This window comes from Engraulis encrasicolus, chromosome 1 (genome assembly GCF_034702125.1).
Source record: "Engraulis encrasicolus isolate BLACKSEA-1 chromosome 1, IST_EnEncr_1.0, whole genome shotgun sequence".
Lineage (NCBI taxonomy): Eukaryota > Metazoa > Chordata > Actinopteri > Clupeiformes > Engraulidae > Engraulis > Engraulis encrasicolus.
Genome location: NC_085857.1, coordinates 44,505,699 through 44,576,906, shown reverse-complemented (window position 1 = coordinate 44,576,906; position 71,208 = coordinate 44,505,699). Strand labels below are relative to the sequence as shown.

Genomic DNA, 71,208 nt, shown 5'->3' with positions numbered 1-71,208 from the left:
GCGTCATTGTCAATAAAAGTTTTGTTCAAGTTTTTTATTCTTGCGCAATTGGTTTAGTTCAATTCAAAAGCCATTTTTTCCTAATTTGTAATTGTGATGTTGAATGGGGAATAGTCCCCCCAAAAAGCCCTACGTAGGCTTACAGCAGAAGTTTTCTCTCATGAAGGTGGTGTGTCAGCGAAGAGGACAGGAAGGCAGGTACCATATTGAGTTGGACACACTATTTTGACTGCTGTGTGGAAGGTGTCTAGCAGCATACACATAATACATGTCACATAGATTATTCATTATCACACATCCATAGACATGTTGGCACATGCTTGACAATGCACATTCTACTTTACATTACACATTAGCCTAGGAATAATCCAATCCAATGCAATGTAATGTAATGGTGGCTGCATTCTGGGCCCCTGCCCCAATCCCTGAGCCTTGGAAAGCTGGCCCCTTTGCCCCCACCCCCACTCATTAATACGCCCAAGAATAATAACAACAGCAATATCCTTTTGTAGGGCAGTCATGGTTAAGCGGTTAGGGCGTCCGACTTGTATCCCAAAGGTTGCCGGTTCGTCTCCCGACCTGCCAGGTTGGTGGGGGGAGTATTTAATCAGTGCTCTCCCCGATCCTTCTCCATGACTGAGGTACCCTGAGCATGGTGCCATCCCACCGCACTGCTCCCTTGGCCCGCCATTGGGGGCTGCCCCCTTGTGCAGTGAACACTTGTTTGCTGTGGAGTGCTGTGTCACAATGACAATGACAGTTGGAGTTTCCCAGTTGGGCTTTCACTTTTTTTTCACGCTTTCGCTTTCATTATTTTGCAAGTTTGGCGACAAGGACAAGGGTGGCAGCGACGAGGGTGACGATGCGTCTAGTGACGAGGACGACATGGAGGCGGCTCTGAAGAAGGAAGTGTCACAGATGAAGGAGTCCACGGAGAAGGGCAAGAGGCGTTTCCAAGCCATGGAGAGCGGAGCTAACAACGTGGTCTTCATCCGCACAGAGAAACTGGGTAAGGAGATTCTCTACTACTACTACTACTACTACTTTACACACACACACACACACACACACACACGGCATATAGTCTACAGAAAAACTGGGTAAAGGGACCCACTACTACAACTTTGCATACACCACACACACACACACACACATTCACACACACACACACACATACACGGCATATAGCCCACAGAGAAGGGCACGATGTGCTTCTAAGCCATGGAGAGCGCAGCTAACAGTGTGCATTTCATCCGTATGGAGAAACTGGGTAAGAGCACACGCAAGTAATGATGCACCACGAGTTGATGTGCCACGTTCAATACATTCAGGACCTTCACGCCACCAAGTAGTCTCAAATGGTCCTGCTAAAACTGTGTTTGTCTCACATCTGTCTATTTCTTTATGTTTTCCTACTTTCTTAAGAGCCGGACGAGTTGGTGCACCACATCCTACAAGACCTGCACTCCACCAAGAAGAAGAAGTCTCGAACCATCCTGCGCATGCTGCCGGTGAGACGACAATAAACACACAAACACGCGAGTAAACACACAAACCTATATCTAAGTTTATTTCAGCAATAAGCCACAAGAGGACGTGGGTTTGTGCTCGATTTATAACGGTTATAAAGCCTGGTTCAGACTCCTCCTTCAGTTGCAGGACACATACTGTCAAGGGGGGGGTGGCGTACCCAAACAGCCACCACTCCCCTCTCTTTTAGCACTGAAACAACCCCTTGCAGCGATGAACATATATTTCTGCCTGTCTGAATTGTCCGTAATCTGCCGCTGCCTTCCGCAGCGGAATTTCCGCTGACAGTACGTGTCCTGCAACTGGAGGAGGAGTCTAAACAGACCTTAAAGTGATACTGTGCCATTTTTGTAAATACGCTTATTGTAGACCTCTTCTTGAGTTAAATGATTGATTTTTACCGTTCTCCGAATATGGCAGTGCACATTTTGCCTCCATGCTAGCAATTAACATTGAATCCTATGAGACCAGCTGGCGGCTAGCTGGTCTCATAGGATTCAATGTTAATTGCTAGCATGGAGGAAAAGTTTGCACTGCCAGACTCAGAGAGCGACTGCAAACACAGAAGGAAGGCACAACTCAATTATTTAACTCAAGGGGATGTGTAAAATGGACTTATTTACAAAAATGGCACAGTATCACTTTAAAGGGAGTGGGACATGACGCAAACAATCCTGCGGATGCTGCTGGTGAGACAAACCAATAAACACATGCGTAAACCAATGAACACATGCGTAAACCAATGAACACATTTGTAACCAATAAACACATGTGTAAACCAATAAACACATGCGTAAACGAACACATATCTAAACGGCCACTGTAGGCAAATAGACAGACGGCTAGATGGATCAGTTGTTAATTGCTACACAACACCGAGCAACAACAAGCAGCGCTGGTGTATTGTACGTTGCAGGGCCCAGGTGGTTCTTGATTGTGGAGGACCTAGGTAGTGCAGGTAAGGCGCAGATCCATAGGTGCTGTGTGCGTGCGTTTGTTTACAGTGTTTTCTTCCAATGTGTGTGTGCAGGTGAGCGGCACGTGTAAGGCGTTTCCCGAGGACATGGAGCGCTACCTGACCGGATACCTGGAGCCCTGGTTCAAGGAGCCGGCCCAGGCCACCTACCAGATCGCCTTCAAGGCCCGAAACAGCAGCCACAACAAGAGGGACGACGTCATCAAAGCACTGGCAGGTCAGACAGGGGCGGTGAAAATGTCTGCCCAACAATGCAGAAAAGGCAGTCACTGTGCATAGCTCCTAACTGAGTAAAGCGACTTTAAAATTATTACATAGTAAGAGTAAGCGGGTTCTTGTGACCTCCTTTAGTTTGCTTATGGTTGTTTGCTTACCGACAAAGTGGGAGGAGTTCCCGTATTTTCGGGAACTCGGAAAGTACTTGCATTGCTCTTGACCTGACTAGTTGGAACGCTAAAAGTCTTTCGAGCTGAAAGATTTGTAAGATCACATGCAAGAGCATCCACAACAAGAGAAAGTCTTCAATGTCCTAGCACAGTGGTTCTCAGTCTTTTTTTAACAAACGGCCCCTTGGCCACCTCGTAAGCCACCCAACATGCAGCAGGTTTGATATTACTATGATTTGATATTAATTTGACCACTTAACTAACTTAACCATGTCATATGGCCCTAAGGCTTGTGCCCCCCAATTGCAACTGAACAACAAGTCATCGTACCTTACCTTTTAAATAACCGTAGGTTGCTTTGGAAAGTGTCAGCTTTGTGTAATGTAACATATGATATTGTGTTTTGTTTTCTGTGTGTTGTCTTGCAGTTTTGGTGGGCAAGCTGAACCCCAAAAACAAAGTGGATCTCACCAACCCAGAGCTCACCATCATTGTAGAGGTTTGTAATTTGATTCATTAATGGTTACAGCGTGTATTATGTATCTGCATTTTTTAAACACTTTTATTTCTTTAATTCGTTTATTCCCTTGACTTCCTTGTCAGTGAGCGTGGAAGTCTTGTTACAGTGTCATGGCCGCAGGTGCCTGCCTGGTTTGCCTCCTTAGTTAATTCCCGAAAACCTTTGCACTACTGCAAGCCCATTTTGGACCTAAGAATATGTTTGTGTCCCCCCACCCCCATTCCAAATGCCTTTCTTCAGGAAGGGCTCATATATATTAATTAATCATACAAGTGACTTGAGTTACTAACCAGTTGATGGAATTTTGTAAGCTGATAACCTGTGGATTTCCCGTTTATCATACAAGCGGATTCCAAAAAAGTTGGGACACTTGGTATTTTGTGAATAAAATCAAAATGCTGGCATTTTCAAAACATTCAATCCATGCATAAGATGCACAATGGCACAAGGTCAACATAGGAACAGTTAAAATGAGGCAAAAGCATTGTTTTGAGGGAAATATGTGGTCATGTAAAATTCGACCCATGCAACAAATCTAAAAAAAGTTGGGACAAGGCCAAAAAATGTTGTAATAGTTGAATAATTTTTAAAAATGACACAAGGAGGAATATTTTGAAAGGAACTATATTGACTGTCAACATGAATGCACAGATAAAATACCATCACAGAGAGGCTGTGGCACTCAGAAGCGAAGATTTTGAGGGACTAATTACTGCTCTATTACACAGAAAGATTGATTTCTCAAAATTGCAGGCATATAAGGCCTATTTCTGTAATGTAGAGTTCTGTGAAATCATTGCACGAGTTATGAGATCATGACATACCCATCGTCAATAAGCAAACTATGACACTCCAACAATGACAGCTGTTGAAAAAATGACCATAAACACAACACTTGATTAAGGCACATGATGCAGACATTAAACAGTGCTGCAAGTGGCAAAGCTCATTCTAGATGGACCTAGGAGACATGTGAAACTGTCCTCTGATTACAGAATGGAAAATATTTCATTCTTTTTTAAAATCATGGAGTCATGCACCCTCCAGGTTATGAAAAAAATGAATACTTCAGCTTGATTTAGTGGTCAGTCTGAAAGACTGCATATATGATGGTAAAGGGGTGCAGAGATGCCTTGGTTATGGTCTTCTTACTCATGTAGAGCATTTCAATGAGGGCTGAATGATATATTCAGACTTTAAACAGCATGCATAGCTACCAAGGCATTATATTTTGGAGCACAGTCTTAAGATAATGGTGGCCAATTTCAATCTCTTCTATGTTCCAACGGTGTGGTTCCATCATAAGAGTAAACAGGTGACAAAATTGTTCTCTTACAATCAGGATATGCCACGTATTAAGCATAACAAGAAGGTAAACAGTTCGAAGAACACACCTATCAGTTGAACTGCTGAAATCATGTCTCGCATTCTATTTTTTAAAATAAATTCATGCCATGAGTCAAAGTATTTAAATGTTAAGTCTCCTCCCCTGTGTTTTGTTCAGTCTTATCCAACATAAAACGCATTTTATTGGCCCTGTCCCAACTTTTTTGGAATTTGTTGCAAGGGTGAAATTTTAAATGATCACATAATTACCCCAAAACAATCATTCTGCTTGACTTTAACAACTGATATGTTGTCTGTACACAATGCTCTACCTTATTAACATATTGAATGTTTTGAAAATGCCAGCATTTTTATTTTATTCACAAAATACCAAGTGTCCCAACTTTTTTGGAATCCGCTTTGTACAAAGTTCCTTCTCTGTGCAACCCCCCAGGGGTCCCAACCCCCAGTTTGGGAACTACTGGGTTAATTGTACTTTCCAAATTAAGTATCGCACCCTTGGACTTGGTGCCTGGTAGGGACGCAGGATCCAATAGGTAAACTAGGAGTAAGCGAAGTCATGTCGATGCAATAGTGTTCGTTTATTGCATTTTAGGAAAAAATTGCTACCAATGTGAAATGTGCAAATTCACATTACAATAAAAGTACACTATTGCGTTGGCATAAAGGTGTGCAAGCTGAGTTTCCTTTGCTTGCTCATTGGTTAAGTTTAAAAGTAATCAGGGATATCCCAATGACATAACAACAAATGGTGTTCAATAATGTTTTTTGTTGTTGTTGTTTTGTAGTCATTGAGCATTGTGTGCACAGTGTGTGGATGTTGTTAGGTGTGTGCGAGTGCGTACTGTACGTGTGTGCGTACTTGCTTGACCCTTTGTGTTTCCTGTGTGTGTTTGTGCCCCGTCAGGTGATCAAGAGCGTATGCTGTGTGAGCGTGGTGCGCGACTACGTCCTCTTCAGGAAGTTCAACCTGCAGGAGGTGGCCAAGACCGATGGGCCCCCCAAAAACGACCCCAGCGGCCCCAACCAGGGGGGTGTAAAGGGGGACCCCGAAACCAAGGCTTCAGGACAAACTGCAGAGACAAAGGCAGAGGCCGGCCAGCAGCAGACCACAGAGGCTGAAGAAAAATGGAAAGGTAATGACAAGACTGACCAGAAGGGGGCAGCAGACTCCACCTCTGAGGCCACTGGGAATGGAAGCACATAGAAACTGCAGGAGGAGGGATGCTGACAACAAAAGCACATCCTGCCAGGCGTGTGCGTGTGCGTGTGCGTGTGCGTGTGCGTGTGTGCGTGTGTGTGTGTGTGTGTGTGTGTGTGTGTGTGTGTGTGTGTGTGTGTGTGTGTGTGTGTGTGTGTGTGTGTGTGTGTGTGTGTGTGTGTCAGCTTGATGTTAATGGTTTTTCTCACCGGCCACTGTGGCTAGTGGTTTTCCTGAGTCACTAGCCATTATGCCTTTCTACTAGCCACAGTTTTGTTGTCAGTTTGTTTTCAATGGAATATTCTTGCATTGAAATACAAAAAATGAATGCAACTACTGTGATTCGTTACCACAAAGAATAAGTTACCTGTCAAAGTGGTTAGTGAGACTGATATTGTTAAGAGTCACAGCCAAGTTTTACCAGCATTTGGCCTGTGTGTGTGTGTGTGTGTGTGTGTGTGTGTGTGTGTGTGTGTGTGTGTGTGTGTGTGTGTGTGTGTGTGTGTGTGTGTGTGTGTGTGTGTGTGTGTGTGTGTGTGTGTGTGTGTGTGTGTGTGTGTGTCAGTAAGGTATATCAGCAGTTTATGCCCCAACATTGATCTGGTTGTTATTTTTGTGTTTTGTTTTATCTTCGAGGATTGCTTATTATTTGTGTGATCGTTTTATTGTATTACTTTTTCATATTTTAATTTTAATGTATACACACTAGTGTGCGTGTGTGGATGGATGCATAGCCCAATTGTTGAGTTGCCATTCCATAGTATTAGGTGTTGAATGGTCTGTCTAGTTTCTGTCCTTGTTTGTTTTTAGTAAGAATTTCCGTAAGACTATGAATTTCTGTTTTCAGCATGAGTTTTTAATTCATTTCCATCGACAACAGAAATGGCTGCTTGGCACACTTCAAACATTTTAAAGGATGTCATTTATTTTAGTAGTTCATTTCCAGAGTTTATGCTGCCCATTCCCAAATGATTTATATCGCCTCCATCAATTTGTAAGTCTTCATTATGACTTGTACAGTTTCATTTTTCATCTATGAAAAGGTGGATCCTCTTCGTGTCTGCCACTTTCAATTTCTAGAGATGGACATCTTTGGCTGCAGACCTTGCTTTTACTTTGGTCAGACTAGTATTAGTTTACTACTTACTGCATGTTCATGTAGAGATCAAATTTGTGCATAGGCAGCATACATTTTTGAAAATAACTAAAGTGACATACTCTATCTTTAAATAACTTTTGATTGACCATCTCTTTTGCGTCGAGGCGAAGATCAACTTAAAAAGAACTTAACCTAATTTTTTTAATGTTTGAGGAGACTTAATTGTATTGTATTTGGGTTGTTGTGTGGGGCCTTGGGATTTGGAATTGCCCTGCATACAACTTCAGTGAGCATATCGAAATGCTGCCAATGTAAATTGGGGAAATATTTTTGAACATTAAAAATATTCTCACACTGTCTGTCTTGAGTCTTTGAGTCTTATTTAAAGCCATGTAGGTTAAATAAGCCTGGTTTATCACTTAACCATGTTCTTAGTATACCCCCCTGTGCTTTTGGCCAATGCCTTGTGTAGAAAACAATAGCCTAGCCACAGCAACCAATGGGGGACATTCGCCGTTCCACATCCTGATTGCGAAGGAGTAAATTACCTTTATGTGACGGAGGTCATCTTACACCTGTTCGTCCCCCTCGGGGCGCGAACGTGCGACCTCGTCAACTACATCGGTTCGGCAATGGGAGGCACAGTGCGATACTGCTGGACTAAAGGAACGTTCCCCAAGCCCAACGGCATCGACACTGTATGATGCTTTGGGAGGTTTACTAATGTTGCACGCCAACTCTGCTAGTTAGCCTCCATTACATTTGCATTGCCGCTTTGCGAGATATTAAGTACATTGGACATGACATCAACGCAGATATGCGCATTTAGACAGCAATGCATCCTGGATGAAAATGCTGCATGACGGTTAGATTTCCTGTCAAACTTCGAAATTTCGTCGACGTTGCGTTGACGAGGTGACATGTCACATGGTGCCAAACTATCGCGGGATGAATGCGGCTGCAGTCAGATCTTGCAACCTCTGCAGTTGCTTATCCCCTTCAACGCTCGTCGGCGGACTGCCTCCGAGGTCACGCGCCCATGAACTGGTTGGTCAACAACTCACTCACGTGTGTATAGAGCTCTTCAGCGTTGACGTCAACTTGTATGCTGCGTTTGGACTACCGGTTCGATGGCGATTTTTTACATTGCAAAACGCCATAGAGATTCAGGTTTGGCAAAAATATAAGTTGCACGGCAACAACGAACATTAGCGTGTCCCCGCATCCCTTTCTCATTAGTGGAACGGATCGTATCATCATGTTGGTGTATTCACATGTTAAATCATGACGATTATAATTCAATATTGCTAACCCCTTTCTGATCATTAAAACTTCCGAACTACATACTTTCCTTTGGTTGCCATGGGTACAAGCCTCCGCACGTACATGCCGTTAGATACAGGCGCCGCTTCTGTAGTCGCCAAAAGCTTCCGGGTTTAGCATATGGACGCAACATCGTATTTATGTCGAAGTTTGACACAAAATGATCAACCATGTCATACCTACAGCCTATTTTTAACACCCTCGACAGTTTGCGGGGGTTCGCTAAGCGCGTGCTTGCACTCGGAGCTTATTTGAAATTTACCCCTATTCATTCCCAATGGAGGCCGGAAGCCGATACGAACCAGGAAGTCCTTAAATGCTAACATGAAAGACTACAATCTACTACATGCTTCCGCGTTACTGAAGAACTCTATATGTATATGGGTCTTGTCTCACACCTCTACACAAGTTTGCGCAGGTCCCCACTTCAGCTCCTCCTCACTGCCTGTCCCCCCACTCCTCACACGTGGTGTGTTAGTAGAGCAAACCGGTGCGAGCTCATGGTCTCGTTCATATTTGTGGCCGACTTTAAGTGCGCTGTATTTAATAACACCCACATCGTGACACCAAGTTCTCGCTCACATGCTTCTGTCAACGTTGGTCGACGGCAACAAAGTCGTATGGGTTTATTGAATTAAACTTATGTTGTCAATGCTGTCTTGCGGCATCATCAACATGAGGCCACATAAGCAGAAATGAGGATGTGGGACGGACGGAGGTCGGTACATAGAACACTAGCCCCGTACGACTTTGTTGCGAGTGTCGATGTTGCAAAAGGCACGTGAGCGAGAACTTGTTGTCACGATGTGGGTGTTATTAAATACAGCGCATCTTAAGTCGGCCACAAATATGAACGAGACGATGAGCTCGCACCAGTTTGCTCTACTAACACACCACGTGTGAGGAGTGGGGGGACAGGCAATGAGGAGGAGCTGAAGTGGGGACCTGCGCAGACTTGTGTATAGGTGTGAGACAAGACCAAAGAGGCTTGAGACAAGAGGGCTTACTCACGTCATAACAGCGTAGTACGAAATGATGGCGAGGGGAGTACGGAAATGTTATTCACTGTGGAACAGGCTATAGGACAGCGTGAATGTCTGTCAGCTGTCCTTAATTACCCCCAGCAATTACTGCTGACCAACAGCTGCCGTTAATTGGCCACAAATTATCCATCATGGTGTCGCCCCCACTGACCATGCGCAAGGGAGTACGGAAATTGTATCCATCGAACCCACTGACCAATGACCATGCGCGAGGGAGTTAATTATCCATCCACTCGTGTCCTCAGGCAACGCCCCCGTACTACACCGTGGCCAATGCATTTCCCCCCTTGAGATTGTTCTTCTGTTGAGTTTCTTTGGACAAGACCCATATACACACGTGAGTGAGTTGTTGACCAACCAGTTCATGGGCGCGTGACCTCGGAGGCAGTCCGCCGACGAGCGTTGAAGGGGATAAGCAACTGCAGAGGTTGCAAGATCTGACTGCAGCCGCATTCATCCCGCGATAGTTTTACACCATGTGACATGTCACCTCGTCAACGCAACGTCGACGAAATTTCGAAGTTTGACAGGAAATCTAACCGTCATGCAGCATTTTCATCCAGGATGCATTGCTGTCTGCATGTGCATGTCTGCGTTGATGTCATGTCGAATGTACTTAGTGAGTGCGTCTTAATATGCGACCTTGCCTCCTCCACTTGCTTCTCGTCATGATGACATCACTGACAACAGCATTATATTTCAATATCTTGCAAAAGCTCAATTGTAGAGTCTTTTTCTCATTTGCAATTGGGATGGTGAATGAAAAACAGTCCCTCAGAAGTTTTTGTGGCTAGGCTGACAGCTGGGAAACGTTATCGTTTTCTCCACGGAGGAGGGGCCAGGAGGCGAGACAAGGAGACAAGCGCAAGTGGAGGAGGCAAGGTTGCATATTAAAACGCACTCTGAGTGTGACCAGAGCCATACAGTGAACAGAGTTACGCGATTGGAGGACCAGGAATTAAATTGCAGCCCCGCCTTTCAGCGAGATAAGGGAGTGCCTAAAGCAGCTGTCTTCCCATAGACTCAACATAGAACCACCACATTAACAGCCAAAAATAAGGACTAACGAACTATACTGCGGGGTAATCACCACAAATATGTAAACTATCAACTGTCTCGGTGGTGATAATCACAACACTTTTAGCACCTGTGATGTTAATCCGAAGTTATTACTACGAACAGCAAGTCTTGTCATATTCCCTGCATTGCATCGCATTGCATTTGCTGTGTGCTACGCCCACTACTAGGAACTAACATTCGCAACGCTGAGCAGTACTGAGAAGCTAAAACAGCTAATTTTGCTAATGAGGAAGTCGGCCTTAGGACACAGCGGAGATCGCCTGACTCTGTTCACTGTATGGCTCTGAGTGTGACCTCCTGTCCCCAGCTGTGGCAGTACGTTACTGGAGAAGATCTGGGTTCGATTAATTTCCCTATCTATGCCTCTCTCAATACTTTGCTGTCTCCTCTCTGTCCTGTCCTGTCCAATGAAGGTAAGAAATGCCCCAAATAAAAACATGAATTATAAGACAGTGACTGCTATCCTGGCAGCCTACCCAATATCTAAATCCGGTAGCCAATAAAGGTATGAAAGGGGTGCATAGAGTGTGAAGCAATAAAATGCCCATATAGTTTTATATAACTCCTTTTATGCTGTGTGTCAAATCTAGTGCCCCATTTTCAAATCTCTCCAGACCCACTCTCCATATGCCAGTGGGATTTGCTGAATTCTTGTATTTTGTAAAATGATTCAAGAAGAAAAGCTGCCCTCTTCAAATGAAATAATATTTAAGCAAAATTGTATTGAAGTGACGTCAAATCAAATACTCACGATTAAAGCCTATATACCAGCCGTCTCCAAAAGAGTTGTCGCCTATCCATCTGTTTGGAATAACAGCTAATAACCTGACTTTAAATTAATCACTTGGCTGCAGAAGTCACTATATGAAAGCTACTACCCTCCCGAATGAAAATGTATGTACAAAAATAAATTTCATGCACCAAAGAAAGATTGACCCTTTAATGAACACAGACAGGGCAAATTTTCACAAGACAAAAGTTTTGTCGCCTATCGAACATAATGTGAAAATGAGCAGATAAGTCACTTCAAAACACTTCAAATATGCGGATCAGGTGTCATACTTAATCACTGATTCACTCTCACCTCTAGAATTTTTTCGAGGCGCTCGACGACGGGCGCAGAGCCTCTGAGAGGGGGGCGTGGACTCGCATAGACAGAAAACGGACGGACGCAGATTCTATGCGTCCGAAGCATAAATCTAGCTTTAGGCTATCCGAAGAAGGTTCTTCTCATCAACAAGGCGGACCACGCGCAGTCGAGTCATTTGTCTCACGAAGAACCCGGTAAGTTTTAATAACTAAATCAATGGATAGGCTACTCATGCTCTATCGTACAACTAACATAAATGCATGCGCGTGCTAGATCTCATCGCAAAATGCAGATCGTTAATCTAGAGTTAAAACTAGGCTATGCCTAAACAACTGGTCACTTCAAATACGCGGATCAGGTGTCATACTTAATCACTGATTCACTCTCACCTCTCCAGAAAATCAACTTTGGCCTTAGATGTATGTTTAGGGTCATTGTAATCATGGAAAGCAACAAAATGAAAATCAATGGAGTTCAATGAGAGATGGTGACATATTTGCTATTCGTAGCAATACATTTTTAACTTAATGATTTAATCAATGATAAAAGCCCTCACACACCAGCAGCGTGCATGCAGCTCCACATAAGAGCTGTATCCCTCCCATGTTTGACTTTAGGCACCATGTATTTTTTCCAAATTCTTCACTTTTAACACCAAAGAAGTCTCTCCCACTGTCCTGTCTCAAAAAAGCCAGCCAAGAGTATGTCAGGCCTATATCTGACAAAAATGAATGCTATATGGGACTCAATACTTTGAAGTCAAGATCCCAAGATCAACCATTTTAACTGATAGCATCAAAACTGTATGGTGTTGGAGATGAAGAGTATGAAAAAAGAAAAATGGTGCATAAAGTGAAACATGGGATACAGATCTTATGAGGAGCTGCATGCATGCTGCTGCAGGTGTGAGGGCTTTTATCATTGATTCATGACGTTAAACATATGCTCTACAAATAGCGAATATGTCGCCATATCTCATTGAACTGAAGCCAAGTGATTAATTGAAAGTCAGGTTATTAGCTGTTATTGCTCCAAACAGATGGATAGGCGACAACTCTTTTGGAGACGGCTGTATAGGCTGATAGCCTCTTTTGCATAACCCCCCCCCCCCCCCCAAGTGGAACGCCTCTCATCTCTGCCTGTGGTTGGCGCTGTGTGTAGGCTATCCGAAGAAGGTTCTTCTCATCAACAAGGCGGACCACGCGCAGTCGAGTCATTTGTCTCACGAAGAACCCGGTAAGTTTTAATAACTAAATCAATGGATAGGCTACTCATGCTCTATCGTACAACTAACATAAATGCATGCGCGTGCTAGATCTCATCGCAAAATGCAGATCGTTAATCTAGAGTTAAAATAGGCTAGGCCTAAACAACTGGTCACTCACTACGCTTTAAGTCACGGCCGTAAAGTATACCCCCGCTTGGGGGGTGTTGCTGGCTGGGGGGTAGGCTAGTTCCGAAGACATTTAAGGCGGGCCCCCCCTTACGCGAGACAGGGCTATCTGTGTCGTCAATGAGCTGATGGCTCTTCTCTGTGATTTAACTTTTAATTGTAAAATCCGTTAAATAAACGGTCCGCGCACACAATCCTCCACAAAAAAACGCTCGATTTCGCTAATTGTCCGCGAGCGTCGTAGGGTGGGATTGCACAAGTTCTACACAGTGTGCAGAATTATTAGGCAAACAAGTTTTGCGACCATGTCGTCCACTTTATGCATATTTTCCACCACCACCCTTTATGAACATGAACACCTATTTGGATTTAAGCATTCGAGGTCAAACATATTAGAGACGGTGTGATAGAAGGAGCCCAATACCCTATAGCCTATCAGGGAAAAAATAGTGTGCATAATTATTAGGCAACTTTGTTTTCCTCTGGGAAAATGAGCCACAAAAGAGATCTAACAAACTCGTAAAGACTATAGGCCTAAACAATTTTGAAGTCTTCTAGAGGGGTGTGGCTGTCTTGAAATATTGGTCACATCCATCTAATGCCGTCACCGTTACAAGCCATCAGTGTCACATGACATGTGCTCACAAAGTAACTGCCAGATTGAGAAGAATTGAAGATGAAACTACCACAAAACTATTACCCTGCAGTGCTGTTATATTCCAGAACTGAAACCTACATCGAGTGTCCACAAGAACATTCAGCACTCAGAGACATGGCCAAGGTAAAACAGACTGAAACCTGAAGACACTCAACAAGTAACTTAAGTCAAGACTGGGTCAAGAAGTTTTTTCAATGGTTTTATGAACTAGTGAAAGTGACTGTTAATGGACCAGGTTGATGAGCCTATGGCTAGATCAGTAATGTGCACACTCAGATCAGTTGCTGAGTTCCACTCAAATACCAGCAGATTACTGCATAAATACCATTGTCTTCGTAAAAGATGCAATTTTCTCCCTCTAAACGATCCAGCCATGGGTTCATCCACCCTGTCTGTCAAGAGTCACTTTCCCAGGTCCATAAAACCTTTGAAAATGTTGTCCCCAGGTATTTTTCCCCCCATTTTGACTTAATTAACTTGTTGAATGGTTGTCTGGTGTCATCCCTTCTTACCTTGGCCATGTCTCTGAGCGCTCAATACCCTGTTTTTCTGGACACTCTGTGTTGGTTTCTGTTCTGGAATATGATAGGACTGCAGGGTAATAATTTTTTTGTAGTTTAACGTTAAGTTCTTCTCAATGTTTGGCAGTGACATTTCTTAGGAGACTGATGACTTTGTAACGGTGCATCTGATAGTTCTGTGCGAACGTGACCAACATCTTGCAAATTTCAAGACAGCCACATCCCTCTAGAACACTTCAAAATTGTTTTTAGACATTTCAGAGTTTGTTAGATCTATTTTGTGGCCCATTTTCCCAGAAGAAAACAAAGTTGCCTAATAATTATGCACACCTGATATAAGGTGTTGGGCACCTTCGACCGCACCCCCATCTTATTATAGCCTACAAATATACATGACCTGGAATGCTTAAATCAAATAGGTTTTCATGTTCATATAGATTGCTGTTGGAAAATATGCATAAAAAAGACAAAATGGTCAAAAAACATGTTTGCCTAATAATTCTGCACACAGTGTAGGCTATTTAAGAAACAGAGAACACCGTGCGTCTTTTCCCTCAAACGCAGCTCTGTCATAACATTGTAGCCTAGCCCTAATGAGTCCACACGCTGGTTTTTATGGGGTGGAGAGACTCGGGAACAAGTCAGCTACACATTTTGCAGCAGGCTATTCAGAAAAAGAGAAACTACCAACCGGTGCGTTGCTGCCCAGCTGCGGCGACGTCTTCTGGGGGGGCACTAGTATCTTGCAGGGGGGGCCCAAGTGTTTGTGTTACGCCACTGGTCACTGCGCTATTACGGACAACAGGCATTGCTATTCATCTCGCTTGTTAATCATCATCGAGATAATAAGCAGCAGGGGAAATCATGGTTCTGTTTAAATATTCATAGTAGGCTACACACAGCGCATTTTATGGATGGATGAATCTCCAACGGAGGCGACCATTCGCTCTTCCCCCACTGTGGTCCAAAAGTTGACAAAATTCAGGGTTTTCAGGCGAATATTGTAAACCATTTCATTAGTAGCATAACGTATCGCATAGGCCTACTGATTTAATCGCTGGTAGGATATTGGGCATGACATCTTTGGTGAGACGCAGACATCAGGTTTTATAAAGAATGTTTCATAAAAGTGAACATCCGATTTTTAAAAACTCTTTCATTGCATTTCTCGAAAGGCTGCGAGGTTGGGGCATAGCCCAGGTGTGGTAGGCCTATTTTCAATCAGACAAGGAATCCCCCTTGGTAGTGCATTCGGAAAGTGAATTTGATATGTAGGCCTATACTTTCAACATAAGCACATAAAGACTTGTTACCATATTTGGGCTATTATTTAATAAGAATTAGTCCTACTCTGTGTACTTTGTAGTTTTTGCAGGCTGTGGGATTACCCTAGCGTTGCTGAAGGAACTCACTAGTTTGACGCCGTGTCGCCCGAGAGGGCTGTACTTGCGCCTTACGTCATTCAGAGTAACAGCTGCCCCACGGTGCAGAAAAGCAAATGGCGCACTTGTGCACTGCACTATGTTTCAGTGCGTAACTAATACGGGCAGACGCACTGAAACATGAACACTGAAGTGCACAAATGCATCATTTGAGATTCAGCCGTGTTTTCAGTTGATGTAGCCTAGTAGGCTACACATCAAATGAACTAGTGGACCTATAAGTTATTTTAACAACCAGGGCTTTGAACCGTTATTTTTTTCCAAACGTTCCGTTCCGAACAGAAACGGAATTATAACGTTTCCGGTTCTGAGTTCCACCAATAAATTGACGTTCCCGAACCGGTTAGAACCAAAAAATATTGTTCCCGGAACGGTTAATTTCGTTCCTGTCAGCTGATTACTCCCCATAGGCCTAACTGACGTTAACCAAGAAAGACGGAAGTGCAAATGAGTCAGCCTACATTCAAAACTGTTTATTCAAGCGGATGAAAAGAATATCCTCCAGAATTTTGTCATTCAGGGACGACCTAAGCAGAGAAGCAGAGAATAAACCTCAATGATGAAAATGTGCGCTCCACGCTGACTTGGGTCACGGGGAGCACTATGATGGACATTGTGAGTTTGTGTATATTTGAAGCGGCCATGGATGCCCAATAACGCCGAACATTGTCGGTGCGCTTTACACGCACTTCCCTGCAATGTCTTACAATAATGCAATGCAAACTCTGTCCTTTTGTATGACAGTGGTTTCTCTTAATTAAGATGTGGAGTGAAGACTATGTAATCTACAGCTCTCTCTCCATTCAGTCAGAGAATGGCTGATGTCACACAGGACGTGAACCTCAGCTGTCATGGTAACGTGCGCAGGAAAATAATGACTTTTTTTTTTAGTTTGAGGAACGGTATTAACCGGTATTAACCGGTTACCATTATTTTTAAACAAGTGTTCCCGTTCCAGAACATAAAAAATAATAACGTTTCCGGTTTCGTTTCTGTTCCCTGTAAAATACAAAAAGTTTCTGGTTTTCGTTTTCGTTCCTTGAACCGGTTCGAAGCCCTGTTAACAACACATTCAAGTAATTTTGCAAACGGCACCCTGATGCAACCGCATTTTTATTAGCAACTAGGCCTAATTAGCCTATTTGTTAAACGTACCCTTGAGATCCCGTTATTGCAAACGAGGCATAGGCCTAGGCCTATTAGAAGCATTAGAGTTCCAAGTTTGCTCGCAATTGCCTTGAATCATGAATTAATCTTAATAATTATTTTTGTAGGTGGCCAACATGTAACCTAATAATAATAAAAATGCATACCCTAGGCCGATGCAACTTTATCTTGACAAGATCTTTACAAGAAGCGCTCAGTTGCTTTGAGTCCAGAAGGTCCGTTATTGCTGGCATAGGCCTATTAGACGCATCAGCGCTCTAAGTTTGGAAATTAGCTGTGCACAAGCTCCCAAATCCTTGAGTACGCACAACCCAAATCCCGCCCATCTGCACAACCCAAATCCCGCCCATCCTGGGCGACACGGCGTCAAACTAGTGAGTCCCGTTGCTGAAGCCAGGCCTATCGTTACCCATTGATGGGTATCCTTTTTCTGCCCCTCTCTAATCCGAGGGGGAACACACTTGGGGTACATTCCAATAGGCGACCTTGCGTCCTCCACTTGGGCTTGTGGCCTCGTGTCTTGTTTTGCTGATGCCCCGCCTCCGTGGAGAAAACAATTAGTTTCCCTGCTGTCAGCAGCCTAGCCAAAACAATGTTGGGGGACTATTCTTCATTTACCATCCTGTTTGAAAGTGGATGACAATTGAGCTTTTGTGATATATGTTGTCATCACAACGTATTAGCCTACTTCCTGGTACGAGGCCACAAGCACAAGAAGAGGATGCAAGGTTGCATATTGGGACGGACACTTGGTAGTCGGTTGGCTATAATTGCCCTGAATTCCATCCTTGACTGCAAAATACCCTGGGCCACAAGATAGGAACTACTGTCCTATCCAACTATGCAAAGGTTTTTAGTAATTGCGTAAAAGCAGGGGTGGAAAAGTAATAATTAGGCTACATTTACTCAAGTATCTTGAGTACCTTCTATGAGTAGGCCTACTTTTTACTTTTTAAGTAGGTTTTAAAATAAATACTTTTACTTGTACTTGATTAGGCCTACATTTTGACCCAAGTACTTCATTCAATTACAGTGGAACCTGGCCTGAGAACTGAGTAAAAACAACAGACGTAGACAATGCAATTCAAAATAATGCCACAATCTGCCTGAAATTAAAGATATCACAGAATATGGCACACAGCATTTCCACTATTTTATTATCTTGGATCAATGTATTGGATGATGCCTGGTGCCAAGCAAGAGATAGAGGTTATGGAGGACGATATTCAAGAAAAAGAAACATTGAATTCTCGATAGGAAAGCTAATTAAAAGTAACTAAGAAATACTGCAGTTGGAGGTGACCTGACCCAGTGTTTCCCACAGAAATTTTGGAAACTATGGGGGCAGCAGGGATTTTTTTTCCGTGGCGGGGGGTGTCTTCTCACGCGGGCCTTTTTTTTGGGGGGGGTAGTATTCACACAGCGTAAATGCAAAACAATGAGTACAGTATGACATTGGCGCATGGAGAAACTATTGGCCTGGGCCTACATTTCAGCCATTTATATTTTGAGAAATAAGGCTACATAAGATTTTACCCATGACATGTATAATAGTAGTACATTGTCATTGTCAAAAAATGCAGTACAGTGAATCATTCGTACAGTTTCATTCGTCCCTCATGCAGGGGTCTATATAATGAAAACAATAATAAAACAAAATAGGAGCAGAGATAAGAATTTAAGAGCACTGTGAAATTGTTAACGCATAGAGAAAAAGGGTCTAAGAGGGTAGGCTATGCCTTTTCCCCCACACACATAGGCGTACACACATAAGGGGTGGTCACAGGGCCAGTTTTTCAAAATTCCTTCCATTAAAAGGGCTGAACCACATATTACACATTTATGTCTATAGTCACATTCATTACACATTCATTTCTATATGCAGCCCGATGTCTCCACTGCTGTGTCAATGAAGGCCTGTCACCTAACTCATTACAACTGTAAAACAAAGCCTGGGGAGTCTTAGTAAACTCATCCCAACTGTCCTTTCTCGGAAGGTTTTTTATATTGCTCCTAAACCCAAGTTAACTACAACAACTTGACTAGGCTTTTGATCCCTCTGTCTTGCAAGCACTTGTGGTTTTCTCTTTAGGATGTATTTACTAACCCCAACTCCGATGAAGTTGGGACGTTTGGTAAACAGTGAATAAAATCAAAATGCTATCATTTTCAAAACACTCAATCTATTCATTAGATGGAGAATAGTGAAAAGACAACATATTAAGTGTTAAAACCGAGAAAAAATATTGTTTTGGGGGACATATGTACTCATTTCTAATTTGAGAAATCCAACACGTCTCAAAAGAGTTGGGACGGGGACAATAAATGGCAGCAAATGTCGAGGAAGACTAAAAACAAAACAAGACAACACTTAACAGTTAAATACATTAACCGATGAGATGATTTTATATAAAAAACAGTGTTAATTCCTATCTTGGACATGATTTCACCAGCTTAAATGGTGGGTGTATTCCTTGTCATGTTTTGCAATGTTTTCCTTTCTGTAGTGCTTACAGTGTGACAGGTCTTGACCAAAAACCCACCATTTTATCACATGCTGGTCCTTATGATGGAGCCAAACTGTTAAAACATAGTAGAGAATGCAATTTGACCTTACTATGTGGCAGTAATCGAAGATCTCCCTCCAAAATATAATGCATGAGTGGCTTTTCATGCTGTTTAAAACCCATTTATACCATTCAGCACTGTATTTAACTCTACAGATGAGTGAGAACATCTTAACCAATGCACTACTGCATCCGCATGCCATCATGGAGGCTGACTTTTGAAGCTAGCACTAACACAAGTTGGATGGTCCATTTTCACTGTAGCACAGGATGTGCAATGCTCTATTATTGTCAAAAAGAATGGACTTCTACAACTTCTGCTGACTTCTGTAAGCAAAGGACAGTTTCCCATGTCTTCTGGGTCTATTTCAAGTGAGCTCAGGTGCTTAGGAGAATGTTAAACCCCTGTGTCATTTTCATGCATTAAGCATTCTTAATATGGTCAATTTTCAATAGCTCTAGCACTCCAGGAATTAGAGTGAGACTACAGCCAATATATATTTCATGATGTCATGAACCTATACAATGATTTTATTAACAAAAATATGTCTTATATACACTCAATCGTGGGAAATCAAAGGGAATTCAAAAATGTATGTAATAACTATGGTAATTATTCCCTTTGCATCTTTAATTCTGAGTGACTCAGCCTCTCTGTGATGATCTTATACCTGGACACCTATATTGTCCGTCAGTACAATTCATTTTGAAATGTTCTTCTTTGTTGTTTTATCTTATTTGGATGTTTACTAAATTTCACTGATCCCCGTCCCAACTCTTTTGAGACGTGTTGGATTTATCAAATTAGAAATGAGTACATATGTCCCCCAAAACAATATTTTTTCTCGGTTTTAACACTTAATATGTTGTCTTTTCACTATTCTCCATCTAATGAATAGATTGAATGTTTTGAAAATGATAGCATTTTGATTTTATTTACTGTTTACCAAACGTCCCAACTTCATCGGAGTTGGGGTTTGTACTCCAGGAGGAAAATGCGAAGGAAATCGTAATTCAAATCGTTTTTAACAAAAACGGAAATCGTTAAAAAAAAAAATTTTTTTTTTTTTTTTACATTTTCGTAAACTATGGCGGCCAAATTTAAACTATGGCGGACCGCCATAGTTTCCTCAATGTATGGGAAACACTGCCTGACCATAGACTGTTCAGGACTTTTAGTATGACACTTCTTTGTCTGGAATGGGGCATCTAAGTCTCCACCTCTTCCGGGCAGCTCGTGGGGCTGGGAAAGCCAAAACTTTTGACTGGAGCAGCAGGAGGGTTGGCTGTGCCTCGGTTCACGTCAAATATGCGAGGCGCACGTTGTAGTCTCTAACACAGTTTTGCACAAAAGCTAAAATAACCTTTCTTGCGTGCCGAAAATGAGTGGTCTTACGACGCAAATCCAAACCTTAAAAATGCACTGCCATCATGTGTGAAATCCAGAGCATATGCCGAACGGGATGAGGATTTAGCTTGACTCGCTCCATTTACTCCCATTTAAAAATGTTGAGAGCTTCAGCCCCACGGCTCGGAAGTAGAAAGGCGTGACTTAGGTGCCCCTGTGGTATGTTTATTTATTCTTGAGAGCTCATAGCTGGAGCCTCTTTTGTGCTTAGGCTGATCTTCGATACCAGACGCGTCCATATGTGATATCCGTAAGCGATATGTGTTTTTATGATTGGCATTACTGTAGATGAGGTGACAGTGTGTCTCTGTTATAAGGTATGTAAAAATCTTGTATATATTATTTGTAGATATTTTATAGAGCATTAATAAAACTTAGTTAATGATAAAAACATTTGTTAATGTTTCGCTCATCATTAGTAAATTAGTCTTTACTAAGCAGACATAGTTATAAAGTGTTGCCTATGTTTCTACTTCAATAGAGCATTTTACTCATTTTTGGGCATCATTGAAGTCCTTAATTTTTGATTGAGTTGTATATTGATTGATTTTGATTGGGTCATGTTGTCTGACGTTGTGCATGTTTTGTTTTGTTTTGTTGTTTGCCAGCTCCCTGTTTGTGACACATCAGTCAGTGAGATGGAGATGGAGGATAGCAGTGATGACACGCTGCACACACCCCTTCCCCAGAAGGAACGACACGTGTGCAAAGACTGTGGGAAAGCTTTTAGTCGAAACACAACACTCGTGAATCACGGTAGAATTCACACTGGCGAAAAACCTTTTGAATGTCCCAAGTGTGCAAAGTGTTTTACCTTTAAAGAAACACTTTTCGTCCACATGAAGTCCCACTCTGAAGAGAAACCTTGCATTTGCACGTTCTGTGGGAAAGGATTCCATACTCAGCAGACATTAAAAAGTCACCAATTAACGCACAATGGGGAAAAAGTTCATAAGTGCACACAGTGTGAAAGTACATTTTTGAGATTTAATTCTTTGAAACTCCACTTGCGGCTTCACTCGGGAGACAAGCCTTATCCTTGCAAAGAGTGCGGCAAGTCGTTTGCTCAGAAACCTCACCTGAACACTCACATGAAAAGTCACACCGGGGAGAAACCGTATCATTGTACGTATTGTGGGAAGAAGTTCTCCCAGTCGAGCCATCTGAGAGTCCATGTCAGGATTCACACAGGAGAGAGGCCTTACAGCTGCTCGATGTGCGATAAGACTTTCATCACATCAGGCCATTGGAAATGTCACATGAGAGTTCATACTGGGGAAAAGCCACACCCTTGCTTAGACTGTGGAATGAGCTTTTCAACATCTACCGAGCTGAAGTCTCACAAGCAGCGAAAACACAGTGGAAATAAAAAGCCATATAACTGCACTGTGTGTGGAATGAATTTCGCCCTCCTTCCGGACCTTAACGGTCACACACAGCGAAAACACAAGGGAGAAAAGGTTCACGCGTGTGACATTTGCGGACAAGCTTTTGTGACACCTAGCTATCTTAAACATCACAAGCTGCGAAATCACACTGTGGAAAAACCTCATCGCTGCAACGCCTGTGAAAAATCCTTCGCCTCATCGGGTGAACTGAAGAGGCATACAGAGAGGAAACACTCCGGAGTAAAGTCTTATACTTGCAGCACATGTGGAAGTTGTTTCAGCACGTCTAGTGATCTCAAAATACATACAAAGAGAAAACACCTCACAGAGAAACCATTTGTCTGTGCAGTATGTGGTAAAAGCTTTCCCATATCTCAGTATCTGAAGAGTCACATGAAAGTTCACACTGGGGAGAAACTGTATCATTGTACGCATTGTGGGAAGAAGTTCTCCCAGTCGTGCCGTTTGAGAGTCCATGTCAGGATTCACACGGGAGAGAGACCTTACAGCTGCTCCAAGTGTGATAAGGCCTTTATGACATCATCCCATTTGAAGTGTCACATGAGGGTTCACACTGGCGATCCTAAAGAACATACAAAGAGCAAACACTCAGCATCTCAGTATCTGAAGCACCATTCAAGGCAACATACACAGCAACAACAAACCAGAGCTGGTGTCCTTGCATGTCACAAGAAGCAAAGCCCTTCTGGTGAGACAGCATTTTACATTGTTTGATCTCTATTCCCATAGCCCCTGTTATAACCTTGTCGTCATTGTAAAATTACAATTACATTACAAAATGTAGCCAAACTATAATAATAATATATAAGAAATATAATAAATTAATCAAATGTAATAATAATATAATCAAAATTGTTGGCTGCAAAACATAGCCTACTGTACTGGTAAAGATCAGTTCATTTCTTTGTACATTTTGGCAGCTTACATTTTTTAAACTAAACGACTGCATTGCATACTGACCCTTTAACTTCCCATGGCCTAATTATCCTTGTTCTTCCCTACCCTTCTCCTTCCATGGTGCAGTTGTGCAGGGTATTGCTGACATGATGGAGTAGCTTTAAATCTCGTTCTGCAATGTAAATCAATGAATTAATGAATGAATGAATTGATAAGTCTGCATGAAAGGGTGAAGCATAGCCCCTTATAACATGGCAGGATGGAATTTCCCATTGTGATGCCTTCTTATGGAATATTAATTAAATTCTTATATACGCACACTTAAGCGAGGCTCAAACTACACAACTAGCGATTGTGTTTCCGATTTTGGCGTCGGGGTGCACCGCACACTAGAAGAGAATCGCAACTGTCAATCTGGTCGCTGCTAGCAGCGACCGAGACAATGCCCGACGTTCTATTTCCAGTCGCAAATATCAAACACTGTTTGATTTCTGTAAGAGTCACTGGAAGTGGAAACGTTTACTACCACAGTGCTACACCACTATGACGGTAGACAGGGCCTTTAGTAATATATTATGATTGGGTCATTGCCATTCTGGTTACAGCTAATTCATAACAGGGGCTGTGTCTTACTGGGTTAATGTATAATGACAATTAAGGCTTGGTGTTGGGTGCTTTACAGCCTCTGCTCCTCCACCTGACACCCATGTGGTGACTAAATTAATGGATGGACAGTAATCTGCATGAAAGAATGAAACATAGTAGAGGATATTTTTTAAATGTGGATATTTCGATGGACCTTATGATGTGAATAAAACTAAGAACTCCATTGTTGTTGCCCCCTAAATGGGATATTTATCAAATCAGAATTTTGTAATGCGCATTCTAAAACTGTTTGCGTGTAAACGAGCGGATAAAATTGATGCGTTTCCAAAAATATCCATGACTTTCTTAGCTCTTTGAGTGCCATGGACTTGAAAACGCGCCTTTTCAGAATGTATGGCACAGCGCCAAAGACTTGATATCAAGTCAATTGTGTTTTTTTTATGGGGGTGGGGCCTGAAGTTTCCTATGGCATGCTTGTTGTTCACATGGACAAAGAACTACATTTTTCATGGCTCTTGAAAAAACACCCAAATGTTGAAAAAAGCTTGGCACTGGAAGGTTCTGAACTTGAAAATGGCTGGCACTCAATGAGTTGTGTTCTTAATGTATAATGACAATATAGTCTTCCTGTTGTGTTCCATACAGCCTCCGCTGCTCCTCCTGTCTCCCAGGCCGTGTCCTCCCCTCGTCCCCCAGGCCTCAGTGCTCTACAGCCACCACTGAAGCCAGCCAGCGTACGACTGGTGGACTGCAGACACCTGCTTGGAGTGGGAAACGCATACAAGGTCAAGGTTAAGGTAAGCTTTAGTATTATGACCTCCACCAAGGAGGTTATGTTTTCTGTTGCATTGGTTTGTTTGTCTGTCTATCTGTCTGTCTGTCAGCAGTCAACTAAAAAAGCAGTCAACTCAAAAGGTTATGAATGGATTTTGATTGCATTTTGTGGAGTTGTTGGAAATGACTCAACGAACAAGTAATTCAATTTTCAAGAACTTTTTAAACAGGTTCTTGCGGGATAGGGTGAATTCTGACATTCCAGTTTCTAACTCCACAAAAACAAGGAGGAAAGACTTGATAAAGATAAGGGTGTAACATATTCAAATGTTCTATCAAACAGCTTCCTCCGCGGAGGTCTGCACCCTCTGAGTACATTTTAATCTATTATTATTATTATTATTATTATTATTATTATTATTATTATTTACTGAAGTTAGTCAGCTGGTGGACTGCCAACACCTGCTTGGAGGAAGAAAAATATCCAAAGTCAATAGACAGAGAATGCACACACCAGGGAGGCCGACAGGGGAGATGTGGGGGTGTATGGGGTACCTAAGTCTCCGCCCCTTCCGGGCAGCTCGTGGGGGTGTGGAAGACAAACTTTGCTGGGCTGGGCTGGGCTGGACTGGGCTGCAACGGAGTGATTAAAATTATTTTCCGATCCACCTCACGTTACTCCCTAGATCACACATATGCTGTACCTCAGAATTAATAACCAATGTTGTGATTGTCAACTTCACTTGTCAAGCTAGTTGTGTGCGTGCAAAAATATGTCATTATTTGGACTACACAACAGAGGTCGCATGTCTGACGCGCAGTCACTTCAGCCGCGGTGCAGCGGCAGGGCTGGCTGTGCACCTTCAGCCTTGTGGTTCACGTCAAATACTTGAGGCTTACGTTGTAGTCTCTTGGCCAGTTTCGCACAAAATAAAAAATAAGCATGCTTGCCTGCCGAAAATGAGCGGTCTTACGACGCCAATCTAAACCTCTAAAATTCATTGCTATCATTATGTGAAACCCAGAGCACATGCCAAACGGAATCAGGATTTGGCTTGACTCGCTCCATTCACTTCCATTCAAAATTTTGCGAGTTACAGCCCCATGGATTGGAAGTAGAAGGGAGTGACTGGTGCCCCATAGGGGAATTGTAGCTGGGTGATGTGCTGAAATGGAGGAGTAGTGGGAGGTAATGGGACAATTCGGACAGCCTTTGCGCATGACAGGTGACAGAGGGAAGGAGGGATTTAAATTTGTGCAAAGGCGGGAGCTAGTAATGACAGCTGTCAATCACTCTCAAACTTCCTCCAGAACTACGTTTATATACAGTGAGGAGAATAAGTATTTGATCCCTTGCTGATTTTGTTGGTTTGCCCACTAATAAAGACATGATCATTCTATAATGTTAATGATAAAATGTATTATAATATAGAGAGACAGAATATCAAAAAGAAAATCCAGAAAATAACTTTGAAGAATATATTTTAATTGATTTGTATTCCATTGAGGAAAATAAGTATTTGACCCCTCTAGTCAAAAAAGACAAAATACTTGGTGCCAAAGCCCTTGTTTTCTCATACAGAGGTCAGATGTTTCTTTCAGTTAATGACAATGTTTGTGGGTATATTAGAAAGGATTTTTGTCCACTTTTCTTTGCAGATCATCTCTAAATCACTTAGGTTGTATGACTGTAGCTTGCCAAATGGGAACTTCTGTTCCCTTCACAGGATTATTATAGGGTTAATGTTTGGAAACTGTCTTGGCCACTTCATGACCTTCATGTGCTTCTGCTTGAGCTACTCCATCGTTGCTTGGGCTGTATGTTATGGATTATTATCATTTTGGGAGGCCAATCCATGACCCACCTTCAGTCTAGTGGTGGTGGGAAAGAGGTTGGCATGCAGCATTGTACGTTTACATGTCTCCCTCCATCCATTTCTTGACGATGTGAAGTTGTCCTGTGTCTTGGCCAGACAAACAACCTCAAAACATAATGTTACCACTTTCATTTATGATGTTGGAGAAGGTGTTGTTCTTGGGATCATAGGCAGCATTTCTCTTCCTCCAAACACATAGAGTTGTGTTAATGCCAAACAGTTTGATTTTGGTGTTATCTGATTCCAGCACCTCCCAATCATATCCTAATCCAGTTTGACGTTCATTGGCAAACCTCAGGTGAGCCTGAACAGGTTCCTTCTGAAGCCGGGGTACCATACATGTACTGCAGGATTTTAATCTGCTGTGGTATCAAGTGTTTCCAATAGTTTTCTTAGTGATTGAGGTCCCAGCTGCCTTGAGATAATTTCCTAGCTCCTCCCATACAGTTTTAAGGTGCTTTATCTCCTTTTTTTTCTGGTTATTAAATTCCCACAAGGTCAAATCTTGTATGGAACCAGAGACAGGCCTAAGATTGATGATTGATGATCATTTTGTATGTCCTAAAATTGGGAAGAAATGCACCAACAGTTTGCTCTTTAATATCCAGGAGCCCATTTCAGCCTTATTGAGTTCTAAAATCTTGTCCCTGACATCCTTTGACAGCTTTTTGGTCTGTCCCATGTTGGCGAGTTTAGTTTGATTGATTGACTGATTCTATGGACTGATTCTGCCGATTCAATGTGTCTTTTGTGCAGGTTACTATTAACAGGTGTGTTCAATTCAGATAACAAGTTGATTGGAAGTGCCATTTGATCTGCGGGATCAGAACTCTTAATGGTTGGCAGGGGATCAAATACTTATTTCCCGCAATTAAATATAAATCAATTATTATATATTCTTTAGAGTTAATTTCTGGATTTTCTTTTTGATATTCTGTCTCTCCATATTAGAATACATATTATCATTAACATTAAAGACTGATCATGTCTTTATTAGTGGGAAAACCAACAAAATCAGCAAGGGATCAAATACTTATTCTCCTCACTGTAACCAAGATTTAACCAAAAACGTATGGTACCTTTAGCTTTTGACTGCTATTTGCAGGATTCTAGAGAGAAAGGACAGCACTATCAGTCACTGTTTGGAGTTTTTTTGCTTGACACTGAAGAAGCTAAAGGCCGAAACGTCTGATGGGCGATTAACGTCAAACAGTGACTACTAGCAAGGAGTGTTGTCCTTTCTTTTTTAAAATAATATTTCTTTCAGAATTCAGCAACCAGTTACGTTTACTTTGGTAGAGTTGAGTGTGTTGTATGTTAAGTTTATGGATTCTCCGCAGGATTCTGCCAGTGTGGACCTGCTGCCTCTGACGTGCAGTGGAAAGAGGGGAGGAGGAGGACTGCTGCATCTACCAGGCCAGTCAGCGTACGACTTGTAGACTGCCGACACCTCATTGGCACCACAGTAAATGTACCAGCCTAACCTTAAACACACACACACACACACACACACACACACACACACACACACACACACACACACACACACACACACACACACACATACATTTGAACTACTTTATTTATGTCTGCCATTCACAATATGTACATGAGGACATGAATGTTACAGATACAACAATGTTCAGTCACCTTGGCTGTGAGTGTGCGTGTGCGTGTGCGTGTGTGTGTGTGTGCGTGTGTGTGTGTGTGTGTGTTTATACTCAGCCATTTCATTATTTTTATTCTGTGTGAAATTTTAAAATTTCTATGAAGTGCCTTATGTCCCACATTTTCTAGGGGGATAATGACTGCAGTTTTATTGTTTTAACGATTTAATATGTCTGAAATTATTTTGATATTCTCTTTGTCTGCAGTTTTATTCTTTGAATTAAACTCATCATTGGATGCAGTTAATAGTACCGTATTAGCCCGAATATAAGACGATCCTGAATATAAGACGACCCCCCTTTTCAGGTTCATGTTTTGGGGAAAAAAGTTTTTTGAAGACTAAATTTAGTTTCACATTGGAAACTTCTTTCAAAATGCAATTTTTAATTTGTTGGAAAAGCTTAGGCTCATAGAACAAATTTCACAATGTAATTTTCATGATAAAAAACTACAGATAGCTACTCATACCCTTTTACTTTCTTTGCTCACTTCAGTGGTTACCTGACAAGCGCCAGTAGGCACCTACTGTACAGCCGCCTGGGTGTGACTGTTCTAAGTGCGACACAACATTCCATACTACACTCGCAGAGCATCAGTCTGCACCAGCCAGGCAACCAGTCCAGTAGAGATAGACTATCTATTGTGCAATGCACAGATTTTGGCAAAATGCTTTGTTGACAGCAATATCTAACCAGCAGCCGTCTAGCCAAAATCGCCGTTCATTTTATGCATCCAAAGTTTTCCGTTGGACTGTAGAAACCGAACGTGACCAAATGCAGATTGACACATTGCGTTTGAAACCCATGCGCTGCCTATGAGCACCACGTTGACATTAGAAGTCCGATTGGCATTCATTTCGTGCCAAGGGTGCCAAGGGATTTTATATGAACAAGACAATCTCTTGCCCTAACCATTACTCTCTGTCGCTGTATTGTTGTGAGGGATATCGTCAAATAGGCACCACCTGTCAAGGCGCCGCTCTCTCGCGCACATGAATGACCATTCATTGGCTGATGACAGCATCCAAAACTTAGCCTACAGGTTGTTCATCAAATCACCCTTCATTTCTTTAGTTTCAAGTTGTACTGGTGACCAGAGAGAGCAACCAAAGCTTTCCTGATGAGACTGTAAAACCGAACACAAATAAAAACAGAGCAACGCATCGCGATTGACTGTTGTGTTTCCCCCCTCGCATTGTCGGCCCGCATCGCGTTGACATTGACAGTTGATAGACGGGCGGTGCAACACTCATCACGAAACGCAGTTAGCATATGCACATTTGATATGGACAAAACAATCTCTCGCCCTATCCATAAGGCTATTGAGTTTTGTGTCATTGTTGTGACGCATAATGGCCGCATTCAGGTAAAGTTTAAAAAAAAAAAAAAGTTTTTAGTCTAACGCGCGGAAATAAGACGACCCCCCCCTTTTAGAGTACTATTTTTAGAACAAAAAACCACGTCTTATATTCGGGCCAATACGGTAAGTGGGATTGGCAAATAAAATCCATGGACTTAAAAGCGCAGTCGAACCGTAGAATCACTCTTATGTTCTTTTCCCCAAATAAGTGCCTTTCAGTTTTTAGCCTTTATTGTGTATCCAAAGGGAAATAAGCCCTATTGTGTGTGTGTGGTGTTTGTGTTGTTATTTTACCTTTTCAAGTTTATGTTTTGCTAATAATAGATGTGTAAGTACCTTACTCTGCCAGTGAGTGTTGTTTTAAATCATTGTGGATCGCTTTTCAAAAAAATGGTATAGTGCATCCCTAGATATGAATGTGGCTATATTCTGAGGCTATTCTGGTACCACAGCCCTCTTCCACACATGCAAACGGAATATTTTAGAACACATTTTAAACCGAATACTGACAATATTACTTCAGTGTGTGTGAAATGACATGGAATAACTTGAAATGAGATACTTTTCATAAAATCAGTGCACTGTAACATGAATTACTCAAGTTTGATGTTTAAACAAATGAGCCAAAATAAAAATACAACTTTTTACATTTTAATTAACGAGGTCATTAGTGCGTGTTCATTTCAAGCGTCATGTACTGTGTACACCAGGTGGTAGTCTTTGACTCCAGTTGGGTGAACTGTGTTACAGACTTCTCTTCACTGTGAGGATGTGTAAAGTATGCTAGAAGTACTCCTGTGTGGATGTAACACTATGCTATTAAATAGGGCAGTCATGGGTAAGTGGTTAGGGCGTCAGACTTGTAGCCCAAAGGTTGCCGGTTCGACTCCCGATCCGAACCAGTGCTCTCCCTCGTCCTCCTCCATGACTGAGGTACCCTGAGCATGGCACCGTCCTGCTGCACTGTTCCCTTGGGATGCCATTGGGGGTTGCCCCCTTGCATGGGTGAGCTATCAATAGGCTACTACAATTTCGTTGTGTGCAGTGAACACTTGTGTGCTGTGGAGTGCTTAGTCACAATGACAATGGGAGTTGGAGCTTCCCAGTTGCGCTTTCACTTTCACTATGTACCGTAATACCACACACCACTAGTGCTGCTTTATACAAATCTGCTTCATTGTCATTCAAACTGGAGGATATGAGTATATCTTTGCACTCAACAGACTAAATTTCAAAACAAGCATGGCAGTCAATGTGTTGAAGACTTTCTAACGTGCCTATTACGAACCATATTGAAAGAGTACCCATACTTGGGATGTGCAGTGTTTCCATCATCAGTCAAGGTTGGTTTTCTCTGAAGCCTTGTTGCTAGCCAGTCAGCAACAGTTGGCTGCCAATCAGAGTACTTACATTTTAATCTACAAAGTAGCTAATGACGTTGGCAACTATGGTTTTGAGGAAACACACCCAAGGGTTTTATATTAAAAACGGTACCCTTTCCTGAGATGAGGAAGTGTTTTTCTCAGTGTAGTAGTGAGATAAATGATGACTACAAGCATGTAACCAATGGTAAGATTTCTTTTCAGTTTTCACCTGAGGAAAATACATATACTTAATTACTAAACACATAATTTATAAGCATTTTTTTGGGGGGGTGTGTATATACCTATACATTCTATTATCCAAACTCCTGACCTCTACTTGCGGTGCATTCACGCTTTGCTTTACGCCCTGCCTCCGCGGAGAAAACAGTTAAGATTCTCCTCAGCCTTGACAAAACAACTTTTGGGGGACATTCTCTGATTGAAAATGAGAAAATGACATTTGACTTGAGGAAGGACAGGAGTTTGAAATTCATCCAAGGGCACCGAGCTTTAGTTTGAAGGCAGATAAATGAAATGGCCATGTCCCCTCAGTCTGACTCTAATAGAAATCAATTATTATTAATATATTTGTTTTAACTGGATTTGTGAAATGCAAGACATATATTAATGGGACACTGTGAGATTTTTAGTTGTTTATTTCCAGAATGCATGCTGCCCATTCACTAATGTTACCTTTTCCACGAATACTTACCACCAGCATCAAATTCTAAGTATTCATTATGACTGGAAAAATTGCACTTTTCATACATCAAAAGGGGGATCTTCTCCATGGTCTGCCATTTTGAATTTCCTAAAATAGCCATGTTTATCTGCAAAAATGACTACTTGGACCATACTAGAAAATATTTCTTTAATACTTAGTTAACTTTCATATAAAGATCAAATATGGCAATAGGCAGCCCAATTTCAATAAGCAGCATAGATGCAGTACCTTGACCATTTCCTGCACAGAGTCCCTTTAATCTTATTTTATATGAAAACCCATCACAACCTATATTGATTGCCTCCTCCAATGGTATGCACACTTTCCAAAATCTGTAGCCCCATAGAAAGTGGGCATACCATTGGAGATGGCAGGTTGAGATGGCCTTTCATATAAAATTAAATAAATGTATTTTTTCTTGTTTTGTTCCACAGATCCTAAGCCTAAGTGACTGTGATGCATGATGGTCTTCTGGTCAGAGGAACACTAAAGGAGACAGACTGTGGGAACAGATAGATAGGCATTAAAGACATGGAAGGAGACAGACTTAATGTTTCATCAGAGTCGTGTTTTTCTTCCATTATAGGAACTGTCCTCACCTTTCCCCTCTGGCATCTACTCTACTGTAGTATTTATTGGGTGTTACAGGATGTTATGAAGTCCACCAGTTGTTTGTGTCTGAAAGGTGGAGGTGGAGGTGGTGCAACTTGTATGACATGATTTGGCTGCATTAAAAAAAATCTTTGTTTGAATTTAGTGGGTTTTGTGAAAGGTCTCTGTCTCATGACCAAATAAAGCACAATAATAGGCTACATGATCCACATGGTATGCGTGTTCATGTCTGTGAAAGACTGATTTCGGAAAATACCGTTCATGGCACTGTCATTCATTATGTTGGTATGATAAACAAATTACAATTAGGCCTACTGTTTTCATTTGACTACTGTGTCGTTCAGGTTATTGGACATGAATATTAAAATTATTATTTTGTTTTGTTTGAACAAGAATAGAAACACCTACCATTACCATTAAGATAATATTTGAATTACAATATGACCTGCTTCTTTAATCGATATGTAAGAGCTTAAAATGGCTACTTTCCTATCCTAACTATATTAACTTTAAGCAGGGCTGTAGTGGTCAAATTAGAGGTGGGTAAACTATGAATTTTTTGATCAGACAGACCGGCGACGCGACGCGACGCGACGCGTGTATCATCGGTGTATCTGTGTATCTACAGGTATGAAAATGGGTATGAGGCCAGGCATGATAGTAGGCCTATAAAGTATCGGTATCAATGCATCCAAAATGGTCATTTGTTTAAAAGCCACTAGAACTTTTTGGCATGCACATTCATTTACCTACTATAAATGACAATTAAAATCTCTTCAGTTAGGCCTATAGGCCTATCACATAATTTGTGTGATCATATGATGCAGAGTGTGCCTTTGTTACAATCCTAGATAGTAGGCCTAACACCTATATTGGAGTAGCTCAACAGCATAACAATGCAGCTCAATTTCATAGGCCTATTCCACTTTCTGCATTAGGTTTTTAAAAATAGATTCACCATCATGTACTGTAGGCCCATCTCAGCCATTCCCCACAAAGATGAATGGCATTAGGCTATAACATTGGAAACTAAATATAAAAAAACACAGCATTTGTGGTTTTCAACTGAATTGATAATGAAGTGCTATTAGGCTACATTTTAGGCTTATATTTTTATAAGACACCTCACAATTTACCCCTCCACCATCATCCATTAGGCCTGCTTAGCTAGGCTAGGGCCTACTTGTAGTGCCATGGTGCTCATAGATTAGCAATAGGCACTGCAGCCATTAAGAGAGGAACTGGAGTTTTACCTACCATTCATAAGCTAACCCATACAGCGTTATCAATAACTGCAAAGGAAATAGACAGAAGAAGAAGCTGATGAAGAAGAAGCTTATAATTTCTTAACTCAGGAATGAGTCCTTCTAGCTCTGAGAAATTGCTTTTGGACATGTCAGATCATGAAAGAATTTTTAGGCTAAGTCTTGTGACAAGGTGTAACAAAACTTGTAGGCCTACCTCCCTAAATGATGGATTTGGTGGCGTTACTAGGCTTACTCCTGTGTTAGGTTACTTTCATACCTGGCTTCACACGCGGGATTTTTTCCCCAACTCCACCGCGAACGTGCATTTGCGTTTCTATCGGCATTGCCGTCCGTAGAACCGGCGGGCAGATGCGCTTTCGCTTGTAAACATGGGGCGCACTGGCTTGTCCCCTACTTCTTTCGGACAAACGTTGCGAAGTGGCTAGATTTGATGAGAAGGGCGTGACTAATTTGCGAACGGTAGAGAGAAACCTGGAGTGGATGAAAATGATTCCTACTAAAGCGTTAAGTATGTTCAACAATATTTTTTAAATGACACCAAATTTATTTTGGATTATTCCAACGGCAGATCACAAGGCGCAGGGAACTTTGACGTGCGTAATTGCCATTAACCCTCTAGCTACCATAACGGCCGTGAACGTCCGGCTGGATCTGTACCTGGGCTACCGTTCTCGAAACCTTCGTTGCTAACTAAGGTAGCAACTAACGACCCAGCTGCGACAAAACTGTTTCTGGAACACTTCGTTCGGACTTACAAAGTCCCAATGTTTACAAGTAATGTAGTTAGTCGTTCGTCCGATGTTGGTGCGAACGACGCAGGTGTTCCTGCAAAACGAAGTAGGGGCTGTTCGTTAGTACTACTGTCGGAATTGGAACGACTAGCATGGTTAGCTAGTTCACCTTTGTTTTGGGAAGCACGTCACTCTTGCTCGTGGTTTGGGGCGGGTTCAGGCAGAGTTCAAGCAACATCGATTACTGCCACCAAGTGCACAAGCCTCCGACCCATACTACACCAAATGTCTAGTCATGTTACGAACAGGGCTGAAAAAAAAACCCCCCACCAACACAATATTCAAATAGGGGATAAAAATATTGTCCAAATATAGTAGGAAATTATATGTTCCACTATGGTGCTTCACGAGCTCCGATCAATCAAAGCTGCGCCAAAAAAAGAACCGTTTGATTACCATCGGGATTTGAACCCACACCAAAAGCAGCATCTCGCATGAATGCAGATTATTTAATTGCTCACATATCTCCACACATAACAAAGCCAATAGCACATTTTGATTAAACTCCAACAAGCATAGGCTACATGGAAATACATGTAGGCCTAGCCTATAAGTTGCCATTGCGAAATGCGCTGTTCACTATTATTTTTAAAAGGCACCAGTGTGCGGTGATCCTTCTTGTAGGCCTATTCCTTGCATTGTAGGCTATGCCTTAGTCCACAAGAACTCCAAACTACATCGTAGGCTACAACAAGTTCAAAGAATGGACAATATGCAACTGCCCTAGTATGTTGAAATAGTGCGTAATGGGAATGCACTCGGAAAGGCAAGCGTGATGACAAGAATAGGACACTTCTTCGCGTTACTAGGTCTTATAGTATTTCTTCTTTTCATTTCAATTCTACTATTGTAATACAAGTCTGTCACAAGTAGCCGGCCAATAGGCTACTGTTAAAGCAAATGTTGTTTCAGCAGTGAGCACACTCCAAATAGCGCCATGGCCCATGGCGCACGAAGTGCAGTGCAGTCAGGGGGATCAGAAAACAAATTTCTCTATCTGTGTGAATTGGGCCATCGTTTTGTGTTTTTGTAAAATACAGGTGAAAAGCAATTTGACTTGGCCTTAATGTGCCTGCGTGCGTGGCTACGAGGCAAAGACTCTCGGATGCCAGAGCTCCACAAGCGCGCCCAACAGCACGCGTGGATCGGCCACTTTACGCACACACACAGAGGTTGGATAAACAGTTGCGCAGAGGAATAAGCACCTGCGTTTAATGTAGGCCTATCTTACTGAGGGAATCGAAATCTTGTCACACTGAAAATGCCTTCGCGCTTACCATTCACCGCCCATTGCTCTTCATTGATGGTGATGAGTAGACCGACATTTGGTTATTGCATTTAATGGGGTGGATTTTGGGGATATGCTTGTGTTAACAGGTCTTTGCCGACGTTGAAGGACTTTGAATGTGCCATGTTTACAGACATTAACGGCCCCTTCCATATGTCCCTTCCTGCGGGTCTTTATGTAGCCTACAACGGCAATAATGGCAGTTCCACCCGCTTACGTTGCGCGTAAAGAAGCGTGCAGACTGGAAAATTAAAGAAACATTCTGATATGTTTTATTAATTCTCAAGCGTAATTTCAGTTATCATTTCAAGCAGCATTTAACTGCAATCTGCCTGGCCATGACCTGTTGAAAGTGTTGCGTTGCCCATGAGCGTGAGAATGACTTCGCTTGCCGTTCGGGAAAAAAGATGTGATGGGTGGTTATTATTCACCGGGGATTGAACTCACGCCTCCGATAAGGAAAAGGCAAACGTGTATGACATTCCGACATTCTAACCACTCACCCACCAACCGTGCTTCCATATTAGTGGTAGGTTATAGCCTACAATATTAAACATTATATGCAAAACCTACAAATAATACATGGTGGATTGTAATGTCGCATTTGGTAACTGCAGTTGAAGAGGGGTGAAGTCGGGGACATGATTGTGTTGACGAAGATTTGTGGACTTTGATAGATGTATAGCCTGAATTTGACAGGCACTGTGTGGTACAGCGTCACTGCTTTGCGACAAATGCACCCGAGCTGAGGCGAGACACTCCGAGCATTTCCGACAACTTCATCGTGCGTCTGAACTTACTTGGTTGGAATTTCATCGGACTTACTTCATACCTACATCGGACTTTGTTGGTTTGAGGCTTTCGAGAAATCATTGTTGTTGGTTAGTTGTTGTGTCGGACTTCGTTCGTACTTACTTGGTCCGAAGGCTAATTTTGGTCGGATTCGAGAAATCCACCCCAGAACGGCCGCGGCCGGCCGGAATATTTTCATATGAAAATACAGCTGAACGGCCGTCATCATGAAGTTTTTCCAGCTTTCAAACACTTTAGCTCAATATTACAGACCCTCCTCGATATACTTTCAGTATAAAAACTATATGTTTATATTATATTATTTTTCAGTAGGCCTATTTTAGATTTTATTACGAGATGCGCCGCTTTATGCGATTTGGCAATCTGCCGTCAATTCAAATGCCGGCCGTCCGAGATTGGATGGCTACAAACACAACCATTCTGTTTCTACAACCAATATACACTAAATATGAAAACTTCCAACCCTCTCCGATCTATTTTCATGGTCAACAGCACATGTGTATGACTATTTAGGCTATTTTTAGATCATGTTGTTTTATTAAGCTTATGAGATGGTGTTCAACTGTGATGAGTTCTGCCATGGTCCTAAATAGCAAACACAACTGTCCAGCCGATGTCTACACGTTACATATTAAACATGTAAACTGTCTTCGGTGTGTTTTCAGAGTCAAACCATATGTTGGTATCCAACTATCTTATTTCCTGGAACAACTTACAGCGACAGCTCTGCGTAACAGCGCATCGTGAAGGAAGCGCAGCATGGAACAATTGGTCATTTTGCGTGTCAGCTTTGGCAAAGCAGTCAAGGACTGTTACTAGCCTACTCCACGTTGTCCTTCATAAAAATGTGCGCGAAGACGTTGAGTTGAATGCTAACTTCCAATAATAGCCTACCAACGTGGTGTTTGTAGCACTTCAATTCCGGTCAAAGTCGGTGAGCTCCATTCATGTCCTGTCTGCTATCGCGGACACGTCTCCGGTTATCCGTACACATCTTTGGCATGGTTTAGTTCAAACATTATTAGCTAGTGTAGTCCATTACAGTTATACCGCTTGAAACCGCTTGAAAACAGGACATTTGGGTGAACGACATTTGTTGTCGTCACATGATCATTGTTCAACTTTGACCCTGGATGGATGGATGGATAGACCAAGGATAGATAGATGGATAGAGAGATCGATAGATAGATAGATAGGCCTAAATATATAGATATATAGATAGATAGGCCTAGATAATATCGGATTTTATCACATTTTTATCATTTAGGCTAATCCACATCAAAGGCACTCTATGGGAATAGTGAACAATTAATTATCCATAAATGATATACCATTTGAAAGTGTGTTTTCTCTACTTTAATATGAAAGTAACTTGTAATTGACACTTTTCATTTCTTTTCAAGTTATTTGACATTGTTTAGAATATGACAAAAATGTCAATTTTTCCTTAGAATTCCTTGTAGGATTCCGGCCTATTCAAAAAAAATTCTGGTAGCTAGAGGGTTAAGAGCTGCGTAAACGCCATTTAGAGGTGGGTAAACGCTATTTAGAGGTGGGTAAACGCTATTTCCTAAATTCCAGAGGTGCGTAAACGGCGTTTACGTGCGTTTACCCTCCACTACAGCCCTGACTTTAAGGACAAGAAGTTCAGATAGGTCACATCAACATAATTCACGGGTCATTTACATGAAGAACGCAGTACACCATCCCCTGCAGAAGGTGGCAGTAACGCAACGTCCATTGTTTTGCAGCCTCTAGCCTATCAAAAGAAGAAGACCAGTCCACTCATAAGTGTCTGCATGTGTGGAAACTTTTTTACATTCTTAGTTATTTACCTTAAATTGACATATTCTCATTCTCTCAACCGTCACATCGACGGCGAGACATCCCCTTAAGCTGCCTGGTAGGACAACATGTTTTTATAAGAGAGTGTTAAATGAAATGGACGTGGAATTCAGAAGTGTGTATTTTGCTGTTACAGTATCAATAGAATAAGGGTCGGTGCAAACATGCAGGATGCTGCGCGAAGTTTCATGAGCAAAATAATGAATCAATGCAATGACATTCATCCACTTCACACTTCACCCCCTGTCACTGTTTGAAACATGCATATTTGAAACCTCCGTAGCCTGTGGTGCACATTGTGCAGCATCCGCCTTAATTGTCCCAGGCAGAGAGCGGTGTGTATAATCAACCACGAAACACGGGCAATATCGTGAATTCACCACGTCCTTGTACATTCTGCCTAGAATTTCCCCCAGAATTTCCCCCAGAATTTCCCACATTTTTTCCGTGAACACTTTACGACTGGCGCGTGATACGGTGTGTATTTTAAATCTACATGTACAGGGGTTTTTTTTTCTCTCTCTCTGTTCATCGTCCTACTGGAAGCCCAATATAGATCTATTTCTGTTAAGAACACTTTTTGTAGTCATGTTAACAGTCACTAGGTCAAGTGGTAGCCTAGGCCTATATAGGCTATAGCCACAAGTGAAATATTTATTTTCAACTAAACTACACATACAGTAGCTGCTACGTCGCCTACATAATATGTAGGCCTACGTATGTATTCCTATCCATCCACATCTCATAATCAGGTGGACCTGAATTTCATATTATTTCAAGATTATTTTTCTTTGTTGTTGTAGGCCTAGCAGTCAGTGTAAAAGGCCTAAATTTATGGTACTGTAATAAGTACAACACTAGCCCATGATAGGCCAGGCCTGCTATGAAGTGCTCACAGCAGTTAGGAAAGACTGGGGTTGCTTGTCACAATTTTACTTAAATTTAATTTCAGGGGGAAAAAAACAGTAGGCTATATTGCAAAAAAAGGCTTCAATGCTTCTCAGGTACATCGGTATAGTCATAGATCCTACAGAACCTGTTGTCTTGAAAATATATGGGTTGTCAAAATGGTACCAGCCCAATGGTGGTCATTCTCTGAAAAAGACAGTATAGTCCAAGAGATAAGAGGGTTTTATTTATGTGGTTGAGTCAAAACGGTTCAATGGGTGTTTCTTATAAGGGTGGGAGACATGACGCTTTGCTTTTTCGTAACATTGGTTAAAAACCTACAAAACTGTTATTTTTCCTCTTAAAACAAATGTCAATAAAGAAGATGTGGTACATTATGTTTCATATTAGTCTTAACATTTTTGTTAAGAATTATGTAAAGGTTTATATGTCAAATATCCTGCGGTGTGACTGTAACATTAATGGAACCTGTTATATTATATTATATAAATTAATCAACAGCATTTTGAATAATGTATGAAGCATTTGGCATGACTGCATAAATATTAACTTGATATTAAGATAGGTGAATGTGAAAAAATTCAAGACAGTAATATTAACTACAAGTTCCATTTCGTAACACAAATTGCGTCCTGTGGGGTGACATGTCTGTCAATGTTTGTGAATGGGCAGCTGCAAGGCCAACTACAAGGGTCTTAAAGACCGGCTCCTAACCAGTCAGTACCTCAGTTATTGGAGAGTGCTGTGGAAGTTTAAGGTGACTATTAAATATGTCTTCATATTGCAATGTTTCTGTCACGCAATGCTTAGGTTAATTTTATGGCGTCCTGTCGTGTGACTGCTCTTATAGAAGGAAAAAAGTTTTTTTATATATAAATGAAAACACATATTAAGATTAAACATAATATCATTATCAAGTTAGCATGAGCTCTGATGTCAGTCATGTATACAAAAGGATTAAAATGGCCATAATGCAGTGAATTTCCTGCGGTGTGACTTAAAGGGGTATGCCACTATTTTGGGGCTTAATACAGTTAAAATCGTTGGCTGGGGTTTATTAAAGTGGTAAAGTGTGTTATTTTTCATGTTAAGCGTTGTCATGCTGTAAGACAAGTTAAAAGAGGGAATATGTCGCTAAGCTATTGAAAGTCAATGTATCCGTGTAGCATTGTAGCATACCCCTATAAGCTTACCTATGCAATTTGTTGATGAAGGACAAATTTTCCCAAAAATGGCAAAAATAAGGCAAAATTCCACGGACCACTAAGTGCTTTATTTTTTTTCCCAATTTTTTTCCATCATTTTTTTCAGGAATTTTAGTTTAGTTTAGTTTAGTTTATTTGATAGGGACAGATACATAACATGTAGGTTGCATAACAACCAAAACAGCAAGCATCATAGCATTTATAGCCAAAAGCTAATTTCCAATGCTCGTCCCTAGAAGGGCTTTTAAAACAATACAATAGCAGCAATAACAAATAAAACAGTATTATCATAAGAACATCCTATACACTCATTCAGTCCAATCATTCATTTTTGAAACTTCCAATCATACTTAAAATTGGTGTATAATCTTCCATCCATCTCCTGCATTCACTAAACATCAGTCACATTTCCTACCAATCCTACATCTGTCCTGTACTTACTGTTGTGTATTTTTACACATTGTCACCCACACAATACATACACACACACACACACACACACACAGAGACACACACACACACACACACACACAAAATCACACCCCCCCCCACCCACTCACACACACCATATCAATTGCCCCCACCCCTCACTCTCACGCACACATGCACGCACCAATCCCCCCCCCCCCCCCCCCAGAATCTGTAATCTCTACCCAATAAGCACACTCACACATGACTACATACCTGGTTGCTTTTTAGGAACTCCTTCAGCTGAGTTTTAAACTGCTCATGATTGTGAATAGCCTTGATATCAGATGGCAAGCTATTCCATTGATTAGTTCCTTTAATCAGGAATGAAGACTGGCCAAAGACCGTTTTGCGGTGTGGTACCCTGCAGTTGCCCAATACAGCGTTCCTGGTGGACCTCCCAGCAACCTGTATTGGTTGGATGTTATCACAAAGCAACTGAGGGGATTTACCATGCAGACACTTATGAACTAGGATGACGTTAGATAAGGCTATGTAGTTATGAAAGCTTAGCATGTTCAGGTCCCGCTGGACGTTACAGTGATGTGTTCTTATGGACCGCTTACCTAGGATTTTTAATGCTCGATTGTAGAGTCTCTCCAGAGGTTTAACTGCTGAGAGACTTGCCTGTGACCATGCTGTAGTACAATATCCTATGTGGGAGAGTATCATCGATGGAGGTATATTTTAGCTGCGTCATATGACAAACAGTCTTTAATTAATCTGTAAGTGTATGAATTGAGTCTGACCATTTTACATATTTTCTTTATGTTTGTCAAATTTGAGGTGCTCATCCAGCACCAATCCTAAGTATTTTACTTCTGTGACCTGATTGATTGGTTTGTTGCTGATTTCTATATTTAAAGTGGTTGATGTAAGGCGCCTCCCAGAGGAGAAGCACATTGACACAGTTTTATTAACATTTAGTGCCAAACATGACCTATTCAGCCAAAGTGCTACAACCTCCAGTTGGTCATTTAATTTTTGGGAGACTTCAGCAGCTGTTTTTCCATGGACATATAACACTGCATCGTCTGCATACATTTGAAATTCAGCATCTTGACAACAATCTGGGAGGTCATTAATAAACATACTGAACAGAATCGGTCCTAGCACCGATCCTTGCGGAATGCCTGTTATGGTTTCCCGCATTGACGATTTTGTATTGCTGATAGCAACACATTGTTCACGATTGGAGAGATAAGACTTAAACCATGCCACTGTTTTTTCTGTCATATTGTAATTTTCAAGTTTGGATAGCAGTATGCTGTGATTTACGGTATCGAAAGCTTTTTTAAGATCTAAAAATACCGCCCCCACCAGGTTACCTTTATCTATTGATGCTTTAATCTGTTCTATAAGGAAGCAATTTGCACTCTCTGTTGAATATTTGGTTCTAAATCCAAATTGGAGAGGGTGTAGATACTTGTTACCTTCAAGGTGTTCCATAAGCTGGGTGGCAACAGCCTTTTCCAGGATCTTAGACAGAGCAGGCAGGATACTAATTGGCCTGTAGTTGTTAACTTGGTCTGTTGCACCGGATTTAAATATGGGGATTAAGCTTACCTTTGCTTGCTTCCACATATCAGGAAAAGCCCCATTTAGAATAGAAGTATTTATTAAATGGGTTAATGGTTCAGCTATTGTATTGACATTTGATTTAATAAAAGCTACATCTAAATTAAAAAGGTCTTTTGAATAAGTGGTTTTCAGGTTTTTTATTATTTTAATTATTTGACTTTTAGATATCTGTTTCAGTTCTAACATTTGGTTGTTGTTTTCAGTTAGGGCACTTGGGACAGGCCAGGTACTTGGTGTAAAAGTACTGGCTATGTCCTGCACTGAATCAATAAAATATTCGTTCAGTGTTTGTGCGATAGCTGCACAATCTGAAATGATTTCATTTCCATTTTTTAATTCCTGTACTATATTTTGGGCTTGCTGTGGTTTTGTTAGTGTTTTTATTTGTTTCCAGATGAGGGAACTGTTGCCTTTAGCTTCAGTTAAAAGCGTGATAAAATATGTCGACTTGGCTTTGCGCAGTTCCTTCGTTACTCTGTTGCGCAGTCCTTTATATAGGACAAGGGCTGTATTAGTCCGACTTTTTAAACAAGCCTTGAGCGCTAAATCCCTCTGTTTCATGAGTTGTCTAATAGTTGGGTCAACCCATGGTAGGGATTTTTTTCTATTTGATTTTTTGGCAGGTTTGAGAAACTTTTTTAAAACTTTGTTGATGCCATTCATGAATTCGCTGCAACATGTATTCGGGTCGCTGCTTTGATTCACTGCGTCCCAGTTAAGTGAGCTCAGCTCGCGTTGCAGGGTAGGTAAATCTCGCTTATGTATAGTGAGCTTATCAGAATTCGGTGTATTAGAGCTATAGTTGACAAAACGTTTTTTTGTTAGTTTCCTGGCTGCCAAAATCATATTATGGTCTGACAAGCCTGTTAGGAGGTTGAATGTTTTAATTATACGCTCAGTTTTGTTTGTGAATATTAAATCTATCTGAGACTGAGTTGACCTGGTGATTCTTGTTGGGCCATGTATTACTTGCCCAAGATCGTATTTAGACATTGTGTTTTTCAGTTTGCTTTTTGCTTTTTTGTCAGCCCAGTTAATATTAAAGTCGCCAAATACCATAGCCTCAGCTTTGTGCGTAATTGCCTTCATAATTTTATCTAATTTTTCATAAAAAGCACCATCATGTGTTGGTGGGTTATAAATAACTAAAATGCGAAAGTGCATCTCTGGGGATAAGTACACATTTAATCCAAGACATTCTAAGGAGACATCAAAGCCAAATTCTATCTCGGCGCATCGGAAGGAGTTCCTAATAAATACAACCACCCCACCCCCTCTACCAGTTTCCCTGTCTCTTCTAAAGCAGTTAGGCTATACCCTGGCACGTCAATAAACGAAGTTAGGACTTTACTATGAAGCCAGCTTTCACTAATACATAAAAAAATCCAAATTAGAGTCCAACAGTAGAGTTTTAATCTCATCACATTTGGGGAGAAGACTTCTAATATTTATGTGACCCCCAAATATCCCCCTGGGTTTAGCCGCTGGGTCCCATATAACTTTGGCATGGTGAACAGTTCGAAAAATAGACATAGGTTTTCGGACTGTTGATCTGTGCTTGGTACAATTTTGATGTGCTTTGAGTTCAAGTTCAGTTCGATGTACTTTCAATACAGTGTTTTTGAGGGCCGCGCGTTTACTGTTGCATCCACACTTCTCCCTCAGTAACGCTGGGTCCTCGGGTCGCGCTTCTCCTCTTACGCTCAGCTCGATATCCTCCAAAGTAGTTAGACAGTTTGAGTCAGTCTGTGACAGCACGATTCCTGTGGCAAAGTTGGGAGCCATGTTTGCTCTGCCCACGGTGTCGCTTCCACAGTGTCCCCCCATGCTATTTAACTCCGGGGATGTGGGCCTGCAGTTGAGTGTCTGTGTTTCCAGGGATTCGCCGGGTCCTGGATTCAGCTGGATATCACCAGCTAGCAGTAGCAACAGAGCGTGAGTTACAAATGTTTTTATCCATGTGCGTCTTTTGTACCGAGTGCGTTTGATGTACTTGGCATCTGGCGTGCCAGTGCGCACTTGTCCATTTTTAAGTAAACGGGAAAAAATTGCGTGGCTTCCACGCATGTAGCCTTGGGTTTACTGGCAACTTCGAGTCCGGGTGTCTGCTTGAGGTAGGCGAGGGCAGACAAGTCCCTTTAATCAAAGGCATCAGTGACAGGAGTAAACAAGTGAGTAGTATTGGCAGGTAATTCCGAAGTGAGTTCTTAGGCAACTCCAGATGGTGTCGGCGTTTGCCGAGAATCAGTCCATCAGTCAATTGGAAAACCTTTTTTTTTTTTTTTTTGCATTACGCCCTTAAACGTCAACCACCCATATACAAAAAATCTGAAAATTGTGAGGAATTCAAAAATGCAAGTCTTACAAAAACCAAAGGTAGACACAGATCTAGAGTAGGCTTGGTCGCAACGAAGCAGATATTTTCGTGATCAAAACTTGATCTGCCTGGTCTTAAAAAGGTGGGGTTGAATGCTTGGCAAACAAAATGGACAGAAATATCTAACTTGATTTCCCAAGACATAACAAAAGCTGCTTCCTACTTGAAGCAGCGAGTGAACTGCCCCACAGGCATGTGGACTAGGCCTACACCCGCAATTCACGTCAGCTACCAGAATGGCAATCAGGGTAGACTACTGACGGCTTGGAGGAGGTCCCAAGCCAGAGCAATTGCTCTGAGGTGGCTGCTCCACTGTTTAGCAAAAATGTTGTTCCCGCAGTGACTTAAGGGTGGTTTATGCCTCGAGATCAGCGTCACTGCATCATGATGCAGTGAGCCGCGCAGTTAACGTAGTGAAGCCCCCCCCATCACGCAGGTACTCTGGGGCACCTCCCCAAAATTGTGTCTCGACGCAGGGAGCGACGGCGTGAAAGGGCGAAAATAGGTCTCTGATTGGTCCTCTCGACCAGCCTGCTCTGTCCTCGAGTCGAGAACAAGCGCTACTTCCTTGTTCTAACCTTCGTCGGTCTACGGACTGTGAGCTCTTCATTAAATAAGTTGCCCGTGCTTTGTTGTTTGATTTATTTACACGAACCAAAGACAACACATGCGCTTGCAAGTTACGACACTGAAGTTATTTGGACAGTTGAACAGTGGTTCCGAGGTCGAGGAAACATTCCGCTTCGTCCTCGACAAATGAGCCACTTCTTTGTTCCAAACTACTACTGTGGCTGCCAGTGCGATCAAACATGCACGTGATATAAAGATTTAATGTTTCATTTTCATTCTCGTCGAGTCTGTGATGCTAAAAAACAACCGACACGTCTAGTTTACTCTTTGTATTGAAGGCAGTTTCAGCGTGGAATGACATCGCGCAGACCGTGCTTCAAAACAGGGCATAAACAAGAATTAACTGCATCATGGCTGCGACAAGCTCATTCTGTGGCACAAGTAGGAAGCATAACCCGCCCTTAAATCCGATGTGACATGACTGCCACGCAGAGGTTACTCCCATATGACGCGTTGTGGACAGCAATTCTAACCAGGTTGCTTCACTTGGGTCACAGTGGGCATGCTTGCTGCCTAGCATACTTGCTGCCGGACTGCACTGCTTCATCATGAACGACCTTTATTATTCATCTGAAGTTGGGTACTTTCTCATATCCGTTTTCAGCTTAATATGGGTTGTCAAATGTTATGGGTTGTCAAAGGTACCTCACAGATAGCCTGTTCACATTCTTATTCTGGGGTTTTACTATGCCACTATAAAGTTTTTTAAAATCTGTGTTGGTCAGGCCCCAAAGTGTGATTTCATGTGAAATGACCCTCATCCTACAAGCATGACACACTATACCTACTCATGTCAAATTTTATCTTTCTACATTGTACAGCTATTGTGTAATTATATAAAAACTAAAGCTGAACAAAATAAAGGGAGATATAACTAACTTCACTTTAAAATTGAATCATTTACCTTGGGTATCTAAGGAGCATTTGGAGTTTTTTTGTGGCTAAAACTGATTTGTTCTCATTTCTCTTTTTTTGCTGCCAGCTCTCTAGCTTATGTAAAAGATGAGGGCCAAAAGCAGGGTAGACGACCATTTGGCCGACATCAAGGAAGAGCCTTCAGAGGAAAAGCAGCACAGGCCTTACAGGACACGCTCATCTACGGCAAGATTCGCTACCAAACGGCAGCAAAGCCACAGTGTGTGTGATGACGTCTTGCCACACTTGAAAGAGGAACTTCAAGAAGAGACATTCAAAGCTATCTCGAGCAAAACAATACAAAGTTCATCCAAAGCAAAATCCCCTGAGGAATCTAAGCGCATCAACACTGTAAGTGACAAGATCTTGCCAAATGTGAATGGGGAAGCTGCTGGTAATAAATGCAAAAGAATTTGCAGAAGAAATGCGTCCGCTGCAAAATCATCCAAAGAACATAAACAAGAAAGTCATGATGACGTGACAATGGTGCAGGTTAAGGAGGAATCTGTCGAGGAAAAGATCGGACCTTGCAGTGTTGAGACAGCTGAGGAACAATCATCACGGTCATCTATGGCAAGATCCACTACCAAAAGGCAGCAAAGCGACAGTGCGGGTGATGACGTCTTGCCACACTTGAAAGAGGAACTTCAAAAAGTCTCCCCAAAGACAACACATTTGCCAAAAGCAAAATCCCTGAAAAAGCACAAGCAAGTGAGTAATGCAAGCGATGACCCCTTGTCAAGCGTGAACGGGGAAGCTGCTGGTAATAAATACAGAATTTGCCCTGGCAGAAGAAATGCATCAGCTGCAAAATCTGCAAAAGAACGTAAGCAAGTGAGGTGTGAGGAAAAGATTGGACCTTGCAGTGTGGAGACAGCTGGGACACAATCTTCATCATCACCACCTAAAAAACATACAGACGTCCACAACCAGCAGTCCTATGACTGTTCAGAATGTGGGGAAAGCTTCTCTTCGGAATTGCAGGTAGTTTACCACCAGAGACGAGTCAACTGCTCTGTGTGTGGGAAAGTATTTTCCAGCCAGTCCTCGTTGGACAACCACATGAGACTCCACACTGGAGAAAAGCCTTTCAAGTGCCGAAAGTGTGGAAAGAGCTTCGCCTCAAAGCCCACACTAAGTTCGCACTTGAAAACCCATTCTAACAAGAAGCCGTTTGTTTGTACAATATGTGGGAAAAGCTTTCTTGTCCTTTCTAGTCTTAAAGTTCACCTTAAATGCATGCATGGTGGAGAGAAACAATACAGCTGTGCAGAGTGTGGATCTACATTCTTGAGACCTCGAGATCTGAAAATTCACTATCGGATTCACTCAGGAGAGAGGCCTTATTCCTGTAAACAATGTGGCAAGTCGTTTGCTCAGAGTTCTCACCTGAAAACGCACATGAGATGTCACACAGGAGAAAAACCATACCATTGTACTAATTGTGGGAAAGGCTTTAGTCAGTCCAGCCATCTGAAGGTTCATACTCTGACCCACACAGGGAAGAAACCTTATGTGTGTTTGCAATGTGGGAAGACATTTCTTGTGTCTGGTAATCTCAAGTCTCACATGAGAGTTCACACTGGAGAGAAGCCTTATCCTTGTTCAGAATGTGGGAGACTTTTTTCCCAATTGACTGCAAGGAAAACTCACTACATTCGAATGGACACTGGTAAGATATGTTATTACATGGCTCGTTTTCATTCTGTTGATCAAGGATGTCAAACTCAATTTCTCCCAGAGCCAATTGAGGCCGCGGCCAAACATAAGCTGTCCATGCACACATTTCATTTTCAAGTCATGTGGACCATCTGCAATTCACATCTGAAATGATCTTGCGGGCCAAATAAAGTCACCCAGCTGGCCAGATTTGTCCCCCAGACCTGAGTTTGACAGCCGTGCTGTACGTAGATTGTGCCATTCATTTGAATGGGGCTCTCCAACGTCTGCTGGTTTGATATTTCTGGAGTTGACCTGTGAACAGCAGATCTCATCTCATCTAATTTAGTAGTATATGCCATGTCAATATTTTATCAGTTATTAATCATTTTGTAAGTTTTATACTGTACTGTGTATGGGTCACAGACGCTTTTAGTAGTAGACGTCACTGAGGTGCAACCACAGCAAATGCTACTGTTGTATGGGGATTACATTTTGTTTGTTTTTTTCTTATTAGATTCCCTAAGCAGCATTTACATTGCTCATACATTATAAATTATTTTCTGGGCATTTACTGTGGTTTGTGGGCATAACTGTGGTTGTTCACATTCTGTTCCACACAGAAGCAAAACCTCATGTGTGTTTGCACTGTGGAAAATCCTTCAGTCTGACGAGTGAGGTAAAGATTCACATGAGAATGCACACTGGACAGAAGCCCTATCCCTGTGCTGGATGTGAGAGATCTTTTGCCCGGGTGACTACAATGAAAAAGCACTACAACCGCAGGCACACTGGTAAGATGCATAAATTATTACTGTATTGGCCCGAATATAAGACGACCCTGAACATAAAACAACGCCCCCTTTTCAGGCTCATGTTTTGGGAGAAAAAGTATTTTGAATGCAAAATTTAGTTTCACAGTAAATGTATTTTTTTCTAACCGCTCTGTTTAATTCTTTGGAAAAATTCTTTGTTTTTCCACATTTGAATAGCACACATTTCGCAATATAATTTCCATGAACACTTAATTCAAAGAGCTCAGATAGCATAGAGACCCTTTTGCTGCGGGGTTACCTGTTACATCAGGGGTCCCCAAACTAAGGCCCAGGGGCCGGATGTGGCCCACCATGCCCCTTTGACCGGCCCTCCACCTCTGTGCACCTCACTATTTGAACTGGCCCAAAGACGCAATCCTCACAGAAAAAATAATGATAAAATATATGTTTAAAATAATTAATTTTGTTTATCAACAGGCCTGCCTACAGTTGAATTTTCACTAACCTACAGTAGTGTGAATCACCAGAAGTTTCTTGATAGTTTCTCATCTCACTGTAATATAAACAAGCCTACCATTTATTTCTATTGTATCACTCATAAACTGTCAATCACCATATTTTTCTAACCTTTCCTCGCCATTTTTACATGGTTATTAGAAAATAAAAGGAATATCTGTGCTTTCAAATTGAAAAACATGTGAAGTAGCCTACTCACTTCTTTTGCAAAGCATGTGTAATGATGAACTATTTTGTGCTAGAAATGATGGCTATAACAGGCGCCTAGTATACAGCCCACATGATTGATTCCGGACCCTGATCACCGTCAGGAACGATAATGTGGCCCCCAGAGAACAAAGTTTGGGGACCCCTGTGTTACATTGTTCATCTTCATTCGGTAATGAAGACTCTGCCAGTCTGATATTTCTCAACAGCAAACCTGTGGCAACATTTTTAGCATGTGTCATCTTAGAATTGTCTATTCCACACATGCAATATTTTGTGACTTTTAGAAACAGATGTCAGTGTGTTGCAACCTCACTAAATTCCACTTGTGTATGGATTTTTTTTTACATTAATTACTAATTATTAATTAATTTCTGCACATTAACTGTGCTTTATGGGTATAACTGTGGTTGGTCACATTCTGTTCCACAGAAAAACCTCACTCCTATCCTTATCCAGGATGTGAGAAACGTTTTGCCTACAGGGGTGCAATGAAAAAGCACTATAACCGTATGCACTCTGGTAAGATATTATTACCACTATTGTATCGATTCTTTTGTGTTTTAATTAGGGCTGGGACTTGATTAAATGTTTTAATTGAATTAACTATGGCGTTGATAAAGATTAATTGAAATTACATTTTAATCACACATGAATATTTGACTTGAGAACAGTGAAAAGTGATATTTTTCACATGATTTTAAATGTCAATAGGCTACATAACCTTAATGAACAACATATTGTTTATTGTTTTCAATATGATAATTCATCAAAATTAACAGACCAGTGTAATTGTTCAGGTATGAAGCTGCCCTTCACTGGTCTAATCCAGAACGTTGTAACTATATTATAGTGTGATTAAAATGAATATATTTTTTTGTCGCTTTAATGTTTGTGTAGTTAATTAATCAAAATTAATCATGTTAAGTCCCAGCCTTAATTTTAATTACTAATTATAAATCAATGTATGGGCATTCGTGTGGTTTGTGTTGGCATAACTGTGGTTGTTCATATTTTGTTCCACGCAGGAGAAAAACCTCATGTGTGTTCGCGCTGTGGGAAATCCTTCAGTGTGACGTGTGATCTAAACCGTCACCTGAGAGTTCACACCAGAGAGTCCTATCCTTGTCCACGATGTGAGAGGTGTTTTGCCTATAAGGCCGCGATGAACAACCACTACAACCGTGAGCACACTGGTAAGACACATTATTACATTTCTGTCAGATCCACTCTAGTCAAAAATGAGACGGGAAACAGAGATTTATTTCTGTATGCATACATTTGTGTTTGGGGGGAATGGCTCTGTTTGGAGGAAGTTCCCCGGCTTCTCCATGAGCTCCATGGAAGCCAATACAGGGAACAGCTGCATCCTCAGGTGGTGTGCCTTCCATTTAGCTGGAAAGGCAAAATACCCCCTAGAACAGAGCAAGCAACAACAACAACAACATGACATTTTGACAATGATTAGTCTGGTGGAGCAGGGGGGTGGTGGGAGCAAAACAAGCAGCAAAAAGCAATGAGAGGAAAACAAATTCTGTAGTTTAAATAAAGCGCGCTAAATGTCAGCATCCAGTTGCGAGCTGCAGCTGATTAACCAAAGCGCAGCTGATTAGTGGAGAGTTGTATGGGTTGGGTCGTCGTCAGCCAGTAGGCAAAGGGGCGCGTTGACTACGTGGTCTGCCAGAACTAACGCAGGTGGCTCGATTGCTGGTCTTCATTCTGTAAAATGTGCTGTTCACTTGATTGGGGATCCCCATCGTCTGCTAGTTTGATATTTCTGAATAACAGACATGTGAACAGCAGACCTGCCGTTTTTGTAATATGTGCCATGTCCGGATTTCATATTCCACATATGAATCATTTTGTGACTTTTGTGGCCATTCACTTGAATGGGGCTCCATAATGTTTGCAAGTCTGTTATTTCTGAACAGTATAATTCAACAAGCACACTTCTGCCAATGGAAAATTTTTTAGCCACTAATTCTTGTTTCATATCACTACACAAGGAGTCCAGGCACTTCTTGCTAAAAATAAGTCAATGTCGCTGTGCAACAGAATGTTCACACAGTTCTAAAACAGCACACCAGGTTTGGAAGTTAACAGACTATTTTTTGTTACGGAAGTCATTTCTAAGTCCCCAATGACTACACTTTTCATTAAATCATTATGTCATTGTCATAATTATGATGATCAATAAATAATTAAAATACGCATTGTATAATATTTTAGACGTTTATCTCCTAAATGTATTAATTCACAAATGTCTTCTCCATGTCCCACATTTATACCAGCAAAACTGACCATCATAATAGTAAATATGAGTTTGCTGTTTAGTAGATATTCATGGAAACATCAGGTTTGGCAATAGGCAGCCATGTAATAAGCACCGAGCATTGATAATGTTTTGCATGCAATGAAATTCATTATTCATAGCGTTCATAATTTTTTGTTCTGTTCCACAGATACAAAACCCAAACGAAGGTGATGCATGGTCAGATGACCACTACTGTGGGAACAGCCAGCAGCTGACGTTGAAGATGCGGAAGCAGTGATGATTAACTTTGTATGGAAGACCAAGCAGCAGAAGTGGCGACAGCTGCAAAAGCGTTTCTAGCGTTGATGGCGTCAAAAGAGAAGTTGAACTTCAGCTAAACATTCTGCATGGAATGACCTATGATGCAGTTCGGTGGCTGCAGGTGGCAGGCAATGGAATATCCACATTTACTAAACATGAGCTTCAGTTGGTCTCGCTCCCAGATCAAACAAAAATCTTTCGTCTTTCAACTTATAATAATAATATAATAATGTTTCCTGGCTGTCAGCAACTTCTTAGGGGGCTTTTCCTCATCCAACATCTCGATTACAATCGATAAAAAGACCTTTGAATTATTGTTGAATTTCTGCTAGATATTTAATAAGATTAATGTCTTCAATGTTGTACTGCATTGCACCATAAGGACACAAGCAAATGGAGAGGACAAGAGGTACTAAATTGACTGCACCCCATGTTGTGTTTCTACTTTGCCTGCTGAGATACTCATTGACACTTTCCAGGTTATTTCCAGGTCATTTATGTCAAAAGAGTTGAGTTGAGGGCAACTGGGCCTCTTATTTGTAGCCCTAGCGTTCATCTACCCAGTCCTTTGAGGAGTAAGGATTTCCCACGGTTCTTGTAGAATTTTACTTCAATATTCTACAGTTGCCATAGAACTCTGTGTTCAAAGTGTATAAAGTCTTTAGGAAATCCTACTGAGAGCTCAAAATATTGGCAAAATTCTAATCACATACTGTATATGTGATGGTACTCCTAAAATGAGACTAAGCATCTTGCAAGCTACAAAAGAGAAGTGCAGTTGCCTTCAACTGAAATATTATAACTATTTCTTAGATGTGTTATGATGACTGAATAAAAAAATGTGGGGTTGGGGAGGAGGTATGACTTGAATCAATGCTATGAAAAATGATTGCATTAAAATCTAATTTAATTAATGTCATGCTGTGTTTCAGTTTTGTTAACTGGTTGGCTTAATTTGTTTCAGACGGGGTGGGTTGTTCGTTTGGGAACACTAGTATTGTTTTATGCACATAAAATGATGCAAATGGGTCTTTATTAAAAAAGAGAAAAGGGTGGAGAGCATGAAACCTTCAATAGAGGCTGGTAAACAAGTAATGTGTTGCTTTCAAAGTACACGAAGGTCCTTGTGCACAAGCCTTCAGTTAGGTGCCGGTCAGGTAGGAAAACCTGATGAATGTTGAAAGCTTGGAAAACACTGCACACTACTGTTCTTTTTCCGGACCCATCACAAGAGGCAAAGAAGGGGGATAAAAGAACAGTAGGCCTATTCAGTTGCAGTTGCAGTGCTGCCTTGCAAAGTTGCATGGCTTTCATGGGTGAAGATGGGTTCCCTACTGGAATGGAATAATATAATATGTTGCATTTTACATCTGTGAATATTTCATGCATGTATCAATTCATTTGTACGCACCTACGTAGACCCTACCTAAAGACTAGAGAAAACTATAAAGTAACCCCATAGATCACCACATGGTTCCCTAAAAAAAAAAAAAAAATTGCCAATGAAAATAAAATACAGAGCAAACCTGCACTTCACTCCTTTACAGAAGGTGGCAGTATAATGTACATTTGGTTGTTTCCCGACTGCCATCAAAGGAAAGTAAAACAGAACAGCTGTGGCAACACGTTTGTTGGACAATCGATGGTTGGAAGAAGATAAACATCGGGGGCTTCGATTGCAGGGAGTTTCACTAGCATTTATTGTCCTTGAAATGTTGTCTTTCTTCATCTCAAGCCGCCGCGATAGACACTTTTGTTTCCAGGGGAGCAAAATAAACCTGCGTGGTATCCTCTATCCAGGTAAGTTATGAATAAGAAATTATATTCAAGATTCTAGCCTCGTTGTGCTTTATCCAGAAATCGGAAAGTTACCCAACTAGATGAGGCACGTTGTCGGGGTTCACCTGAAATAAAAGCGCACACATTTGATATGCAAAGGAATGAATGACAGGCGTTAAGGCTGGCTGATCTGTAGGCTACTGTTGCCTACTCCTCTTAAATTGTAATTTGATAGGCCTAACTCTACTCAATCAGAAAACATATTCTGTTATGATGACCTTGAGGAGTAGGCCTATAAGAACAGCAAGTTGCACTTGATGAAGATGTCAATATTGACAGTTTTGTCTAAATTGGCATAGTCTAATGCTCAAACAAATGAAATGCTCAGTGATTTAAAAAAAAACAATCTATAAAATCATTCAAAAATGTTTTGAGGACAATGAGGATTGGATAAGTTGAGGAGTATAGGCTACTGATGTTGTGTGTTTTCATATTTTGACAGTCTCTTATGGAGTCTGAATTGGCATAGCCTACAATGCTCCAAAATGAAGTACTCATTATGAAACACAATCTAGAAAATATTAATTTAATTTGGGATTACTTGCTCGGGTCACATACGCTCATTGAGTAGGGTCAGGCCTAATTAAATATCAAATGAGCTTATGACATTGTCAAATATATGAAATGTATTTCTGACAAACGGCCACATTGACATCAAACATTGACATCGGTGGAAAGAAACATTCAATCTGACGTAGGCTGTTGACTGCACATGGGCGGGACCTGGGCACTGGTTGAGCACAGGTAGGGACTCTGCTTTGGTTACTTAGAGATGATCTTTGGACCAAGGTTACATATTTCAATCATGGGAACTCCCGGTAACACTTTACTTTACGGATCGCTAATAAGGTGGTAATTTCGTGTTAATTTCATAGTTATTTCATAGTTATTTCAGGGTAATAACTGTTTGTTTTTAGTAACAACAGCAAAATAACCATACAGTTTCCAGTGCATTGTGTGTGTGTGTGTGTGTGTGTGTGTGTGTGTGTGTGTGTGTGTGTGTGTGTGTGTGTGTGTGTGTGTGTCAACAAAGTGTCACCGTGCTGCGAGTCATCAGGGTGTCACCACAATGCACTGGAAACTGTATGGTTATTTTGCTGTTGTTACTAAAAACAAACAGTTATTACCCTGAAATAACTATGAAATTAACATGAAATTACCACCTTATTAGCGTAAAGTAAAGTGTTACCGAACTCCCTTTGCTCCAGGGACGATAACAGAAACCCTGTAATAACTGTGACGCTGAATAAAAGGCCAACTAAATGTATGTAATGTAATGTAAATGTTTCCCTGTACTACTCCAGCTAAAAAGGGTCTTCTTCTTCTTCTTCTTCTTCTTCTTCTTCTTCTTCTTCTTCTTCTTCTTCTTCTTCTTCTTCTTCTTCTTCTTCTTCTTCTTCTTCTTCTTGACAGGTGTTGCTGCTGCTTGACAGATGAGGGCCAAGGGTATGTGTGACGACTACATGAAGCAGGAACCTTCAGAAGAGACGTCTAGACCTTACGGTCATTCATTACGTCGTTCGTCTCGCTTAAGCGCCCTTCACCAACGTCAGCAAGGCTACAGTGTAGGCCATAACACTTTGTCCACCATGGAGGAGGTTGAGGACAGCTTGTCCAGTATCAAAGAGGAAGTGGCTTTTGATTCCTTGTCCAGTATAAAAGAGGAGGTTGTTCATGACTTCTTGTCCAGTACAAAAGAGGAGGTGGCTTATGAACACTTGCCCAGTATAAAAGATGAACATTCAGAAGGGAAATGTAGACCTTATAAGACACGTTCTTCATCTCGCTTAAGCTCCATTCACCAACATCAGCAAGGCCATGGTGCCTGTCATCATGACAGTTTCTCTCCCATGGAAGGAGTTTTGCCAGTCATAAAAGAAGAACCCGACAAAGAGATGTTCAGGTCTTCCTCGGACAGAAGGACGCGGTCATCCACAGCAAAATCGAGCAGTGACGAGCATAACAAAGCCACCCATGTGAGCGGTGGAGAGGCCTTGCGAAATGTGAAGGAGGAACCTGCAGAGGAGGACAAATATAGCCCTTGCTCTGGCAGAAGAAATGTGTCTGCTGCGATATCCACAGAAGAACATCTGGACATCAAGGGTGTCAGTGATGGCTCAGTGGCACCTATCAAGGAGGAACCTGTGGAGGATCTGCACAGATCTTACGCTTACAGCAAAAGAAAAAGATCTGACACAGAACATGGATCACCTGAGAAACATACGGATGCAAAACACCGTGGATTGCTGGCAACGATCGCACCCTGCACTGGCAAAAGAAAGACAATGGAGGCAAATTCACCTGTTGAAGGAAACCATACAGGAGTGGCTGTACGACCCAACAAATCGTTGTCCAACACCTGCTCAGACTGCGGAGAACGCTTCTCGTCTTGGGTGCTGCTTGCCTATCACCAGAGGCGGTACTGCTGCGTGCAGTGCGGAAGGATATGTGCCAGCAGAGTCTCGTTGGAGAGCCACCTGATGATACACACAGGAGAAAAGCCCTTTAAGTGTTCAGAGTGTGGCACACATTTCAGACACAAAACCAACCTCAACGTCCACATGAAAACCCACTCCGACGACAAGCCTTTCGCGTGTGAGACGTGCGGCAAAAGCTTCCGCACCAAGGACGGCCGCAGCAGTCACCAGAAAATGCACGGCGGGGAAAAACTTTATGGCTGTGCACTATGTGGAAGCACGTTCTTAAGGCTCAATGAGTTGAAAACCCACAAGAGGCTTCACTCAGGGGAGAGGCCTTATGTTTGTACCGAGTGTGGCAAGTGCTTTGCTCAGAAACCTCACCTGAACACTCACATGAAATTTCACACAGGAGACAAGCCGTATCATTGTGATCAGTGTGGAAAAGATTTCACTCAGTCCAGCCATCTGAAGGTTCATATTCTGACATTATTATTATTATTATTATTATTATTATTATATATTGTCATTATTATTAGTCATCTGAATGTTCATATTCTGCCATTATTATTAATTATCATTATTGTCATTATTATTAAGGTCCATATTCTGAGTCATACTGGAGAAAAGCCCCATAAGTGTCTAGAATGTGGGAAGACCTTCAGGCTGGCGAACAGTCTGAAAGTGCACCAGAGGGTTCATTCTGGAGAAAAACCATATCCATGCCCCGAATGTGGCAAATGCTTCTCCCAGTCGAGCGAGATGACTGGTCACTTCAAGCGTTGGCACACTGGTGAGACACCATTTCTTTTTTTTAATGAATCATGTTAATTGAATGGGTAACCTCCAGTGTTGCCAGATTTGGCAGTTACCCGTCTGCAGGTACAAATGGTCAAAAACGGCCATTTGGCCGGTGTTTCTGTAGTGTTATGGCCATAGAAATCAATTAAATTTGTTGAAATTTGGCAGAATTTAGCGCCTCCAGGCGATTTCTGAGCACTGTTTGGGTGGCAACACTGGCCACTTGCCACAAACATCATGTCTTTTGTTTTTTGTAAGAATAATGTTAATAGAATGGGTCGCTTCAGGGCTCAATTCATCGAAAGGAATCGAAAATCGTGAAAGTGATTTAATCGTGATATCAAAATCGTGATTTCAGCCGGGATTCAATCGTGGTAATAGTGACCTGCCTTCAGGCGTCCTTGAAGCCAGAATATGCTGACAGGCTGGTATTTCCGGCCAAATATCTGGAGGTCCACCTAATTTTCATGCTATTCCCTTACACATAATTATTACAATTAAGCTATATTTTGTTCATCACTTGTATAATTCATTCTTGGTTATATTTATTCACTTCAAGCGTTGACACAGTGGTGACACCATTTATTCTTTCTTTTTGGTAAGAATAATGTTAATTGAGTAAGAAGTTTTTACAAAATAACAATAACCACATGCATTATACACATGAAGAAGAGAACAATCTCAGAATAATCTGATACATTTCAGTGCTTTTCTTCTTATCATAGTGAAAGTCTTCAAAATCAGTTAGTTTGGATTACTGATTAATTAATGGTTCCAACATGCCGTGTTCTGATCTATTATTACCCAGACCCATGTAGGGGGTTGGGCTAGTTATTGCAATGACTTAGCCTAGCAAGCTAAACCCATACAGTTGAAAGCTGACAGCTAACTGCCCCTGGGAGCAAATTCAATTTGCGGCCTCTAGGTTAACAATGACTGTCTGTCTGTGCGTCTTCCCGCGATGTCTGTGGTGGTCCAGCCTAATCTCCAAAAATTCTGTGCTCCTGGACACTAATGTTAAGGACACGAAATCCATGTCCAGGAGCACGGATTTTGCCAAAATTCCGTGCTCCTGGACACGGAATTGTTTTCTGTGATGGGCACACGGAAGTGCTTTCTAGGCTATTACCACAGCACTGTGTTAACTCTATCATTAGAAAATACATACCAAATGCTAATCCTAAACAAAATAATGCTATAGCAATTGAAGTTGTGCCCGACCAAAACATTCCCTAACCTTAACCTGTCATTAAAGACATATTTTAAATACCTTTTCCAGTTGGTTGCTAGGCTATCAAATTCATATAATGAATGAAAGAGAACTAGCTGTGCCCAGACCAAAACAATCCCTAACCCTAACCTGTCAGTAAGAAATGTTTTTTTTTTTGAGAAAAAATATTTGAAATTAGAAAAATCCTGAGAAAACACAAGACTGTGGAAACATAGAGCTGTGGGAGTATAGAGAGGGCACTTCTGTGTGTCCATCACGGAAAATAATTCCGTGTCCAGGAGCACGGAATTTTGGCAAAATCCATTTTGTGTCCTTAACATCTGTGTCCAAGAGCAGGGAATTTTTGGAGATCATGTTCGGGTGGTCATCAGGGGGCTCCAAACACACGTCAGAGCTGCATGCAAGAGCTGTATAAATATTTATAAAAGCCTCTGATGGTACATGCAGTACTGGCCAGGGGTCAGTTTGCCATCTCTGATTGGTCCTGGCATTGTCACACATTTTCCATTAATAGTGGATGTTAAGGTCAATTCAGGTAAATTGGCCACTTTTTTTGCATACAAGTGAATTGCCCATAGTGGCCCAATTTACCTGAATTCACCATACATTGGGTGGTGGTTACTCAGTTGGTAGATGAGTCTGTTCGGCACAAAGAAAGTTGTAGGTTCAAGCCCAGCTCTGTTTGACCCCTGGCCTTGATCGATGTGTCCTTCATATGAAAACCATGCATGTTGGATGTTCCAACAAAGTTGGATTGCGCCAACGAAAACTTAATTTAACTGAGGGCATAGTTGCAAGTCACACAGTGAAGCAGTATGTAATGTGTGTAATTTTTGGATGGTAAGTGACTAATTGTGCATTTTCTTGTGTATATTCATTTTCACATTACACATGCAAAACCTAAAGACTGTTTTGATGTTGTGTGAAAAACCTTACCTAACCTAACCAACCTTGTTTTATTTTATTTTTTGTGTGTGTTTTTCCCCCACAGAACCAAAGGCCGAATGTGCATGATTGTCCTGAAGGTCAAATAAACACCAGGTGTGTGTGTGTGTGTGTGTGTGTGTGTGTGTGTGTGTGTGTGTGTGTGTGTGTGTGTGTGTGTGTGTGTGTGTGTGTGTGTGTGTGTGTGTGTGCGTGTGTGTGTGTGTGTGTGTGTGTGATGGGGAAATTGGCACTTGGATGTGCATGTATGAGGGCTAATATATTAACCTTCAGTATTACATGTGTGTAATGGCAAAGCTTCAGAGTTGTTTTGTTTATGTTTGGTTTGTTTATGTGTGAAAAGGTTCAGCATGACACCACTGTTTATGCTATATGTGTGTGAGTGAGAGACCGTGTGTGAAGATGGGCTAGCTTCAGACTTGTGGGTGAAAAGCTTTGGTTGTGTGTTGACTATTTACACACCTGATGTAAATTACAATGTTCACTATTTACACCTGGGTGCAAATAGCATCTGCCTTATTTTTATTTATTTATTTTGTGTGTTTCAGCATCACCCTGAACTTAAGGGCTGTGCTCAAGATGAAATGCTTGAATTTGTAATAGTTGACTTTTTCTGTTACATTATATGCAGCATTTTCTTTATCCATCAGGCTGTGAATGAATATGTCAATGAAATAAATGACTGAGTGAGTGTGACCCTTTTTTGTATTGTTGAGTTCGATAGATTGACCGCCTATTGTACATCTGTTCTTGAATTCATGAGTTTTAGTCTTGATGTCCTGTTTTACATCATATGTAGGCTTTGTGGTGTTTCCTTTGTTCTTCAGTCTGTTCATGAATGAATGACGTGTTCGGTTGCATTAAATCAGATGTAAAATGTACTTTTGCCTTGGCTTCGACCTGATATTTGAACAGTGAGCAGACAGGTGTGCAAGGGCTTCAATCTAAAAATTACCCATTAACACCTACATGTTTTGACTATGAAGCTTTTTAAGTAATTAAGGGATGAATTCAAATGGAAGAGAAAGTCAAGTCTAGGCTTTATAAAACTTGAACTGGTCCCTCAAATGAAAAGGGTAGCCCACCCCTGCATTAGACTCATTAAAACTTATTTTGCCATTGTTACTAAATCATCATACCCACTGAAGAGAGACCGTACTAGTGCACAGACTGACAGCCACAACTGGTTTGTCTTGAATTCTTGGTGCTGCCGTTGTTGAAAAACTACAAATGCAGGCGGTGTTTGTGTTCCAAATTCTCTGAATGAATTAGGGGTTGTACACTTTGAAATTGTGCAAGGAGAAAGTCAAATTCAGGTCCAAAGATCTGAATCCCTGTCTCTACAAGATGATTTGAATTTCCCGTGGGGTCATAGACATAGCAGCGTTCAATGTAGGTCGGCTGAATTTTGAAATCTTCAACAAAAAAATAACCACTGTTGTACTGTGCATAGTTATTCTACTTCAATGGTGTGTTTTGCATATGGGTCAGTGGTCAATGTTTTTTGGGCTCAGACGCCAGTTGGTGCGATCACTGTTACATTACATTACATTGCATTTGGCAGACGCTTTATAACCAAAGCGACTTTCAAAGGAGGACATAATCAAGCCAACATCACAAGCAAATATAAAGTGCACAGGAAATATACAGAACAACAAGTGCCGTTGATTCCCTTGGATTCCCTGTTAATTCCCTCGGATTAATTATTAGTAGACTAATTGGTAAATAATGTTCTGAATCAGGAGTTTTCAAAGGGGACCCCCTGGGGGGCCACGAGGGGATGCCAGGGTGGCCGCGGCAGGTTGGCAGGAAAATATAGCAAAAAATGAAATTAATTATTTGATAAATTGAATGACGCAGCCAAGATAAACCAAAATATGCTTAAAATCCCAGTGAAATCATTTTCTTTCCAATTTTTATATGTATTATGCTCTAGTACTTGAATGGTTTGAGGAATGCACAAACTTTATCAAATTTTGAAACCAGGTGCACAGAAAAAATAGTGTGACACGGCCTATGTTTGGTGGCCCTTGGCTGGAATCTAGCGGTATGTAGGTCATGGTTACGTTTGGGAACCTCTGTCTTAGATAATCCACTAAAACAAATAAAAAAACACCATTTTATCCATGCAATAATGCCATTAGCTGTGGTCGCACCACGCTGACGTCTGCTACTATTAAAGCATCTTTTCCCCACATACAGTCATGATTTTATGCATGAAACACTATGTTTACAGGTATTACACAGTTGATATAACAATATACACAGAGCAGGAGAGAGAGAACAGGGTCTGGTTGAAGGAGAATCTTTATGGATGTCTGTTTCTAAAAGACTGGGCAAAGTGCACTGATATAATGCCATTCATTCATGTAGATTCACACACACACACACCCCTCTAAAAGCTGCTGAACCAGTCAAACTGCTATTTCATCAGAGTCTCCAATTACACAGAGAGAGAGAGAGAGAGAGAGAGAGAGAGAGAGAGAGAGAGAGAGAGAGAGAGAGAGAGAAAGCCTGTTTCTGTGTCCCGGTGAATTTCGGTGGTGTTTGTTCACCTAAATTGTGTGTGTGTGTGTTTAAAACTGTGTGTCTGGCACAGATCCCCCTTGACTTGGCCTTGACTGTAGCTCAAACTGCTAAGGCACTGCTACACCATGGATCCGGGTTCAATTCTGACCCATGGTCATTTTCCAACTCTTACTTATCTCTCTCTCTCTCTTCCATTGTTGTCTCCTCTCAGCCTATAGCCTTGCCTGGTTAACACCAGACCTTATCGCAAGTGAGATTGTCTTTCAGATTGAAATGATTGTGTAGAACTAAAGGCACTATGGAAGTTCCAGGCTACCTATAGCCTGCTGTTCAATAGCCTAAAGGCAAGAAAAGCCCAAAACAATTTAAACTAGAAATGTATTCAGAGAGTGCAGGCATCCGCCATGGAAGCTGTTTGATAGAACACTTGACTATGTTACACCCTATTTTTTTCCCAAGTCCTTCTGCCTCCTTTTTTGTGGAGTTAGAAACTGGAATGTCAAAATTCGCCCTATCCCACAATCGTGAAGAATCTTTTTTTTAAATTCCTGGATCCGGCTTGTGATCCGTATCACCACCAAAATGTATCCACTTGTTCCTTTTTTCATTTCCAACGACTCCACAAAGTTTCATCCAAATATGTTCATTGCCTTTTTTTTAGTTATCCTGCTGACAGACAAACAAACAAACCAATGCAGCCAAAAAGATAACCTCCTTGGCCTCCTTGGTAACAAATACTTAAATTTGTCATCAACACTTCCCCCTTTGTGTCCATGCATTTGATAGGCCTACGCAACTGCTGAATAACATCTATGTCCATTCACACTCGTGGTAGAGTAGACAGACATTGGTATATAATTAATATATAATGTTAACACTGTATTATTATTATGTTAATATGTTAATAAACATATTATGTTAACAGACAACACATACACTCTTCCTGTTTATGGAAACAGGTAGGCTTTAAAAAAAAACAATACGGGTAGAGTAAAAAGTTAAAGGGGTATGCCACTATTTTGGGGCTTAATACAGTTAAAATCTTTGGCTGGGGTTTATAAAGGTGGTAAAGTGTAAGCCGTTGTCTTGCTTTAAGACAGGTTAAAAGAGGGAATATGTCGCTAAGCTAGTGAAAGTCAATGTATCCGTGTAGCATTGAAGCATGCTACACGGATACATTGACTTTCACTAGCTTAGCGACAAATGCCCTCTTTTAACTTGTCTTAAAGCAAGGCAACGCTTAACATGAAAAATAAGACACTTTACCACCTTTATAAACCCCAGCCAACGATTTTAACTGTATTAAGCCCCAAAATAGTGGCATACCCCTTTAAGACAAAGAGTATAAATTATATGCACCATGTCTTGCCATGTTCTATTAATTATCATAATTCCTTCGGGACTCTCGGACAGTGGATTTTGAAGCGGACGGATGTGATGAAAAGTGGGTTGCCGTGCTTTGAACTTGCTAGCTCAGCCACAGATGAAACCACTGACTGTGAGTAATGAATTCTCTTTGCCTCCCCTCTGATGTAATCGTAGGAGGAGTCCTTGGTAATGAATGGAAAGATAACCTTTGTCCAGCAGAGCTAGTTTCACTCCTTGCTTGTCGTTCTGCATTTTGTCCAGCAGGTGGAGTGTCGAGCACCTTTCCTCTCCCTCTTCACATTCACATGGAATACTGGGCCAGAACACTGGAGCGAAAAGCCCTGGCTGCAAGGGAGTGTGTGTGCGTAGCCTACCTACCATACATGTGTGTAGAAATATCTTGGTGTAGTTTCAGCTTATGTTCACTAGGGGGTAGTAAAGAGGCAAAATACACAAACATCTGCTTTATAAGGTGGTTCTGATGATATGGAAAGGTTTTCTACCAAGACATTCATAAACCTTGAAAACAAAAAGTAACCCTATTCATCTGCAATAGCCATGTTGTGCTCTGTATTTTATCCCATATACTGTATGTCACTGAACCTGCCCTGTTTTTGAAGTGGCTTTGGATAAATGTTTGTTAAATGTATGGCAATATCAATATGTTACTATCATATTTATGTTTTTTGTTTTTGCTTGGAAATGGGAGTTTGGAGGTTATGCGTCCCAGCATGCAGGCCTATGCATCATGGTGGAAATAGCCAAGGTGTGAAACACAACTTTGAATGCCAAAGACGTCCAATATTTAATTTATTCCTCATATAAAAAATATTGCGCTTTGTAAACAACATGCAGCATAGATAGGCCTAATGGTACTTGCCCTCTTACTTTTTGAATGGTTTTCTTGTGTCAGGTCTGCCTTTTGCTTTATTTGCTTATTTTTGCTTTCCAACTGACTCCTACCAGATTTGGGATGAGTTGACCGTTCAATTGATGAAAAACCAATGTGTCCGGTGCATGTATAGAAATTAATTGACAATAAAGCCAACATGACTGGAGTCTAATGAATATGAACATCAACATAGATCTTAAGCAACAGTCAAAAGACACATAGTGTTTTGGTCACGTGACAAATCAACTTTATTTTCTTCCACTTTTTTATTTTTCAACATCACTCATCACACACACATAAACACAGGAAAGGGACAAGCCTAGTTGGCCCTATGCTGACCAATCAGCGCCGTGTTTGGTACAATACTTGTAGCCAATCACAGCTAAGTTTATCAATTCTCAATTAAAAAATAATAATCTGTGAACCCGGTAGCCTTTAAAAAGCATCGATATTGGGACCGGGCTAAATTGGCATTTTTGTTGGTGAGATCACTACTTATGCTTTCTGTTTTGTTTCTGTCATGACTATGAGGTCAAGAAGCGTGCAAAGCTGATGGTGAATAATGGTGGTGGTACATGTTGGTTTATGGAATATTTGCGGTTGCGTGACACCATTGGTGTATGTTAACTTTGGATGATAAAGGCTAAGGTTTTATGGAAAGAAAAACAACTCCTGAACATGTGGACAGATTTGGATCTTTGATAGGTGTGGACAAAAAGACGGCCTAACTAACCCAGGTGGTTATGAGCAGAGTTGAAGTATAAAGTTGAAGTAGACGCACTCTTACATATTTCAGTAATAACACTAGTGGTGCGATATTGCATGGTTTCCACTACGTAATATCACACTACTAATGAGTTGTAATGGCATCTGTAAGAAGACCTCTACTTCATACAATTCTGGGTATGTGGGTAAGGAGAGACCTGGTGGATGTGCAGACTGCAGATATACAGGAGTGTTACTCCACAGTTGGAAGCATCAAGAGACAGTATAGCCTACTTGCTATCGAGTCCCATGGCTTCTAGTACGCACTGTCCATACAGCGCATGCATAGTACATACAACACAAGTCATTGGCCCCTTGATGTCAAGAGAGGGGAAGGACAGCCCGACTTGTCGAATCACGTTGAAATTAAGAACAGCCTTTTATCATACTGAAATGGAAGCCATTGAACCCTTAATAGCACACATCTGGGTCAAAGACCTCCAACATGAAATTGTCATTCCGTGCAACAGATACTTTTGCTTATTGTAATTGTAAAATAAAACATGATTTTTAATTCTTTTTCAAGTGAATGCATGAAAGCCACTTGGAATATAAAAAAAATCATGGGTTTTTTGCAGTTGCAGTAAGCAAAAGTATGTTGCACTGAATGACAATTTCATGTTGGACGTCTTTGACCCATCTACACTTCTTAAGTTCTCAACATGTAAATTTGTGACTGTGCGTGTGTGCTTGTATGTACGCGAAGAACCAGGAGGAGATTTTTATCTTCAGACAAATTTGTTTATGTTTGTTTCTTGTCTGAAGGACCGGAATTGAGAAGAAAAAAAACCAACCAGCGCAGTGCAGCATTCATATACAGTATTTAAGAATATAAGATTTGTATGCGAGTCTGGATGCATGTGTGCATGTTTCACAGCAGTCCTTCCTTGGAGAGGTGTTGATCGGAGGAGCTGGATTGCACTTGGTAGAGCAGAGTAGAGCACATAAGAGTAAAGATCATCCCCTCGCCTTATGAAGAACCCCTCCCGTTTCAAATTATGGCTGCGTTTGTGACGGCTCATTTCTGCGCAGCGTGCATGCACACTTTCATTTCAATGCATTCTGGTTAGAATTTTCCAACCAGAATGCAGTGCAATTTCGCATTGCACAGAAATGCGCCATCACGAACGCAACCCACAATTGTCCCACCCCTACTGGAGTTCGACCAGTCCAGTCCAGTTGTCCCACCCCCTTTGTCCCGTGCGCCCTGCCTTGGTAAGCTTTTCAGCACATTCTGTCGATGTGAACTCCATAGTTGACATCACCCATTCCATAGCCCCCCCCCCCCCACAGTCCCTTCCCAGAACCCCAGAACACCCCCCACACACATACACATCCTCCAGTGCAGTCCCCTTCAGCCCATCCTGATAATGTGCCTTTGAACTGCAGAGTCCAGACCCCACCATCATGCCATAGCCCCCTCCACAAAACCCTTACACATCACATTATCCCCCTCGCCCGTCCCCTTCCCCCCTTCCCATCATCCCCCAGTGCAGTTCCCCCCCCCATCCGTCTCAGCCCGTCCTCAGGATGATGTGAACTCCGGAGTCGGTGAACACGGGTCCGCTCATGTCTCCCACCTTCAGCGCAAACGAGGCATCCTCAAACGGCTTCTGCATCTGACCTGAGGGAAACACACACACACACACACACACACACACACACACACACACACACACACACACACACACATACACAGGGGAAGAAGAGGGTTTCATACCACTGTGTTTTCTGTGTCTTGGATACTGTAGCAGAAGCCAAAGTGTAAAAGTGCAGCTTGTTACCGGATTGCGTGCCTGTATATATACACGTGTCTGTGGACAAACCTATGTGTCTGTGCACCCAACTGTGCGTGTGTGTGCGTGTGTGCGCGCGCGTGTGTGTGTGCGTGTGTGCGCGCGCGTGTGTGTGTGTGTGTGTGCCTTCTTGGCAGATGAATTCTTGGTGGGTGAAGTTTAGTATCTGTCGTGCATGTGTGAAGGCAAGCTTCAGCAAACTACATGCGTGTGTGTGTGTGTGTGTGTGTGTGTGTGTGTGTGTGTGTGTGTGTGTGTGTGTGTGTGTGTGTGTGTGTGTGTGTGTGTGTGTGTGTGTGTGTCATACCACGTCCAAAAGGTCCCAGGTCTCCTCCGTTCCTGGCTGAGCTGCAGTCACTGAACTGGGAGGCCAGGGTCTCAAACTTCTCATCGCCAGACTTGATGCTCTCAATGTACTCTGCCACAGACAAACAAAAACAACAACATCGATATCTACGTTATTAATCATCTTAGTGCACTTGTGGCCTGGTAGTTAAGGACCTTCCTGCCATGAAAAAATAAAACACAACAAAAAGGAAAAACTACAGTTGACCTTCGTCCTGCACCTTTCCCTGGGATGTGCACAATCCTCTCCTTCAACTGAGTTAAGGACTTTCCACCTCCTACCTCACTCATTGGCTGAGGTACCCTCCTTGAGCATGGCACCTACTAACCCGACACTTCTCTCCGACTAAAAGTTCAAAAGATCCATGCACAGCTTCTAGGTGCTGGTAAACGCAGGAATATGCAATATTTCAAAAGGGAAAAGTTAACCGCACACTTGTTTGACTTCATGCACTTTTATTCAGAGCGAACAACGTGTTTCGCCTCTGTGCGTCATCAGGTTCGCTTAACTTTTTCCTTTTGAAATACTTCTACAAGTAACTTAAAGTCGCTTTGGACAAAGGTGTCATCTAAGTCAGTATGTTAGACGTGCGTTCAATATTGTAAAACTTTGCACGTACACAACCTGCTTGTATTCAGTGTTGTCAACTGATGATTGTACTTCACTGACTGAATAGCATCACATGCCCCAACTCATTTAAGCTTACACTTTCTTTCTACAGAACCCCACCCCTCACTCCCTAATTCTTCACCATCAACATCATTAGAGCCAGACGTCTCTATATGCATCACAGTATGTGTAGGCGTATGCGGGCCTTTCAAGCGGTGCAAACCATGAGCAATACCTTAGGGCTGTGTTATACTTTCCATACCTTATTGCACACACACGCTCGCACCAGGGGTGGAACTTAAACATTTTCCCCACCAGCCACTGTGGTAGGTAGATTCGAAAATCTACCAGTCACTCACAATTTTTACCAGTCACCATTTTTACCAGTTCATATTCAGCCATTCCAAACATTATAATGCAAAGTAAGATCATTTTCTGATCAATACTTTTGTTTCAGAGGTCATAAATTCAGTTATTGTGATGACAATAACTCTTTTCATTACCAATTTGCTTAAACCTTTGATGTTGGATGCTGCATTGCTGCGTATAATTCAGCATCAACCTGAGCGCCTGTAGAAAAATTTCATCCTTCAAAGTGACGGGATGGTTGACATATTTCACCCGCCAAAGGCCAAATTGACCGTCATTGCCAGGTGGAATGCTTATTTCCATCCCTGGCACGCATGCACACACACACACACACACACACACACACACACACACACACACACACACACACACACACACACACACACACACACACACACTCCTCCTCCTCCACTTACTCTGAATGAGGTCCAGTGCCTCGTCCTTGCTGCGCGTGATATTCTCCTCTCTCCATGACGACGGCCTCCTGGACTGGTTGTGCTTCACCAGCAGGTGAGAGCAGCGCACCTTGTCTGGCTCGCCCCGCCCGTCACATGACCCCGTTGGCCGCTCCCATTGGCTGGCGTTGGTGATGTGGTTAAAATAATACACCCTGTCTGTGGGGGAGAGAGAGGGGAAACACAAAGCGTTTGGAGTGGGGTTAAATTAAAATGGGTCACATTGGCTTAGGTCAGTTCCCAACCCTACTAGAGATTTATGACTCTTTTTTTGGTCTTTTATAGCTTTAATTATAATAGTACAGTGCGAGAGAGAGAGAGAGAGAGAGATGAGGAAGGATTTGCATATGACCGGGGCCGGAATCGAAAACGGGTCACTGGGGTAGCAGCCCAGTGCCCTAACCGCAAGAGCCACAGTGGGGCCGATTTATGGGTGTTTGACAGGATCTGGATTTGAACGTCGATGATGATCAGGCTAACACACCCTGACTCTATGTGAATAGCACGTACACATGACACTTGGAATCTAATATAGGATAGGTGTTTTGAAGACAGGTGTAATGAAGCATATATTGCAATTCCACATTTGATTTATGTATTCGTCCTAAAGACATCATAGTGTAATGACTATATAAACTCATGTAGTTCCAACACAATATTAATAAATGAAGTTCTTCAGTAAATCCTAAAAGAAGTCCAGTTGGACACCTAACTCTTTTGACCAAGAGTGTAACCTGTGAACCACTGATTCAGGGATAGCTCTAGTTCTAGCTGACCGAGACTTGAGGTGCAGTGTGCGGTAGCTCTGGCCTAGAGACTACACACACAAGGTCTATTTAGGCAACGCGACACCGTAGTTGGGCTTGGGCCTAGTAGGCACAGAATGAATGGAACACAGAATGACTAATTCGCGCCAGATACACAAACCCCATTCTATGACTTTCCCGCGAAGTTCAATGTTATTGATCAAGCAGACTTTATCATTTAATGACTAGGGTGAGAACATGTCCTTACTTGAGTATCTCCAAGACAGACAGAGAGGTTCTCAACGATAAAAACATTGAGAGGAAATTGTGCTAGCTGATTTTAGCTGACTAACACAACTACAACAGTGGTGGTCATGCTACCTAGCACAACATTGCTAGAATTTAACAAGGTAGCACAGCACAAGGTTATGCATGTCGTTTTGTACAGTCCCCCGCCAAGAGGGAGCCAGCAGGGACATGTGTTTTGCTGACAAAGTTACGTACTGTACAATATTGCATTGACTGGTGGCCAGGGAACAACAGTGCTGCAGTTAGCTAACGTCAGCTAACAGGGGTCTAGCCTCCGTTGCATGCGAATTGCAGTTGGATGACAATGTTGATTGTAAAACGCGTGCCTTGTTTGATTGATCACTGGACTTACTTGAACTGCGACTCATGCGCTTCTCCCATCCGGACGGTAATTTCTCATCATCTGCCATTTTTATCGGGTAATAAGTATTTGTTGGTCAGCTTCCCCCGTTGTCACACTGCACCCTTTTCCAAATGTTGCACTTGCTCCTCGTCAACAGAGGGCAGAAGAGATGTGAGCAGCACCGGGCGTGAACCAGAAATAGACGTATTAAAACAAGAAGTAATATGTATCTGTTTCAAGCAAATTATAATAACGACAATTCCTTCTAGTATCACACATTCGGTTAACACGAGCAGAGAAAATGGTTTTGTCCAGTTTTATGACAGTTTGGGTAAATCTATGTCAATTCACGACAGTTTTTCCTGCACGACAATACGGAACGGGCGACGGCATTCCCTCTTGCACCTCACGTGCGAACTTATTGGTCAGTATTTGCTGTCACTCATTATTTACAGCGTTTGATTGGCTCTTACCAGTTGTAACCGGGGTTTGTTTTCCGCCTGATCAAGAACACCAAACGTGCAAGCTTCGTCTTCTTTTTCTGTGGATATTTGCTGAATTTGGGCAAAAAACAAGTTAGTATACAACACGTTTTCAGCATGCCAACAGCCTGAATCAAAGTCTTTTCCACTTGTGAATGGACTGCCTGTAATACTACACATGTGGCAGATCTTCTACCATGAATGGTCATTCACTTAAGCGTCTGTCAACGTTAGCGAGATGTAGTATTAGCATGTTAAATGTATTGTGGGATAATTCCAGAATTGCATTTCAAGTTGCCTGCCATGTAACCAAAAACACTGTCTGTACCATAAATGATCATTGGTGGCAGGCGCATGACGTGAGGTTGAATTGGCGTTACCCTAGTACAGTACTTTCTTGCTTATCCCTTGTTATGTAGCTTTCAATGCAGTGTACTTGTTGGCAATGAATGCAAGCTAACTTTTTGACATGAGAAGGCTTGTAGCAACCCAATGTAAGTAGGCGGCTGGATGTGAGTGCCCGGATATCCGCCCGAGTATTTGCATGCATTTGCATTCATTTCCACCATCAGGAATGCTTTGCGGTACCACAGCTACCCTATGTGAGTCGCGCTGTGTCGCCTGACTGTCCCTTCTATAATATGACTGTAGCCTACCGTAACAACTCGGCCTCGGTCCCCGCGGCAAATATCCACCACACCACCACGGGTCCTCTGGTGTTGTGACCGTTTTAGGATCTTTTTTTCATATCCAATACTTGCACATTAAGAGTGACAATTCCATCATGGATGTTTAAACGATATGTGCGAATGCAGTCATGTTGAATTTAGGGTGGCCAAACCATGCCATGTCATGAAGAACGTGCATCACATTATTTAAACAGCTCGTGTAAACGGTTATCCTGAGTGCCCGTGTCTTTTTGGAGATCGGAGGCTTGATTAGCAATGGGAGAGAAATTAGTTGTGCGTGCGCACACGTCTGCACAATAGGCTGTCCACCGGACACGAAGTTACTGGCTCCAATATTTCAGCGTCCCGCTTGATTCTGTACTGACACTTTTAAGTTTAAATGAATAGGCTATGTCTAAATTATAGGCTCTAGT

General features: G+C 41.8%; 5 protein-coding genes across 7 annotated transcripts in view; 4 read left to right on the top strand and 1 right to left on the bottom strand.

Annotated features, from left to right (window-relative positions):
* Positions 1 to 6,031, top strand: part of thumpd1 (THUMP domain containing 1) — a 7,100-nt gene extending 1,069 nt beyond the window's left edge. The window contains exons 3-7 of the mRNA XM_063203595.1: positions 823 to 1,009; positions 1,426 to 1,511; positions 2,561 to 2,723; positions 3,321 to 3,391; positions 5,667 to 6,031. Coding sequence (XP_063059665.1) covers positions 823 to 1,009; positions 1,426 to 1,511; positions 2,561 to 2,723; positions 3,321 to 3,391; positions 5,667 to 5,966 — 807 coding nt within the window. The 3' untranslated portion in view covers positions 5,967 to 6,031. The remainder of the gene's footprint in view (positions 1 to 822; positions 1,010 to 1,425; positions 1,512 to 2,560; positions 2,724 to 3,320; positions 3,392 to 5,666) is intronic.
* A 6,748-nt stretch (positions 6,032 to 12,779) lies between these two features.
* On the top strand, positions 12,780 to 27,753 carry LOC134457451 (gastrula zinc finger protein XlCGF57.1-like). Its single transcript, XM_063209464.1, has 4 exons — positions 12,780 to 12,831; positions 21,360 to 22,848; positions 24,309 to 24,460; positions 27,655 to 27,753. Exons 2-4 carry the CDS (start codon positions 21,390 to 21,392, stop codon positions 27,751 to 27,753), a joined length of 1,710 nt encoding a protein of 569 aa, XP_063065534.1. The 5' UTR covers positions 12,780 to 12,831; positions 21,360 to 21,389.
* Positions 27,754 to 46,167: 18,414 nt separating this feature from the next.
* Positions 46,168 to 51,834, top strand: LOC134452817 (oocyte zinc finger protein XlCOF6-like). The gene is made up of 5 exons (XM_063203437.1): positions 46,168 to 47,803; positions 48,414 to 48,584; positions 49,722 to 49,811; positions 50,318 to 50,485; positions 51,752 to 51,834. Exons 1-5 carry the CDS (start codon positions 46,219 to 46,221, stop codon positions 51,772 to 51,774), a joined length of 2,037 nt encoding a protein of 678 aa, XP_063059507.1. The 5' UTR covers positions 46,168 to 46,218; the 3' UTR covers positions 51,775 to 51,834.
* Positions 51,835 to 53,527: 1,693 nt separating this feature from the next.
* LOC134452864 (zinc finger protein 260-like) lies at positions 53,528 to 59,978 on the top strand. Of its 3 annotated transcripts, none has more exons than XM_063203506.1 (4): positions 53,528 to 53,664; positions 55,117 to 56,594; positions 56,721 to 56,913; positions 59,144 to 59,978. In XM_063203506.1, the coding sequence occupies exons 2-4, from the start codon at positions 55,137 to 55,139 to the stop codon at positions 59,164 to 59,166; spliced, it is 1,674 nt and encodes a 557-aa protein (XP_063059576.1). In that variant the 5' UTR covers positions 53,528 to 53,664; positions 55,117 to 55,136; the 3' UTR covers positions 59,167 to 59,978. The 3 variants fall into 3 exon arrangements, with proteins under 3 accessions (XP_063059576.1, XP_063059594.1, XP_063059586.1); XM_063203524.1 differs by lacking the exon at positions 59,144 to 59,978 and adding an exon at positions 57,481 to 57,519; XM_063203516.1 differs by lacking the exon at positions 53,528 to 53,664 and adding an exon at positions 54,344 to 54,447.
* A 6,179-nt stretch (positions 59,979 to 66,157) lies between these two features.
* Positions 66,158 to 69,796, bottom strand: pin1 (peptidylprolyl cis/trans isomerase, NIMA-interacting 1). Its single transcript, XM_063203728.1, has 4 exons — positions 69,634 to 69,796; positions 68,188 to 68,385; positions 66,755 to 66,865; positions 66,158 to 66,275 (listed from the first exon to the last, which is right to left on the bottom strand). The coding sequence occupies exons 1-4, from the start codon at positions 69,689 to 69,691 to the stop codon at positions 66,166 to 66,168; spliced, it is 477 nt and encodes a 158-aa protein (XP_063059798.1). The 5' UTR covers positions 69,692 to 69,796; the 3' UTR covers positions 66,158 to 66,165.
* Positions 69,797 to 71,208: the final 1,412 nt, after the last annotated feature.

Excerpts from the sequence above, each read along its gene's own strand:
- LOC134457451 (XM_063209464.1), top strand. The coding sequence starts at position 21,390 with ATGGAGATGGAGGATAGCAGTGATGACACGCTGCACACACCCCTTCCC. Across the intron at positions 22,849-24,308 it reads CAAGAAGCAAAGCCCTTCTG|CCTCCGCTGCTCCTCCTGTC; the intron begins GTGAGACAGCAT and ends TGTTCCATACAG. Across the intron at positions 24,461-27,654 it reads CATACAAGGTCAAGGTTAAG|GATTCTGCCAGTGTGGACCT; the intron begins GTAAGCTTTAGT and ends GATTCTCCGCAG.
- LOC134452817 (XM_063203437.1), top strand. The coding sequence starts at position 46,219 with ATGAGGGCCAAAAGCAGGGTAGACGACCATTTGGCCGACATCAAGGAA. Across the intron at positions 48,585-49,721 it reads CTACAACCGCAGGCACACTG|AAAAACCTCACTCCTATCCT; the intron begins GTAAGATGCATA and ends TCTGTTCCACAG. Across the intron at positions 49,812-50,317 it reads CTATAACCGTATGCACTCTG|GAGAAAAACCTCATGTGTGT; the intron begins GTAAGATATTAT and ends TGTTCCACGCAG.
- LOC134452864 (XM_063203506.1), top strand. The coding sequence starts at position 55,137 with ATGAGGGCCAAGGGTATGTGTGACGACTACATGAAGCAGGAACCTTCA. Across the intron at positions 56,595-56,720 it reads CTCAGTCCAGCCATCTGAAG|GTCCATATTCTGAGTCATAC; the intron begins GTTCATATTCTG and ends ATTATTATTAAG. Across the intron at positions 56,914-59,143 it reads CTTCAAGCGTTGGCACACTG|AACCAAAGGCCGAATGTGCA; the intron begins GTGAGACACCAT and ends TTTCCCCCACAG.
- pin1 (XM_063203728.1), bottom strand. The coding sequence starts at position 69,691 with ATGGCAGATGATGAGAAATTACCGTCCGGATGGGAGAAGCGCATGAGT. Across the intron at positions 68,386-69,633 it reads GCGCATGAGTCGCAGTTCAA|ACAGGGTGTATTATTTTAAC; the intron begins GTAAGTCCAGTG and ends TCTCCCCCACAG. Across the intron at positions 66,276-66,754 it reads CCTGGGACCTTTTGGACGTG|GTCAGATGCAGAAGCCGTTT; the intron begins GTATGACACACA and ends TGTTTCCCTCAG.